Source organism: Mustelus asterias, chromosome 6 (genome assembly GCF_964213995.1).
Source record: "Mustelus asterias chromosome 6, sMusAst1.hap1.1, whole genome shotgun sequence".
In the NCBI taxonomy this organism is placed as follows: Eukaryota; Metazoa; Chordata; class Chondrichthyes; order Carcharhiniformes; family Triakidae; genus Mustelus; species Mustelus asterias.
The window spans coordinates 68,121,786-68,193,874 of record NC_135806.1 but is presented as its reverse complement, the minus strand read 5'-3'; positions in this window follow the sequence as shown (position 1 = coordinate 68,193,874).

The window sequence follows — 72,089 nt, the reverse complement described above, 5'->3', positions numbered from 1 at the left end:
GGGTGACAGTGATAGGGCCTGGATGTGATTGTTGTCAGTGCAGACTCAATGGGCCGAATGGCCTCCTTCTGCAGTGTAGGGATTCTATGACAGGTGGATGAAAGAACTGCTGTTATTTATTTAATGTTGAGAAATAATTTATAAATGGTATCAAAGTTGGCCTTTTATAAAACTCTTGGTTGGTTTGGGGACGTCTAAGTCTCCCGAGTGTTTTGTAACCTCGGTGGGGACTTTCCACTCCCCCAACATTATATTGGATAACAGCATTTTTAAAACGTTTCTACTCATTTACTCCTAAAATAATCCATTTTGTCTGCTGCACACTCACACTATGTATCCATACACCTGCATGTTTAAAGAAACACATTTGAACTAAAGGTTTTAACCTAAAGAAGTGTTTTTCTTTGCTGTGATGGGTGTCCTAAAATGATTAATTTGATATATCATATGCCCCTGGCAGACTGTGATAATTGAAAACATCCATATTCATTGCATATTCAAAGGGATCCTCTGACTTTGTAATGTAAAAATTTCATTTTTAACCTGCGCAGGAGCCTGCATCTGGTGTTGTTTAATCCTATTAGTCATACAGTTCCAAAGATTTAGTGTATAATTTTTATCTAGTGTTAATCCGCAGACAAGCCTCTGGCTAAAGCCTGTCAGAAGGATTCCCTGCAGGGAAAATGTGGAGCTGTTGATAGTGGAACACCAACTAATCTTATCTTAAATGCTAGTAGCAGCCTTGCAGCTTGATATGCAGAGAATTAAAAAATAAAATTTCCATGGTTATTGGGTGAGTAAGTTGTTTTTTTTTAAATACAGACCTTACCTTTCTCAGAATATTTATTTCTTTGCACTTTGTTTTGTGTATGGGCGCAAAATAACATCGGAGTTCAGACCTATGCTACAATCACATCAGTTTAATGCTAAGAACATGACATTACAGGAAGATGTAATGGTGATACTGATGATGGAAGATTATATTAGCATTACCTCCTTAAATTGAGTCTAACAACTTGATGCACTAAAGTTACCGAACAAACTAGTAAAATAATTACGTCGCATATTCTGAAGCCTCTGATCAGTCCCAAACTGCTTGCTAAGAAAACTAAATTGGAGGCTCCAGGAGCATTTAAATATCACTTATCGAAAGATTTAAGAATGATTTAAAATTTATATTAAGTTTAAAGCTTAGACATGTAATTTGTGTTACAAAAACAGAAAATGCTAGAAGGTCTCAGTAGGTCTGACAGCATCTGTGGAGAGTGAACGGAGCCAATGTTTCAAGTCCGGATGACACTTTGTCAGAGCAGTAATTTGCGTTCGTGCTTTCATTTTGAAAAAAATATATTGGGCAGAATTTTACAGCCTCGCTCGTCCCAAAACCATAAAATCCCACACAAGGTCAATGGACCTTTCCATGGTCCTCCCCTCACCCGCTCCGATTCCCGTGGCGGGCGGGATGGTAAAATTCCGGCCATTGTATCTCGCATGCTTAAATAAACCATAGGTAACTGAGCTGTCAAAACTAGGCGGCACGGTAGCACAGTGGTTAGCACTGCTGCTTCACAGCTCCAGTGACCTGGGTTCGATTCCCGGCTGTGCGAAGTTTGCACATTCTCCCTGTGTCTGCGTGGGTTTCCTCTGGGTGCTCCGGTTTCCTCCCACAGTCCAAAGATGTGCGGGTTAGGTTGATTGGCCAAGCTAAATTGCCCCTTAGTGTCCCGGGATGCGTAGATTAGAGGGATTAGTGGATAAATATGAGGGTTAGAGGGATTAGCAGGTAAATATGTAGGGATACGGGGATAGGGCCCGAGTGGGATTGTTGTCGGTGCAGACTCGATGGGCCAAACGGCCTCTTTCTGCACTGTAGGGTTTCTATGGTTTTCTATGGTTAGGGAAATGTTAGGAACAAATTTGTGATAAGGAAGAGCTAGATTGCAGACTCATTTAAACAAATGAGGATGGAAATTCAGCGATTGTTTTTTTGTGGTAAAACTGTCAGTGGAATTTAGGCTTGCATCAGATGCGCCAAAGTTTGATTCTGTCTAAAATAAATGCAGTCTTCCTGTGCAAGTGGATGCTGCTAGATGTGTCTGCCCTTAAAGTGACAGGTGCTTGCAAATGAAAGAATAATGAGGGAAAAGATAGGTTTTCCAAACATTCTGTCATTTAAGTCAGCATTGCAGCTGACTTCAGTAAAATTTCTCGAAAAGAAGACGAAGTAACTGGATGATTTATCAAACCTGGAAGCAGCTGGCTTCAAAATTCCACTCTAACTTGAACTGAATATGTACAAAGAAGTCTGGAGTTGCACCTTCGGAGGCAGAGCTAATTTGTCAACGTTGTTGGGTCAGATCATTGAAACGTCCGCCAGTAGTTATGTCGGCCAAATCCCATGTTGGACAGGAGCATTGTGCTGGGGTGTTTGAAAATTAAAGTTCAGCTTTTGAAGTGACAAGCCGAGGTAACAATTGCAGCAGCTCAGTGGAATTGTGACAGCTGGAGTCAACTTGCCTGAGGCTGGCATCTCCCAATATGGTAAACATACCAAACCTCCAACTTTCCCCCTCAGAGAACTACACCAATGGCACACAGAAAGCAACATTAAGTTGTTTCACCACAAGTTGCAGAAACGCAGACAATTGCAGTTCTCTGCAAGAGGCATTTGTAGCGCAAGAATAGATAATCACCTTGTGTGGTACTGCCCTCAGGCTGCGAGGTTTGAAGGATTAGTTCTTCATTTGAAAGTAGTGGTGGTGGGGGGGTGGGAGGGTGAAATTAACGAACTGGTGACAAGGGAAGATTTTGATAATCAATTGTGCTCTGATGTCCTTTGCTGCAGTTGTGAAGGAGTCCCCATAATGACAATCATTGTGATGCTCTCCTCCCCATACTTCTGCCTCCAGAGTAGCTGAAACCTTGGTTTGTTTTCTAACTGCTTTACTCTATCTGGCAAGTTTGGAAACACGAGGCTCAGTTTCATTCTGAGACGAAGGTTCATTAACAACTCTCCTGGTAGGGTTCCTGTTATTTCATGTGGAGTGTTTGCATCACTTGATCACTTGGGTGCTCATGGGGGTCATCAGTGAAGTTTTAAGTGGGTATCCCTTAACTCCAAACAGCTGGACAGTAACTCTGCTTTGAAGTGTGAATAAATGAGGGAGGGTGGACTGGCACAGGATCAGAGCAAGAGTTTTAACAGGTTAAAGTTCAACAGGTTTATTTGGTAGCAAATGCCATTAGCTTTCGGAGCGCTGCTCCTTCATCAGAGCAGCGCTCCAAAAGCTAATGGCATTTGCTACCAAATAAACCTATTGGACTTTAACCTGGTGTTGTTAAAACTCTTACTGTGTTTACCCCAGTACAACGCTGGCATCTCCACAACAGGATCAGAGCACCAGAGCTTGCCAGGAATCTTGCGCACCCCTGCAAAGTAATCCTTTTGTGGTTGCACACTAGTTGAACATTGATCAAGTGAAAGGGTTGGTGAACGACAAACTCAGGGTAATCTGGGCATGTGTGGATTGCCACATGTGCGGAGTCAACAACACCTTGTGGAGCCCACAAATCTGAGTATCCACTCATTCTGAATGGCATGGTAAAGTCTAAATAATTGCCTGACCTGGGACTTGGCATCCATCAATCATCTGTGTGGTGCATTTTTTGGTGTTAGACAAAATTGCCCTCCAAATATTACTGGCTGATCCCTGAAAGGAGCTTGAGGCAAATAAATTGAGGGGGTTACCTGGTGACTTTGACAGCCACTGGCTAAAGCATGGCCATTAGATCACTTGGCAGCAGGTCACCAGTCTGCAAATGTCTGCCACCTAACATGAACCCCTGAGCCTCCTGGGATAATGACTTGTCCAGAAAACCAATCCTCCCTGCCTGTAAACCTCAGATATCACCTCCTGTGAGCTGCACATCTTTCTACTCAGCCCCTCTCGCCTGTGAGATGGACTGCTGTTGATGCTACTGCTGTCATTCCTGCTGATGCTACTGATAGTCCCCTCAGGTTTAAGTTTTATTTTATTAGTGTCACAAGTAGGCTTACATTAACACTGCAATGAAGTTACTGTGAAAATCCCCTAGTCGCCACAATCCGGCGCCTGCTCGGGTACACTGAGGGAGAATTTAGCATGGCCAATGCACCTAACCAGCATGTCTTTTGGACTGTGGAAGGAAACCAGAGCACCCGGAGGAAACACATGCAGACACGGGGAGAATGCATAGATTCTGCATAGACAATGACCCTTGTTAAGATAGCTCTTAATTAGTTCTGAACATATTTAAACTGCCAATCTACTTTCTCCCAAGGGGATTGCTTGCATGCAAGCTAACACGCTAAAGTCCCACTGTGGAAGTTGAGGAGTTACAACCGGTTCCCCAAATTTGTAAATTTTTACTATTTTTACACCCCACATTTGAGAGTTGAGATTACCCCTATACTGTGGAAAGAGAGGAAAGTTTAGTCCCTAGTCCATAAGACCATAAGAAATAGGAGCGGAAGTAAGGCCATTCGGCCCATCGAGTCCACTCCACCATTCAATCATGGTTGATTTCAACTCCATTTACCCGCTCTCTCCCCATAGCCCTTAATTCCTCGAGAAATCAAGAATTTATCAATTTCTGTCTTGAAGACGCTCAACGTCTCGGCCTCCACAGCCCTCTGTGGCAATGAATTCCACAGACCTACCACTCTCTGGCTGAAGAAATTTCTCCTCATCTCTGTTCTAAAGTGACTCCCTTTTATTCTCAGACTGTGCCCCCGCATCCTAGTCTCCCCTGCTAATGGAAACAACTTCCCTACGTCCATCCTATCTAAGCCGTTCATTATCTTGTAAGTCTCTATCAGATCTCCCCTCAACCTCCTAAACTCCAATGAATATAATCCCACGATCCTCAGACGTTCATCGTATGTCAGGCCTACCATTCCTGGGATCATCCGTGTGAATCTCCGCTGGACCCGCTCCAGTGCCAGTATGTCCTTCCTGAGGTGTGGGGCCCAAAATTGCTCACAGTACTCCAAATGGGGCCTAACCAGAGCTTTATAAAGCCTCAGAAGTACATCCCTGCTTTTGTATTCCAAGCCTCTTAATGAAGTGGAATTAAATCTTCGGTCTTTGTGAATGTAAATTCAGTGATCATGGCTGATATCCAGCTATTTCTCCCTCAGTTCCCAGTGGTACTCAACCTGTGGCTGAACACAAAAACCCAACAGGTCACAGGTTGTTGGGAAAGAAAGTCAAAACATTCCAAATTCAGGATCTACTTTAGATCTTCCCAAATGAAACACAATTAAACAAGTTTGCGTCTTTTTGAAGTTTCTTTTAGATTTTGACATTCACCCTTAGTGAGCTATTTGAAGGAATTAAAACGCTATCTTCAGATGAATTTACATGATACGTTTGGCACATTACAAATTCAGGTTGCATGTTGGTGCTAATCTGACTGTACCAATGAGAAGTCTAACAACACCAGGTTAAAGTCCAACAGGTTTGTGGTTTGTGATTTATATAAATGATCTGGAAGAAGGAGTATCTGGGGTGATCAGTAAGTTTGCGGACGACACAAAACTGGCAGGACTTGCAGATAGTGAGGAACATTGTCAGAGGCTACAGAAGGATATAGATAGGCTGGAAATTTGGGCAAGGAAATGGCAGATGGAGTTCAATCCTGATAAATGCGAAGTGATGCATTTTGGTGGGAATAATGTAGGGAGGAGCTACACGATAAATGGAAGAACCATAAAGGGTGTAGAGACGCAGAGGGACCTGGGTGTGCAAGTCCACAGATCTTTGAAGGTGACGTCACAGGTGGAGAAGGTGGTGAAGAAGGCATATGGCATGCTTGCCTTTATAGGACGGGGCATAGAGTATAAAAGTTGGGGTCTGATGTTGCAGATGTATAGAACGTTGGTTCGGCCGCATTTGGAATACTGTGTCCAGTTCCGGTCGCCACACTACCAGAAGGACGTGGAGGCTTTGGAGAGAGTACAGAGGAGGTTTACCAGGATGCTGCCTGGTATGGAGGGGCTTGGTTATGAGGAGAGATTGGGGAAACTGGGGTTGTTCTCCTTGGAAAGACGGAGGATGAGGGGAGACTTAATAGGTTTGTGGTTTGTGTAAAATTATGAAAGGCATAGATAGGGTGAACGGTGGGAAGCTTTTCCCCGGGTCGGTGGTGACGTTCACGAGGGGTCATAGGTTCAAGGTGAAGGGGGGGAGGTTTAACACAGATATCAGAAGGACATATTTCACACAGAGGGTTGTGGGGACCTGGAATGTGTTTCCGGGCAAGGTGGTGGAGGCGGACACACTGGGAACGTTTAAGACTTATCTAGACAGCTATATGAACGGAGTGGGAATGGAGGGATACAAAAGAGTGGTCTAGTTTGGACCAGGGAGCGGCACGGGCTAATTGTTCTTTGTTTCTCGTTTCAAGGCTTCATTCTATGATCATCTTGCTGGTGCCAGTACAGAGCGAGACTGCGGATAGTTGGGAACCTGTCTCGGGGGCAGGGAATTCAGATGGTGTTCGTAAAGCAGAAGGGGAAATGAATAGGGTTGGGAAGCATTTTCTGATCTGGGCCAGTGTGATCTCCTGGACTCGTTTCGATCGCCTCAGGGGGTCGGAGAGGAATTTCCCAGATTTTTTTTCCGCATATTGGCCCTGGGGTTTTCACTCTGGGTTTTCGCCTCTCCCTGGAGATCACATGGTCTGGAATGGGGGGGTGGGGGTGAGTTAATAGGTTGTGATGAACAAAGCATCGTAGCTGTGAGGGACAGCTCGGTGGATAGGATATTAGGATGTAGATAGGCTGGAAAATTGGGCGGGGATCCTGGATTCAGGATTCAATCCTGGACCGGGGAGCGGCGCGGGCTTGGAGGGCCGAAGGGCCTGTTCCTGTGCTGTATTGTTCTTTGTTTGTTTATTTGGTAGCAAAAGCCACTAGCTTTCGGAACAGGCTGTCCCTTCGTCAGGTGGGTGGGAGTTCAGAACTCCCACCCACCTGACGAAGGGACAGTCTGTTCCGAAAGCTAGTGGCTTTTGCTACCAAATAAACCTGTTGGACTTTAACCTGGTGTTGTTAGACTTCTTACTGTGTTTACCCCAGTCCAACGCCGGCATCTCCACATCATGTACCAATGAGAGTCAGGATCCAGGGTGACACCAGAGTGCTGTGCAGTGAAACTTCCTGTCATAGACTCATCATGGCTTATAAACCCAGGGCAGTGTCAAACTTCTGTCAAAAATTGGAATATTTCAAGCTAATTTTGATGTAATGGCTGCCCCTTTATGTCATAGTTCATAAGTTGACTAAAGTTTCTGAGCCACGAATGAGGGAAGGGGAGGCTGGGAATTAGTGGAAGATCCCATAAAAACAGCCACTCTCCTTTCCCTGACCCACTTCAAGGATTACATATAGAGAAGCTCTTGAATTTCTAGAAATTCCCCCCATTCCACCTATGAGTCCAAAGGCAACTGCTGTAAATTGACAGCTGGAGTGAGTTCCAGTGAGACATTTGGGTAAACACAGTAAGAAGTCTCACAACATCAGGTTAAAGTCCAACAGATTTATTTGATAGCAGAAGCTTTCGGAGTGTCGCTCCTTCTTCAGGTGAGTGGGGAGTTGTCTTAGAATCTTAGAAACCCTACAGTGCAGAAGGAGGCCATTTGGCCCATCGAGTCTGCACCGACCATAAGACCATAAGACCATAAGACATAGGAGCGGAAGTAAGGCCATTCGGCCCATCGAGTCCACTCCACCATTCAATCATGGTTGATTTCAACTCCATTTACCCGCTCTCTCCCCATAGCCCTTAATTCCTCGAGAAATCAAGAATTTATCAATTTCTGTCTTGAAGACGCTCAACGTCTCGGCCTCCATACCCTCTGTGGCAATGAATTCCACAGACCTACCACTCTCTGGCTGAAGAAATTTCTCCTCATCTCTGTTCTAAAGTGACTCCCTTTTATTCTAAGGCTGTGCCCCCGCATCCTAGTCTCCCCTGCTAATGGAAACAACTTCCCTACGTCCATCCTATCTAAGCCGTTCATTATCTTGTAAGTCTCTATCAGATCTCCCCTCAACCTCCTAAACTCCAATGAATATAATCCCACGATCCTCAGACGTTCATCGTATGTCAGGCCTACCATTCCTGGGATCATCCGTGTGAATCTCCGCTGGACCCACTCCAGTGCCAGTATGTCCTTCCTGAGGTGTGGGGCCCAAAATTGCTCACAGTACTCCAAATGGGGCCTAACCAGTGCTTTATAAAGCCTCAGAAGTACATCCCTGCTTTTGTATTCCAAGCCTCTTGAGATAAATGACAATATTACATTTGCCTTCTTAACTACGGACTCAACCTGCAAGTTTACCCTCAGAGAATCCTGGACTAGGACTCCCAAGTCCCTTTGCACTTTAGCATTATGAATTATGTCACCGTTTAGAAAATAGTCCATGCCTCTATTCTTTTTTCCAAAGTGCACGACCTCGCACTTGCCCACGTTGAATTTCATTAGCCACTTCTTGGACCACTCTCCTAAACTGTCCAAATCTTTCTGCAGCCTCCCCACCTCCTCAATACTACCTGCCCCTCCATCTATCTTTGTATCATCGGCAAACTTGGCCAGAATGCCCCCAGTCCCGTCATCTAGATCGTTAATATATAAAGAGAACAGCTGTGGCCCCAACACTGAACCCTGCGGGACACCACTTGTCACCAGTTGCCATTCTGAGAAAGAACCTTTTATCCCAACTCTCTGCCTTCTGTCTGACAGCCAATCGTCAATCCATGTTAGTACCTTGCCTCGAATACCATGGGCCCTCATTTTACTCAGCAGTCTCCCGTGAGGCACCTTGTCAAAGGCCTTTTGGAAGTCAAGATAGATAACATCCATTGGCTCTCCTTGGTCTAACCTATTTGTTATCTCTTCAAAGAACTCTAACAGGTTTGTCAGGCACGACCTCCCCTTACTAAATCCATGCTGACTTGTCCTAATCCGACCCTGCACTTCCAAGAATTTAGAAATCTCATCCTTAACGATGGATTCTAGAATTTTGCCAACAACTGAGGTTAGGCTAATTGGCCTATAATTTTCCATCTTTTTTCTTGTTCCCTTCTTGAACAGTGGGGTTACAACAGCGATTTTCCAATCCTCTGGGACTTTCCCTGACTCCAGTGACTTTTGAAAGATCATAACTAACGCCTCCACTATTTCTTCAGCTATCTCCTTTAGAACTCTAGGATGTAGCCCATCTGGGCCCGGAGATTTATCTATTTTCAGACCTTTTAGTTTCTCTAGCACTTTCTCCTTTGTGATGGCAACCATGGCGACCACAATCCCACCCAGGCCCTACCCCCACATATTTACCCGCTAATCCCACTAACCTACACATCTCAGGACTCTAAGGGGCAATTTTTAACCTGGCCAATCAACCTAACCCGCACATCTTTGGACTGTGGGAGGAAACCGGAGCACCCGGAGGAAACCCACGCAGACACGAGGAGAATGTGCAAACTCCACACAGACAGTGACCCGAGCCGGGAATCGAACCCAGGACCCTGGAGCTGTGAAGCAGCAGTGCTAACCACTGTGCTACCGTGCCGCCCCAGGTTAAAGTCCAACAGGTTTATCTGATAGCACAAGCTTTCGGAGTGTCACTCCTTCTTCAGGTGAGCGACGAGTTGTGTTCACAAACAGGGCATATATAGACCCAAACTCAATTTACAAGATAATGGTTGGAATGCGAGTCTTTACAGGTAATCAAGTCTTAAAGGTACAGACATTGTGAGTGGAGAGAGGGTTAAGCACAGGTTAGAGAGATGTGTATTGTCTCCAGCCAGGACAGTTAATGAGATTTTTCAAGCCCAGGCAAGTTGTGGGGGTTACAGATAGTGTGACATGAACCCACGATCCCGGTTGAGGCTGTCCTCATGTGTGCGGAACTTGGCTATCAGTTTCTGCTCAGCGATTCTGCGTTGTCATATGTCGTGAAGGCCGCCTTGGAGAACACCTACCCGAAGATCAGAGGCTGAATGCCCATGACTGCTGAAGTGTTCCTTTAAGACTTGATTACCTGTAAAGACTCACATTCTAACCACTATCATGTAAATTGAGTCTGTGTCTATATATGCCCTGTTTGTGAACACAACTCGTCGCTCACCTGAAGAAGGAGTGACACTCCGAAAGCTTGTGCTACCAGATAAACCTGTTGGACTTTAACCTGGTGTTGTGAGACTTCTTACTGTGCTCACCCCAGTCCAACGCTGGCATCTCCACATTTGGGAAAACCAATTCCCAGATTAGTGATCAAAGGGTCAACCAGTTAAGTCAAGATCTGGAATCAAGCTCACCCAATTCTAATAGTAAGTAGGCTCACAACACCAGGTTAAAGTCCAGCAGGTTTATTTGGTAGCACGAGCTTTCGGAGCGCTGCTCCTTCATCAGGTGAATGCAGGATTTGTTTCACAAACAGGGCATATATAGACAAACTCAATTACAAGATAATGGTTGGAATGTGAGTCTTTACAGGTAATCAAGTCTTTACAGGTGCAGACAATGCGAGTGGAGAGAGGGTTAAGCACAGGTTAAAGAGGTGTGAATTGTCTCAAGCCAGGGCAGTTAGTGAGATTTTACAAGCTCAAGCAGTCATGGGGGTTACAGATAGTGTGACATGAACCCAAGATCCCGGTTGAGGCTGTCCTCATGTGTGCGGAACTTGACTATCAGTTTCTGCTCAGCGATTGTGCGTTGTCGTGTGTCTTGAAAGCCGCCTTGGAGATCGCTTACCCGAAGATCAGAGGCTGAATGCCCTTGACTGCTGAAGTGTTCTCCGACAGGAAGAGAACACTCCTGCCTGGTGATTGTCGAGCGGTGTCCATTCATCCGTTGTCGTAGCAGCTACAAGTTCTCGCCAATGTACCATGCCTCGGGCATACTTTCCTGCAGCGTATCAGGTGGACAACACTGGTCGAGTCGCAAGAGTATGTACCAAGTACCAGGTGGATGGTGTTCTCACGTGAGATGATGGGATCCGTGTCGATTCCAATACTTCAAGTTACAGGCTGGAGACTATGATCATTCAAGCATAAAAAATGCAATTGATTTGTTTAATTTGTAAATGACCCACAGTTGCTTTTTAAAGCGGAGTGGTCATGTATTCAAAATCCAGCAGTTGTGGTAGCTCTTCTAGGAATTTGCAATAAGAAGTCTCACAACACCAGGTTAAAGTTCAACAGGTTTATTTGGAATCATGGGCTTTCAGGGCGCTGCTCCTTCCTCAGATGAGTCATAATGTGGAGATGCCAACGTTGGACTGGGGTGGGCAAAGTAAGAAGTCTCACAACACCAGGTTAAAGACTCACCTGAGGAAGGAGCAGCACTCCGAAAGCTCGTGATTCCAAATAAACCTGTTGGACTTTAACCTGGTGTTGTGAGACTTCTGACTGTGCTTACCCCAGTCCAACACCTGATTCTCCACATCATGGGAATTTATAAGAAACAGTTTGAATTAGTTAGTAACTTCCAGTAAACCCCGCACCACCTCCCCTTTCTCAGATAGTCTGAATAATGGAGCCACAGATGTCTGGGGTTGATATTAATATGGAAATGGATTGTAATGTGGAATGGGAGCAATAGTATGTGAGAAATGCAGAAGGTCAATGAGACATGTGGAAATTCCAGCCTTCAATCGGAATAACTCATTTTCATCTTAGCTCTGGATCTCACAAGTCTACAGTGCCTGAGCAGGCATGATGCATACCCACATGACGTAGTTTCACTCGACATTTTAGAGATTTTCAGATGAATGCCAATGTCACTTGGACTGAATCTGCCTGATTGTCATCCTCTCTGAATGCACTGCTTCCATGGGGTGCACGCTTGCCATCCAAGCTCTCAGAGGTCTGTGGCATCCACTTATCAGAGAACAGAGGCCAAAAAGGAGCTGGAGAGGACAGGATGTGCTCTTTCACAGATTGTGCAGTCAGCATCTTCAGAGGATGACGACAAGGAGACACAACACAAGGGGATGAATGGACTACCCCTGCTCCCAATTTGTGTAAGTGGCACATCAATGTCCCTGACCATCGTAGGAGAGTTTGCAACTTGGCTGCAATCATTTTAATCATGCTGAGTTTCAACATTTTAACATCCCTGTAATTAAATCATATCTGTCTCTTCTCTCCTCCAGGGCCATCACGCAATAAACAGTGGAGCTGATACCTTTTGTGGATACACTGCTCAGGAATCATGCTTATCAGGCACCAGATATGAGCAGTGTGATGGGTGCTGTTAGAGCATTAAGTGGAATTTCACCTGATGAATCACAGTATTTTACAAGTGCAGAGTGATAGTAGAGATGGTAAAGACCAAGAATAATCCACGTATGAGGACAGAACCCTGTACAAGCTCTGCTCTGCTACCAGAGGTGCTGAATCCTGGGAGCTGTCAATGAAAAAGAGAAAGATAGATGGTTAGCAGCAAATGTGTGATCTCCTGGCCATTGTGCCATTAATTCAATGCAACCAACCCAAGCATTTGTGGATTGCTGTCATAGACCATTATGAGGGTGTCATTGTGAGTGGTCTTCACTATGGGACGAGAGTCACCGCACTCTCACTAATCCCATGCCAACATATCTAAACGTTCGGTGGGATTTTTGCTCCCCCCACCTCGGCATGTGCTGTGGTGGCGGACGGCAGAAGCAATCCACCATTGGTTGGCAGTGGGATCTTCCAGTCTTGCTGCTGTTGATGGAATTTCCCATTGTTCGCACCCTCCTCTGCCAGGGAGCCTGCTTTGTGGGGGGTCACCATTGACAGGACCGAAAGATCCCACTAGCAGGAATGGTTGGAAAATCCCACCCAGTACAATGACTTTACCAATTGTCATTGATCTGCACCAAGTTACTTACCCTAAGAGGGGCAACAATGATGTGACACTGTCCCATGAGAGTTAAGAGGATATCTTAGAATGAACTTGACTCAAAACATTCCCACATTTCACCATTTTATCCTCCTTGATCAGCATCTATAATATGTTCTCCTTTCTTGATGGCCAAATCTTTCCTTGTATAGATGCGGGTGGAGATGACTTTAGCAGGGCTCTCATAGTCTCCAGCACCCCGAGGCCATCAGCCAAGAGCAGGAATCTGAGCCAACTTGCCTCCACATCTGTTGGAGCCACAGAGATTGCATCATGTAGGGACTGAAGTGAAAAAAAGTGCCATATTTCACTGAGACTGTGCACATGGATTTAGGAAAATGTTGTATTAAGTTTCATTTGTTTACTTAGACAAATAAAATATATTAATTTGCACCATTTTTCTATCTTCACTATGCCCTTCTTATGCATTGCCCTTCCTTGTCTCTATAATCTCCTCCAGGCCCACAACTCTCCAAGCCATCTGTGTTCCTTTAATTCTGGCCTCTTGAACATCCCTGATTTTAATCACTCCACTGTTGGCAGCTGTGTCTTTGGACGCCAAGATCATAAGTTACAAAATTCCCTCCCTAAACCTTTCCCCCTCTCTTCATTTCTTTCAGATATCTCTTAAATACTAATTCTTTGACCAAACACCTTGCTTAAAATCTTCTTGATTAGCCTGTGAAATACGTTAAAGAAAAATGAAGACCTGTGCATACAGAATGCTTTTCATGACCCCAAGATGTCTCAATGTACTTTCAGCAAACAAAATACCTTCTAAAGCGTTATCACTGTTGTAATGTAGGAATCCACGTTGGGAGGTTTTACTATGTTAAAGGTTATTTGTGTTGTCGTATGCTGGAGACTATGAGACCCCTGCTAAAGCCATCTCCACCCGCATTGTGAATGTGACCACCGGACCCAGCAAGAAGCAAGTCTTCTTCTCGGAGTCGCCAGAGGCTTGCGGCCACCTGACATGACAATCTCAGCCTTCGGAATCACAGCTTCTCTGGGAGTTCAAGAAGCTGAATGTCTATCTGTACACTCTATACGGATAGTGCCTCTCTTGAACACGATTCCTCTGATGTTCCAAACCTTGTTTCCACCTACAGCTGCCTCCATAAAACTTGCTCTTGTGGTGCTGGTTATTTTTCCACGTAAAGTCCAGTTTAAAGCAACCAAGATGTTAGCCACTCTAATGTTCTCTGTGTGAACACTTCCAAACTGTCCAAGTAAATCTCTCACAACCAAGTACCATTAGCCTTTCTTGATTACTGAACCTTTAACTAACTACTAATCACCTTCTTGGAGTGCCACTCATCCTTGCCTGCAATTTATAATAATAATTTCAAATCACTGCCAAAATCTTGGGATAGGAGGGTCATTTAATTATTATTATTATGGACTTTGATTTCCAGAGTGGGTTGTTCAGGCACGCTAGTGCCCACTGCTGTTACGTCAGAAACAAGTGCATTTGTGACAGATTGGCATCAAATTTTCAACATAATGGTTTAACCCACCAACTGTCCCCCGTCCATCATGGAGAGGTTAATGACCTCCTCCACCATATTGTAATGCAGAGTGAATTGTGAAGGGTACTTGGGTTTTCCTCAGTTACACCATCTCATCTGAGATGGGGAGGGGTCTACTGCCCAATGCCAATTGTTATAAACTGCCAGTGAAAGTTTCCCTATGCCCACACATGGCAGGGATCTCAGCTGTCCATTGTATTTAAAGAATGGCAAGACCGGGAAAACCTGCCTACTGACCCGAGTACAATGGTGGCAGAACAGGAGTAACTTTGAGGAAATTCACAGCTACTGACACTTGTTCTAACTTTTCAGATCCTTTCATATAATCTACCATGCGCAAAGCTGTGGCTTTGGCAGACTAAACAAAAGCAACTCTGATGTACACATTAACATATCAGTAAGCTATTTCTTTACCAGTACTAACCTATTCCCCTACATGCATCTTTGGCACAGTGGTAACTGTGACCAGGAAGACTCTGGATATTTTTGCATCCCCTTGATCAAATTGATTTTGCTGGTGCCCACAAAAATGTTCAGCTTTTTTCTCCCAGATGAAGTATTTCTTTTATCATCAGTACTTGGGGGAAGATTCCCCTCTTTCTACCTAACATTAGGTGCAGCAGGTCATGATATAGCTGCCAACTCAGTGCTGTTGCACATTTATCTGCCACTTGTGGTGAGGAATTCTGTAAGCAGTGAGGTTAGCCGGGGTCGGTGATTAGCTCCTATCCCATTTCCTATCTGGGGAGTTGATGCGATTCGAGTGAAAAATCAGAGTCATTGCAGATTTCAAAAGATTCCACTTCTTGGAGCCATGAGGGAAAATAAATCATTCTAGCATTTGCAGTTTTCTCTCGCCTTTTCTCTGCAAAAGCAAAGGTGTTCGAAATGAACCGGAACTCAAAATGCTTCAGTTTTTTCTGCTTCTACTGTGTAAGCATGACTTAGACCATGTCTCATCGTCATGCGCCAAGGCTGATGTTTTAAGAGTGATAAATTGCATATTTGCTCACCAAATTAGCGACAGTCATTTGCAAAGAGCTAATCATAAACATTAACCCAGACCGCTAACAGTATGTAAACACTCTGCTAATCTATATTCCAAAGTAAATGAGTGGGCAGCCTGTTCCCTTCCAGTGCTTTAAATGAGAAAGAGAAAGTGGATGGGTATATAAATCCTTCTATGTTTTGGCAAGGGGTCCCACTAAGATAATTGGACCACTACCAAAGCAATTTCAAGCTAAATCCAATAGAGACATTCAGGCAATTCAGCTACTCAAAAATCTGTGTAAATGAGCCAATCATTAGGTGCCATTGCTGCCGCTAACATTTAGTAACTGATAATTGCTGTAAGTAGGACCATTGAGTATTGCAAATACTATCCACAAAATTTTAATTAGTACCCTGGGGACTGGAGGGTTTTGCAGAGGTTCCTTTGAGATGAAGTCCCAATCACTGCCTACTAACTCAGTAATTTTATATCAGCTTGCCTGTCAGAGCGTATCAGTGTCATTACACCACTTATCCCAAAACGCACCTGCCTCTCCACCAGAATAAGACGCATTATCTAACAATTTGTTCTGTTCGTTTCAGCAGTGTCTGCTCTAGTGCGCGGGGCGAGGAGCATCACAGGGGGAGAGTGTTAAAACAGCCAAGAAAATTAACCCTTGCAAAACTTGAGGATTGAATGGATTTTACTTTAACCGATGCGGTCATTTCTAAGCAGCCTTTCTCATGTCCTAATTGACAGGATAAGAGTTTGAATCTCGGCTTTAATCTACAGCGTAGTGCCACTGACCAACCAACAGAAAATTCTACTTGCAGCAGAATATGAGACTCCATCACCCTTCCCCACATGGGCTAATGCGCAATAAATTAGCTGCAGGAAATAAATAATGCTCATTTCAAGCTGTGTGAAGAAATTGAGAGTGATAAGGACTTTAACTTTCAAACCTGGAACCTACATTAATCTGCTTTAAGAGATAAAATTCATCTTTTTACCTAAAAACAATGGGAGGTGCCTGATTTTCCCTGCAATCCAATCATTAATCACTTGACTTGCCAAACCTGGGTTTCATTGTCATATGCAACATGCAGTGACGGGTTGCATTGCTCCACCCTGTCAATGATGTTGGTGAGTTCATTGATTGATTTAAATTTGAGGCTGGGCTGTTTATAGGCTTTTGAAAGGCAGAAAATCTGGTGGACCTATTGCTTCTTAAAGACAGCCAGAACCTTTGAATAAAGAGATGGAGTTTCACCTTTGATGTTTGGAGCAGCAAGCATAATGTCAGTGGTAGGGGCGCTGTGATCTTAAGGTGCTGCCATGGAGCTGTTTATTGAATGTCAGGGCCACGTAGGAGGTCGTATTTCCCTCAAATGGCGCACCGGTGCTGTGCTAATTATATCAGCAGTGATGGAAAGATCAGTACCGACAGCATTATTCCCAAGACCTAATTGGCGAGTGGTAAGAAAATGTAATGATCACACCTAGATTGCCAAGGTAAGCCTCTTTTTAGTATCCCTTATTTTAAATAAAGCCATCTGACACCATCGTCGGAATTCTACTGCCCCACCCTCCATGGAGTTGGAGCGAGCGAGGAGCGGACAACAGAAATGACCTTTGACCTCGGACAAGAATTTCCAGTCTCGCTCGAGCGAGGCCGTAAAATCCTGCCCCAATCCTGCCTTTCACTCTCAGCCCTTTTCTCATCTGCTGCAAAACAATCCTTTTCAATGGAATAATTCAGTACACTTCTTTCTTCGTATATCACATACAGCAATGTTTACTGGCCTTCAAAATTGCAGCAAAAAATACTGCTTCAATCTTGTTTGGATTTGAATATGTTCTCACACTTCTAATAAGCATGTTCACACTTCACAGTCTGCAGACTTTTTCTGAGCCCGATTCTCCAACCTCTTCAGACAGCCTGCAAGAATCCCGATGCCCTGGTGAATGGGGGGACCTGAAGAAGGGGCTTGGAGCTCCGAAAGCTTGTGTGGCTTTTGCTACCAAATAAACCTGTTGGACTTTAACCTGGTGTTGTTAAACCTCTTACGGTGTTTACCCCAGTCCAACGCCGGCATCTCCACATGAATGGGGGGGTGTCAGCCAAAAATTGGGATTCCCGACGGACGTGAGGGCTCTTTGGATTCATCCAGAGTGGGCGGCAACCCGATAATTATGCAAATACATTCATCTCCATGTCATTATGGGACTGACCTCGGATGCAGCAACCATGTGATATTCACCTGCCCTCACGACCAGAAGTTACGTGGGTGTCATTTGGTGTTACTTTTGGAAAGTGGGGACTTGGCAGCAAGACAGCTGAAGGGGAGCGAGGGGGTAAGTGTTCCTTTTTAAACATTTTTGTCTTGTTTGGGGGCCATGTACGACTCAACGGGGGCAACTGGGGCTTGTGTTGGAGGGAAGGGGCAGCCCCTGGGGTGGGGTCCCCTGGTCGGGGAGGCCTTGCCTGACCGCTTCCAATGACTCTTTGAAGTGTTGCAGCTAACCCGATCCATGTCGGTTTCGGGCACCTGAATGTTAAAAGGGTTGGTTCCCCTCTGTTTTAAAGTTTATTTATTAGTCACAAGTAAGGTTTACATTAACACTGCAATGAAGTTACTGTGAAAATCCCCTAGTTGCCACATTTCGGCACCTGTACAGGTCAATGCATCTAACCTTTCATACTGCGGGAGGAAACCGGAGACCCGGAGGAAACCCACACAGACACGGGAAGAACATGCAAACTCCACACAGACAGTGACCCAAGCCGGGATTCGGACCCAGGTCCCTGGCGCTGTGAGACAGCAGTGCTAACCACTGTGCCACCATGTCATTCCAATCTCAGTTCTGATTTTCTGGCTCCTTGGGAACCACACTCAGAGGACACTGGGACCTTGCTAACCTCTCACAGTCTGGCATAGTCCTGTCCTCGTGCAGGAACCCACAACTCAGGCCAGACCTGTCCTAACTCCCTTCACACACACCAAGTGTCACTAATCCAGGACCTCTCTCCCTTCAAACCCAACATGAGCTCTGGACGTTGGCACACATCATGGGACCCCCTTTATTACAATCGCACACCAGATCATGGAGAGGAGTCTGAAAGGTGAGTGTACGCAAGGGTCGGGCACCCCAATAGCAGCTGAAAGAAGTGCTGCCAGGCAACCCATATCACAGAAACTGCTACAGTGCTGAGACACACAGGGGAAGCTCTATAAAGGATTATGCCTGCTGCTCCTGCATGTTAGCTGCTCCCTCATGTCTCATCCTTATCCCACTGGAATACAGTAACACTCTCGGAAACTCGCTGGGTTTCACCAAAGAGCGTGATGGAAACTCAGATTGGAACCAGCACCAGTGCCACTCGGTACAGCACAGTTTTCCCCAGAGGTTCACATCTCCTACTGAAGGAACCTTCCGTCTTCACCACTTTCAGCACATTATAAAGTATTGCATAGGTGCTGTGAAGGGAGAGCTGATGAGGACAGGAGGCTATGAGGCAAGGAGAGGAGGCAAGGGGCAAAGGCCTTACCTTTGGATGGTGAGCCGTATGGTGTTGACAGCTGCTGCTGAAATGCTTTGCTGCTCGGGGGCGGGATGGGGTGTTGAGGTTTGTCCACCCCTCCAGCCACTGTAGCACAAAGGGAAGAGGGAGGACCTTAGAGTGTAAGGATGAATAACATTGCTCCCTGTCTCTGTCTCGCTCGCTCTACCATGTCCGCACAGGCTGAAGTTAGATTTGGACTGGAGCCATTCCAGATGTCAATGGCTCTGATCGTTGGTGCTGAGGTAAGCAGGAGGTTGTGAGAGTGCCAGGGCCAACCCAGGCACGACCCTGCACCACAGGAGGTGGACCTGGGAGATCATGGGGCTCAGGTGCCAGCCACCCATCAGGCCCAAGAGGGGGCTAGAAAACAGCGACACTGTAGACCCCGGGTCACAGAAGACTGCACCTGCAGAGGGAGACAGTGTGGCACCTGTGCCACATTCTCAATCACCTGGACGAAGAGGAGGGCATCTGCTCCCAGTGGCTGTGAAGGTTATCGTCGCGCTCAACTTTGCCACTGGATCTTTCCAGAGCCCGTGTGGAGACCTGTGTGGGATCTCATTCATCCATGTACAGATGGTCACGGATACCATTTATGCCCAGGCATCAGATTACATCTCCTTCAACCTGGACTAGGCCCATCAGGATGCCAGGGTTACAGCATTCAGTGTCATAACCAGGAGCCCCAGGTCCAGGGGGCGATCGATGGCAGACGTGTCGTTCTATGAACACCATCTCAACAGGGAATGCCCTACATTAACAGGAGGAGGTTTGACTCCCTAAATATACAGCTGTGTGTGACCATCAGCTGAACATCATGCATGACTATGCACATTACCCTGAGCGCGTGCATGGCTCTACATCCTGGGACACTGGGAAGTACCAGCGCCTTCAAGGGTAACCCTTGGCTCAGGGGTTGGATAGTGTGGGATAAGGGTTGTCTGCTAAGATTGTGGCTCATGATGTCAGTATAGAGGCCACAGATGGAGGCAGGGGACCATTACAATGGGGCCCATTCTGCCACCAGGAATGTTACTGAGTGGTGCATACGCCTTCTAAAGATGTGGTTCAGATGTCTGGACTGGGCTTGGCAGGCTCTGCAGTATAGCCCAGAGATAGTTGCAAGGATTGTGGTTGCTTGCTGTGTGCTCCACAATCTTGCACAGCATGGGGCAACATGGTGGAGGAGGAGGAACAGGCAGCCCCTGAGGAGCAGGACGAGGGGGAGGACCAGGAGGAAGTTGGAAATGTGGTGTCCAGGGAGCCACTGGGCAGCAGGGCCAGGGAGGCTCTCATTGCCTCCAGATTTGAAACCTGAAGGGAGCCATGTCAAGCAGCTCAATCCCCACCACCCCCGTGTGCTCTGACATGTTATAGATTTTACACTCGCCTTTCCTCTGGAACACCTACCCTTCCCCCCCACATCCCTTGCCCTCCACCATTTTCCCCCCCATGGTGGCCATCTAGCCCCTCGAGCCTGCCCCGCCATTCAATAAGATCATGGCTGATCTGAAGTGGATCAGTTCCACTTACCTGCCTGATCCCTATAACCCCTAATTCCCTTACCGATCAGGAATCCATCTATCCGTGATTTTAAACATATTCAACGAGGTAGCCTCCACCACTTCAGTGGGCAGAGAATTCCAGAGATTCATCACCCTCTGAGAGAAGAAGTTCCTCCTCAACTCTATCCTAAACTGACCCCCCTTTATTTTGAGGCTGTGCCCTCTAGTTCTAGTTTCCTTTCTAAGTGGAAAGAATCTCTCCACCTCTACCCTATCCAGCCCCTTCATTATCTTATAGGTCTCTATAAGATCCCCCCTCAGCCTTCTAAATTCCAACGAGTACAAAGCCAATCTGCAATTTATACAGCAGTGCCATTGATTCGGGTCAGGTTTTGACAGAGTAGATGCAGACAGTGTTGCAACTTGTGGGAAGAACAAAACTAGAGACCATCAATACAAGATAGTCACCAAGAAATCAGATAGATAATTCAGAAGAAACTTCTTTGTCCGTGAAGCGGTTGAGGTAAGAAGTATTAGATACTTCGGGATACCAGACAAACATCCAAGACAGAAGGGAATCGAGTTAAATTGAGGAAGGATGGGAGGAGGCTTGTGTGGAGTATAAACACCGGCATGGACTGTTTGGGCTGAATGTATATTCACTGTAATTTGTTTTGTAACCTCCTGGTTTGAGATTATCTGGGTAACTTATGTCTCCTGTCTTAACTTGAGTAAATGTCTGAAATGTCTGTTTACTGCTACTGGAGCACGTGCACCAGATAGGAGTTTGGGCATCTTTTGCTAACACTTAAACCAACGTACCCCCTGAGCTCTGCTCTCCGACATCAGAACTGTAGCACTTTTCACCAAAACTGCTAGAATTTTCAGCACCACATACCTGGGCTGTAGTGTAAGTTACCTGTCCCAATAAACAGGCAACATTGCAAATTAATGTCTCTTCCTCTCCAAACATGAAAATCCCTTCAAAGAGGGAGGAATAATATCAATAACCCTCAGATACAACTTTATTCAACATTCAGTCACTGAGCGAGCATGGATTTTTAGTTCTGTAAAATAATCATAAATGAATGAAATTCATGCTCCAAATTACTGTCATCCCCAATGAAGAAATCAATCCAGCCCTTACTACTTCAATTCTACACAGCAGGCCGTGGTGCCACTGCAATGATATAAAATATGAAATTGTGAAAAATGATCTGGTTCTTTAGGATCCACTGGGTGTAACAAATCTCATTCTACCATTAACTAAATTTGCAGCTATGCCGTGGTACTGATTTGAGATTGGTAACTGTAGAGTGTGAAGTGCAGCCTGTACACGTGAGTTACATTGTAGGCTGCGCCTGGTTGTGAATCGCACTTTGTCTGCCAGGAACAATGTCACCACAGACGTGCTCACATACATGTGCAGCTGCTTGCTTCCCCGGTGACTGCTTCAGAATGTTTGCAGAGAAGGCATTTGCTTTCTCACAACATTAAAAGGCCTCTGTTGTTCGTAAATGTACAAGATGTCCCAGTGTTCCATCAGAACGCTTAGTGCACCAGCTTCACGCAACACAGCAATTTGTTCACGGGACATGAGCATCACTGGCAAGGTCAGCATTGATTGCCCTTCCTCAATTTCCCTTGAGAAAGCCGATAGTGAGCATCTTCATGGAAATATTAAAGTCCATGGGGTGTAGGTACACCTGCAATGCTGTTAGGGAAGGATTTCTCAGACTCTGACCCAGTGACAGTGAAGGAACTGAGATATATGGCTGGAGACATGGGGGCAAATTTTACCGTGCCACCCACCATGGGAATTGGAGCGGTTGAGGGGCAGACCATGGAAAGGTCCGCTGAGCTTGGGCTGGATTTTCTGGTTTCAGGGCGAGCGCGGCCGGAAAGTCACGCCACGGAGTCTCTGCAGACCTTTAAAAATGACAAACAGGACTCAGACTTGGAACCCCTTTTGTCATTTCTGGCAGTTTCTAATTTTGCTGGGAGGGGAAAGCGGGTGGGGCTAGAAGCACACAGGTGCAAATTGTGAATCAGTCCTTTAAACTCAGCGCGCTGGATGAGCAGATCCAATTTTCACGCCAGGAACAGCCTTGACCCCCATTGTGTATTTCACAACCTTATGGGAGAGTTGTAAATATTCGTGAAGGGTGGATGAGGTATGTGCAACTGTCAGTCTGTCAAGTTATTTAAATCCTTTGACATTTAGGTTTTGAAAGAGTAAAAGAAACCTACTCTAGCAGTTTCAATAGATGTTTGTTGACACAGGACTAAGTGCAATCATCATAGCATTATTACTTCTTTACTGCTTCCACAACCTGTCAGAATCAGAGTGGGGAAGGGTGGAGGGTGGGGAGAGGTAGATGGAAGATAGAGTAGTTTGTTTACCAACTCCAAGGGGGTTAATTAAGAGCTGTCTTTGATATTGGGTTATCAACACAAATCTTGTTTTTGTAAGGAATTAAGTACTTGTGAGGATTTTAATGTATTGAAGGAGCTTTCATGAATTAGTGTTTTTTTTATATAATGAGGTCTGTAATAAATGCTTAAAACTTTATTTTATCTCAGCATGGCTCTTGAGGTCTGCCAATGGCAATATTGGGTTGGCATGGGTGGTATAAGGGAAAAGGGTGGTGGGTGGGGGCATGAATTGGCCCTAAATTAGCATAAGTGCAACAAGGGACCGTTTGGATGGTTGGACATCATGGTTTGGCATGAAGTGTATGAAAAGCCAGTAGAATTTTGTGCATATAAACTTAGGACTTAGGAGCAGGAGTAGGCCATTTGGCCATTTAAGTCCATCCCACCATGCAATAAGATCATGGCTGATCTGATTGTGGTCTCAACTCCACTTTCCCGTTTGCCCCTTATAAGTATTAAATGCTTTGCCTATCAAGAATCTAGCTAACTCAGCCTTGAATTAGTTCAATGACCTAGCCCTCATCGCTTTCTGCTGAAGAGAATTTCACATACTAAGGATATTGAGAGAAAATAATCTCTTCATCTCCATCTTGAAATGGAGATCTCTTATTTTGAAATTGTGTCCTGTAGTTCTAGTCTCCACTAAAAGAGTAGAGTCAAAGTGCCCTTTGTCCGTGCAGAAGGTTTATCTCTGTTGGCCAGAGCCTCCCCTCAGAAATGTAAGGGGGCCTTTGTGTATTTCCTTGGAATTTGATTTCTGCAGTTACAAGAGCCATTAGCACATTTTTAGAGAAACAAGGTTGACGTGGTTTTCTGAAGGCTAGAAATTTATTTTTTTGTGTAACCTGACAGAGCTTCAATCAGTGTGGTCTTTGTCCATTATATTGCAAAAAATAATAATTTTATAATGTAGCCAGGATGAAATAGATATATATACTTTCTTCCTTGGCTTCTTAGTATGACACATTCCATTAGTTCCAGCTTGCCAATCTGACAATGACCCATTGATCCCTACTCTCTGCACCTTGTTAGCTAATCAATCATTTTTCCATACTGCTAAGTTGGCCTCTAAATTATGTGCTCCGATCTTTTGTTGTGACATTTAATTTGATACCTTATCAAATGCCTTTTGGGATTCCAAGTGCGCCACAACAACAGGTTCCCCTTTATTCACTTTGCTTGTTCCTTCCTCAAAGAACTCTAATAAATCAGTTAAACATGACTTCCCTTTTACAACACCATGTTGACTCTGCCTGATCCCAATATAATACACAGGGACATGGGTTGGGCATCGAGCATATGAGGGGCTATTGAGGGTATGTGAAGAGCAAGAGTTGGCATGGATGAGGCATTGCGTGAGGGTATGTGAGGGGTGAGGGCTAGAGTGCCTAAATGGTTAACAAAGCAACTGGGATGAAGTCCCAGAGAATCAAGGCGGGCCTTTTAACCAGCCCCTCTTGGCACTCAGCAGTCCCTTCTGCCACCTCTGAGTTGTGTCCATGAATGGTGGGTCTGAGTCTAGCCCATACCTAGCCCCTGCAACAAAACTAGCATCATTCAGGACACCTTTTCCTGAGGCTGGTGTGTCAAGCTCGGGAATTTCCCAACTTTTGCTACCTGCCCCTAAGATGAAATAAGATTACCATTCTGGGTGGTGTGTGACTTGGAGGGGGAATTTGCAGGTGGTGGTGTTCCCATGAATTCTCTGGTAAAAGTTAGGGTTTTGAAAGGAATCCTGAACAACACCTGGCTGGTCCACTTTCTTTCTGGTCAATGATAATCCCCAGGCTGTTGTTGGTGGGGAATTGGGCAGTGGTAATCCCATTGAATGTCGAGGTGATTTTTTTCAAGGTGGATAGAGATTGGCATTGCCTGGCATTTGTCTCACGTGAATGTTATTGTTCACTGATCACCCCAAGTTGGAATGTTATACAAGTCTTGTTGCATGCCGTATGAACTGCTTCAGTGCAAAAGAAGTCACAAATGGTGCTGAAAATTGTGTAATCATCAGCAAACAACCACATTTTTGACCTTATGATGAAGGAAAAATCAGTGATGAAGGAGTTAAAAATGGTTGGGTCCAGGCATTATGCACTAATAGGATTGCTTCAATATACACCAAAGCCAGTTTGCATTGACAATACGATGGCTGTATATTAGCTGTCAATGATACTGATACCAGATTAAAATCACATCTTGTATCAGTGGAACTGAACCTTAGAGTGAAGATACTGGGGAAATTACCTCCTTGCTCATCTTCCTGCAATATGTATAAATCTTTACTTGTACATTTCTGAATGTGTTTCTTCTGTTAAAAGAAATTGGAGTGCCCATCACACATGCGCAACATCATTTCCTAACCTCTCATGATCAAAGAAGTGCCAGGAGCATGCATTGTCAATCAGGGGACGTTCCCTTTCCATGGCAACTGTTCTTAAATTCTGTACAAGAGTAAATTATGCAAACTTATGCTTCAACATCTTTTTGGCACTTTTTGGGATTTTGGTAATGGGGAAACTTGCAACAAATTCACAACCATGTTATAAATAATCTGTTTTAAATTTTGAAAGAGCTTTTTGTTCATTTTATATATGAAAAATTTACTAAGGCACATTTCCTTCAGTATTGTGAGGCCCTCTTTGGACAGGATATCACTTCGCAGTCATTTTCCGTGAGACAAATTCCCAAGAAGTGAGTCTCCATGTGAAGCAAATGATCTTCATGCTCGGTTATAAAATTGGAAAATAGCTTCAGAGTAACATAAAGAGATGCTGAGTTTTCCTTAACTTGCACCCTTCTGTGAACAATCTCTAGCATTTTCTTTCCTGGTACAGACATTCAATGATCCAAAAATGAATCAATTAACTAATATCTTACAGTAAACATGTAAATATACACTTTCACTTTAATTTGCTGCATAATGAATGGTTATTTAGAGTCCCTACAGTGCAGAAGGAGGCCAATCGAACCAACAACAATCCCACCCAGGCCCTATCCCCGTAACCCCACATATTTACCCTACTAATTCCTCTGACATCCCATTAAGGGGCAATTTAGCATGGCCAATTAACCTAACCCACACATTTGGGAGGATACCGGAGCACCCGGAAGAAACCCACGCACACACGGGGAGAATGTGCAAACTCCACACGGAGAGTGACCCAAGCCAGGAATCAAACCCGGGTCCCTGGCGCTGTGAGGCAGCAGTGCTAACCACTGTGCCACCGTGTCACCCTTTCTCACTGGCTTGCTTGAAATTTTACAAATCTCAATTTTACAATCCTAATGAGCCCACAATATGAACTGATGCTTGGGGAATTTTTGATCAAGAGTGTAAAAGTTTGATGTAAGTTCTTTGAGGCATCCTGGGGTTACAAAAGGGTGTTATATAGATGCAAGTCTTTCCTTCTATTTTCTTCATTCTGTGAAAATCCATAATCTGAGCTGCAGGAAATGAGGTGTGGTGGATGTCGAACCAGTGGACGAGGATCGCCACAAACACTAACTGCTGAACTGTAAGCTTGAGTCTCAAAGCAGCTTATCACTCACTTTTCCCTTTCATCAGTTCTTGGGCAGGGACTGTACTTTTGTGGAAAGTGAGCTCAAATTACAATTTAGAAGTAAAGTAAAACCACTATTGTTGAATAATTGTCAAACGATTGGGTAGCAGCGACACCCACACCATTTGAACTGCACTTCCTCACAAACCGGCAATGATTATTGCAAACACTGATGGAGAAGTTGAGACTCTTTGCCTGTTGGCAGCATGACATGTGGCCTTTATAAAAATGTTTATGAGAGAATGCTTTAATTGGGACCTTTTTCTCTGTCTTCACGGCCAGGCCAGTAATTATCCACTCATTATAAAGGCCCCTGATTTTCAATAAATTGATTTCAATGAAAATGAACACCCATAAATTCTAGAGCAGGCAATCAATTCACTCGAGTAGGTTCCGGTTCAGCCAGTGGAGACAGAAGTCTACTCCAACATCTCTAATTGTGAAGAAGACATTTTACTATGCCTGCAATTTCAGACTAAGAAGCGTAGTTTCAAGCTGGTTTGAAAGCGTTTATAGCTTTTAATTAAAAAAGGAGTTTAATTAAAGGTTAATTTGAAGAGAGATTATTGCAGTAAAGTTTTACTGTAGTGCAAAATAACTACCAGATAGAATGGAGATAATTCTTGTAACACAATTCACATTCAGATAATGTTATGGTTTTCAGTTGAGGATGTCAGTGAACCCTCAATTGAGAATCCCTTGCCCTCCCAGGGATCAATTATTATCATAGAATCATATAAATCCACAGTACAGAAGGAGGCCATTCATCCCATTGAGTCTGCACTGACTCTCTGATAGAATATCGTACCCACGCCCTCTCCAACATACTCTCCCTTTAACATTCACTATGGCTAATCCTTCTAACCACACATCAGGGGACACCAAGGGGCAATTTTTACTGTGGCCAATCCACCTAACCTGCACATTTTTGGACTGTGTGAGGAAACCCACGCAGACACGGGTGCCGAAATTTTACCGCCTCACCCGCCCCAAAATCGGGGTAGGCGAGGCTTGCCGAACGGCATTCTCTGTTGGCCTCGGGCGGGATCTTACGAACCTCAGGTGGGCGAGGTCATAAAATACCAGCTGGAGAGAACATACAAACTCCACACAGTCACCCAAGGCCGGAATTGAACCCGGGTCCCTGGCGCTGTGGGGCAGCAGTGCTAACCAATGTGCCTTGGTTATTATTTTGTGCTGTAGAGGTCGCTTTAACATATTCATGTTTTCATTCATGCTAAAATCAGCATATGGGCAATGTTTCTTTAAGAGAACACCAGATGGGGTGGAATTATACGATCCCTTGGGAGTGGACTAGTAATTGGAAGTGGAGGCTGTAAAATTGGGTTCCATGGTGGTAGCATTGTACCTGTCACTTGCCCACCTCTTTTGGAATTTTACCAGCTGAGGGGGAGGAGCCAGGTGTCCCACTTCCATTTAAAAGTTTATTTATTTGTTAAGGCTTACATTACACTGCAATGAAATTACTGAAATTCCCCTAGTCGCCACACTCCGGAGCCTGTTTAGGTAAATGCTTATTTGGGCCAATTGAGGCGCAAAATGGACTATTAGTCATTTGAAATGGTCTGGATGAAGACTCGAAATGTTGGCTCTATTCTCTCTCTACAGAGGATGTCATACCTGCTGCGATTTTCCAGCATTTTCTGTTTTTGTTTCAGGTTCCAGCATCTGCAGTTTTTGCTTTTACCTTATTATATTGAAAGACATTTAACTGTGCTGCTTAGAACACATTGGGGTAGAAATTTAAATGCACTATGTCTATTTTCTGGGTACAAAATGATTGCAATGTATAATTATTTAGCTGTGGCATGGCCTGCACCCAATCTGCCCCACTGCTTTTTAGAGACTTCTCAGGCAGAAACCTCAAACTGCCACAATGCCACATAAAAATGGAAATCAAAGGCCAAACACTCGCTGAAAAACACTACCATGAAATTACAGGTTGAGGATCGGGCAAGAATTGGGCCTGCCCTGCTCACGCTTCATTAGTGGCCCCTGTAGTTCGTAACCCTTGGTAAATTCAAAATAAATCCTGTGCTATAATGTTCATCTTATGGAGCCAGAGTCATTATTGGCCCCAGCCAGAACTCACTTCAAAGCTCCCTTCCAGACTTTGATATCTTCGCTTGTGGAGGTGCGACCAGTGCTGCTAACTCTCACCGAGTATACTGATGAGGCTGGGGAACCACCTTCCATCGATTCCCATGTCACTCAATTCAAGCGTGCAAAAATGGGCTCAGACTCATTTCTAGGCCAATATCTTTATGCATCTCTGCTTTCCTGGATAGACTTGAGTGCGTTAGAACGTTCAATTTCAGCCTGCATAATATGAACAGCCTGAGGGTCGGCGCAGCAAATGCAGCATACAGAAGAAAAAAAAGTCATAAATTAATGTTGTACATTTCCACGTTAATGTGCTGGAATCAAATTTGAATACATTTTGCATTTTAATGATCCAGAGTGCAAATAAATCAGGCATGCTTAAGGAGCATTTTGTTTGTGGAAAATGGTTCATGACTCAAATATTAATGGAAGCAATATTCCTTCATAATTGAAATGAGCATAAAGGATATGGTGCATTATTTAAGCTGTTAGTGTTAATGAAGTAGACCCCATTAGCCACAAGTTAATATCTTTCTGTAGCCTTGGATTTGACTAGGCAACATTATTATGAAATGCAGTTGTGTGATTATTTTTTTTTAAAGTCACAAAATGAGGACGGAAACAAATCTCTGCTCCTTAAAACTTCCCAAAGAAACGCTGCCCTTTACAGCTCAGTGTCAAACCCTCGGACTGGAAGTGACATCATTGGTGATGTGGCGTGTCTTTGTGGATGTAATGTCTTTGCATTTCACACATCGAAAGACACAGACCTTGCTGAGCACTGACTATGTAAATGTCGTAAAAGTGCGAGATCTTAATGATGTCAGAGCCAGAGGGCCTTCTGTCTCCAAGGATTCAGTCAGTAAGTCTCTGGAGGTAAAGGAACTGCCTTCATTCCCAGTCTAATTACTGACAGTAAGTGTGAATAAGGCTATAATTAATCAATTTACGAAATAGGTTATAACAATAATATATGACTGTTGTTCTCCAAGGAATGTGAAATGTATCACTAATTAATCAAAAGCTATAATTAAGTAGCATTCTGCATCCAAGTTATTTTTAGTCTACTTTATTTGCTGACTCTCAGATAAACATTGATGTAAACAGAAATATTCCTCAGGTTGTTTATCTGAGGTGGTTTCTAGCATTCAGGTATTTGTGTATGATGATGAGATCCGGGTGCAAACTATTATTGAGCGCCCTAGGAGATAAGTGAACTGAAGAGGGGAATGTAATATTAATCAATTAGTGTAGTGAAATTTTATAATAATGTTGGACTTTCTATCATGTGCAGAAGTGCCCCATCTTTCTCCTGAGCTGCACCAAATCTTTAATTGGATTGAACTGGAGTCTCTGAGCCACGCTAAGCAGAACAAAAGACAAAACACTGATCCACAATTACTCTGCTTTTTTAAAGTCATTTTCCCAGTATAATGATGAAACCTAATTCTATACAGCATTTACTCATTTTCCTTTTATTTATTCTATATAAGGTTTCAATGTGACCTTCTTGTAATTTGAATTATGTTCTACGCATCACATATTAGTTGCATTTTTGAAATGTGAAGTTAATCTCCTCTTCCTTGTATTTTATGCTGAGGGTAATCATCTGTTTTTATCATGTAAATGTACAGTATCCATTGAGTGTTTTATTCAGTGTCGTTTTCATCTATGTAAGGGTACCATAAAATATTTTAATTTTCTTCAGAGGTTACAGTTTTTCATTCCTATTTTTATTTATTTCGTTATAATTATTATAATTAACACTTTATTCTTCAGGCCTGGAAATACTGTTCATACGTCTTTCATCCCCATTATAAATTTCTCTATCTCTATTATAAGGCTGTCAGACCTTGGCTTCCAGCATTTTTTCTCTTGTTATGCTGTGTTTTAATACTTCCAATAGAGCATCCACCTTACTGTAACATGCACAATGCTTGACTCCTACAGGGTATGTTATAATGAGGTGGGATGTACTATCAAAGTAACTGAATAACTTATATGTTTTTATATTGTGACTCCTCGTACCGCAGAGAGAAGCAGCAAATGGGAAAAAAGCATCAAAAGAAATTTCCCCCGTATGTATGTCAACATTTTTTATTTAACACTAGTAGATCTCCTCAGGCTTCACTCACAATGATTTAGAGATTATGCTGTTTTATACAGAGTGGATCATTTTCCCATGTAACTCACAATGCATTATTGATTGCGACAGTGATGCAATGTCTCTTTATGGTGATGAGGTCTATTTGTAAATAAATCTTGAGAACAATTAGAGATCAATTCTTCTTAGAATCATCCTGAAGTGAATTAGAGAATGATTTTTCTCTCGTAAGATTGACAGCAGGTTGTAAGTCCTTATCTCCTCCCCAATGTCAGAAGAGCCCATCAAGAAATGACTGGCTTTCTTCCTCCTTTTCTTTAAAGATTCTTTGCCATCTATGATAAGCACAACATTTGGAGTCCGACTCTGGAATACAATAGGTGCACAGTGTATGCACGGCTTAGATCCTTCAGCTGAGCTCGGGTCACAAGAATTATAAGAAGAGAAAGGACGCCAAAACCAAGAAAAAAAGGGAGTAAAGGCCACAGAACATTTAGGCAAAAAATTAATATAGCGACAATAAAGCTATATAATAGCCATAGAAATCAGGCCTTGATCACACAGGCAGTGCTGTATGGAATAAAGGACACACGTGTGATCATTCTGTACAATAAAATTTAAAAAAGGAATATTTTTTTTATTCATTCGTGGGACATGGGCATCGCTGGCTGGCCAGCATTTATTGCCCATCCCTTGTTGCCCTTGAGAAGGTGGTGAGCTCCCTTCTTGAATTGCTGCAATCCACGTGCTGTGGGTTGACCAACAATGCCATTAGGGAGGGAATTCCAGGATTTTGACCCAGCGACCGCGAAGGAACGGCGATATATTTCCAAGTCAGGATGGTGAGTGGCTTGGAGGGGAACTTGCAGGTGGTCGTCTTCCCATTTATCTGCTGCCCTTGTCCTTCGAGATGGAAGTGGTCGTGGGTTTGGAAGGTGCCGTCTCAGGATCTTTGGTGAATTGCTGCAGTGCATCTTGTAGATAATACACACTGCTGCTACTGAGCATCGGTGGTGGAGGGATTGAATGTTTGTCGATGTGGTGCCAATCAAGCGGGCTGCTTTATCCTGGATGGTGTCACGCTTCTTGAGTGGTATATCTATTTATATGTGTTATTCATTTTTTCCAGCTGCAGGCATCATTGGCAAATCTAGCATTTATTACCCATCATTAAATGTCCATGACAAGATGGTGGTGAACTGCCTTCTTGAGCCGCTGCAGTCCAGGTCGTATCGGTACACCCACAGTGCTGTTAGGAAGGGAGTTTTAGGATTTTGATCCAGTGACAGTGAAGAAACAGATATATTTCCAAGTCAGGATGGAGAGAGCACCAGGCTAATGTCTGGGGGCACAGGCTCAGACGGCAGCTGGTGGAATTTAAACTCAATAAATCTGGAGAATTAAAAACTATTCTTAGTAATGATGGTAATGAAACCATTGTTGGTTTTCATAAAAACCCATCTAGTTCACGGATGTCTTTCGAAGAAAGAAATCTGCCATCCTTACCTGGTCTGCCCTACAGGTGACTACAGACACACAGTCATGTGGCTGACTGCTAAATACCCTCTGAAATGGCCTAGCAAACTTTGCAGTTGTATCAAACCTCTACAAAGTCTAAAAGGAATGAATGATCACCAGGCATCCACCTGGGCACTGGAAATGACTGCAGCAGACCCAATCATTTCAACCCTGCAAAGTCCTCCTCACCAATATCTGGGGAGTATGGAGAGCTGTCTCATTGACTGGTCGAGCAACATAGTATACTCACAGAATCATACCTTGCAGATAATTCCAAGGCATCAGTATGTCCTGTTCCATCAGCATAACAGATCGACCAAAGATCACAAACATGGTGGAATGCACATCTTTGGACTGTGGGAGGAAATTGGAGCACCCGGAGAAAACCCACACAGACACAAGGGGGATGAGCAAACTCCACGCAGACAGTCACCCAAGGCTGGAATTGAACCCGGATCCCTGGCGCTGTGAGAACCACAGTACCACCATGCCAGCCCATATTGACTAGAGACTGAGTTGGACCAGACATATAAATACTGTAGTTACGAGAGCAGGTTAACAGCTGGGAATCCTGCATCGAGTAACTCACCTCCTCACTCCCTAAATCCTGTCCACCATCAACAAGGCACAAGTCTAATATAATAATCTCCACTTGCCTGGATGAGTGCAGCTTGAACAACAATCAAGAAGCTCAACACCATCCAGGGCAAAGCAGCCTATTTGATCGGCACCCATTCCAACACCTTCACCATTCACTTCGTCCATCACCAATGCACAGTGGCAGCAGTGTGAAAAGATTCACTACAGCAATTCTCCAAAGCTACTTTGACAGCACCTTCCAAACCCATGGCCGATACCATCTAGAAGGACAAGAGCAGCAGGCACATGGCAACACCACTACCTTAAAGTTCCCCTCCAAGCCATACACCATCCTGGCTTGGAAATATATCACCATTCCTTCACTGCCACTGGGTCAAAATCCTGGAATTCCCTCCCTAACAGCACTGTGGGCGTACCTACACTGCATGGACTGCAGTGGTTCAAGTAGGCAGCACCTCAGGACCTTATCAAAGGAAATTAGGGATGGGCGAAAAATACTGGTAAAGCCAGAAATATCTGCATCACATCAACAAATAAATAAAATATAACAATAGAAGCTATAAACTCTATCCCTGACAGATTGTATAAAACTTAAAAAGAGAAAGGTTTACAAGTGGGAATGTAATGGTAGCCCACCATTCAGTAAAAAGGAGGAATATTTTCAATGACATGAAAAAACAACAAGGTAGATATGTAGGAAAGAGAAAAGTGTCTATAAAATTAGGATGCGATCATTCATTTACTCATGATGATCTTGCTCGCAACAGCAGGTATAGAAATGCACCCAGAAACTGAGAATGCTGCAGACACTGCTAACCCAGGCCTCGACCTCTCAAAGAGACAATAACCTCCAAGTAAAGGCATTCATGGGCACATTGCAAGTAAGAGTTTTAACAACATCAGGTTAAAGTCCAACAGGTTTATTTTGGTAGCAAATAACCTGGTGTTGTTAAAACTCTTACTGTGTTCACCCCAGTCCAACGCCGGCATCTCCACATCACATTGCAAGTCTCTGGGACCAGTGTTTTAAGTTTTTGTTACTGATCGGAGGCATACACATTGACTGCACAGATGAAGAAATTGTACTCTCGATGTCTTTGATTATTCATTGTTAAAATTAATGAATATGAAGTCGTGAGCCATAGTTTCCAGATTTGCAAGGCTGGCAGGCAAGACTCCCCACAGTATTATAAGCTCACAAAATTGCTCCAGAGAAAGTAAGCTTATCTGTAACATGGATTTTTAAAAAAATTGTTAATGTGCTGCTTGTCTTAAAGTCATTAGATTCTGTACTATGTCTTCAGATTCCTAGGAGGTAAAGACAATTAACAGAAATATTTGGAATGTTTGGATTGTTCCCCCTCCTTGCCACTTACAGCTGTTTATTTACTGCTGATTTTAAAAATTTAAAGCAAAGTTTATTTATTAGTCACAAGTAGGCTTACATTCACACTGCAATGAAGTTATTGTGAAAACCTCCTAGTCGCCACACTCCGACGCCTGGTCGGGTACACTGAGGGAGAATTTACCATTGCCAATGCATCTAACCTTTACAGAGAATTGTTTCAAATTATTGATTGAGTAGTTTTCATTCCCAATAGCTATGTGCTGATTGATTTGTTCTGTGCCTACTTAGTTGCACTTTATGGCTATTTTGTGATACAGAGTCTCATCCAAACAAGTGCAGGTGTAACACAAAGGGCCATAACTTCCTCAGAGTGGAGTCGATGGCAGATTGCCATTCTGTACCCACTTGTCCGTGCTAACGTTCTTAAACACCTGTCTCGCTGAACTTCCTGACTCAGGCTGGGTGAGACTCAGTCAGCTCAATGCTTCCCAGCTCCAGTGGCGAAGTGTAAAAGAAACCAAGCAAAGGGAGACATATCCCTTTATTTACTGCAGTAGCTGGTGAGTTTAAATGTAGTAAGAAGTCTCACAACACCAGGTTAAAGTCCAACAGGTTTATTTGGTAGCAAAAGCCACTAGCTTTCGGAGCGCTGCTCCTTCGTCAGGTAAGTGGGAGTTGTGTTCACAAACAGGGCATCTAAAGACACAAACTCAATTTACAAAATAATGGTAGGAATGCGAGTCTTTACAGGTAATCAAGTCTTAAATGTCCCATTTTAATCAAGTTTAAATGTTCCATTGGAAATAACAGAGCATGGAGAAGGTAAGTGTCTCAGGTAAGTGATTGGGATGTGGGGTTTGGGATTCAATCCAGGGCAAGGAGTCAGACATTGTTGTGGGGGGTGGGGGGTGGTGGTTGGATATTGTGTGGGGTGTGGATCAGGTTTTTGGGAGCCAGTGAGGGTCAGGACAGTGGGGGAGTTGGGGTCGAATGAATTGAGTCAGCAGGTGGCATTGGGTCAGGTGGTGCTGGGGACCAGGTCAGAGAAGATAGGGAGCCTGGTCAGGCTTTAGAGGGTGGGGGGGTGTTCAGTGGGGAGGGGGTCACGGAGTGTTGCAAGGTTGAGTTTTGGGTCCGGTTGAGTCAGGGGTCAGGTCGAGGTGGGGTGGTGGAGAATCCATCATCCCCCCTTGACCTGATCCCTGGGGTGGAATTCTTAGTTGGGTGGGCTATGTGTGGGGGGGGGGGGGGGGGGGTCCCCTGGGTGTTGGGCTCTGGAGTGTGTCCCGTGCGGGGTTCTGATTGGGTATTTAAAATAGTTCCACTGAAGTTAGAAGTACTTTTATTTCTTCTAAATCTTTACAAGCAACTGCTAGAACCATTCACAGTTAACAATTTAAATTGCTTTGCTGGGTGGTTCCCAGCTCAGCACAACTGCCCAGGGAAAGTTAGCCCTTCTGGACAATTGTCACATAAATCCTCCCCTGGAAGCTTCCAAGAGGGATTCCTCAGCTCATTTTTGGATACCCCCAAATCCAACACTGGGGAGCCGAGAAGTTACAGGCCAAAATGTTTCATCAGTTTGTACAGTATGACTGAACATGAAACTGAAATTTGATTGCAAAGTGAGACAAAGAAAGGGGCACACAGGCCCCTGAACCCTTAGGCCTCTGGGAGGGTGCATTGGTAGTGCTTTATTGGGTGTGTCTGGCAGTTAACAGGGCATGGATTTCCCATGTAAATCATGGCTGCGATTCTCCCATTGCGGCCCGCAACCTTTCTGTCGGGTTGCGGTGGGAGACACGTGTCTGCGGCCGTGAACTAGGATTTGCGCATGCACCGGGAACGCATGCCCATCTCCCAGAGCCGGCGAACAGTCGCTGGTCAGACCACGCTGGAAACTGGCGTGAAGGCAGGTAAGTCATTTAAATCTGTTTTTAATCTGCATTTTAGGTAATTGTCAGGACCTTTCAGATCGAATCTCCCACCCTGTCAGGAGTACTTCATTCTGGCAGGGTTCAGACTAGCTCCCCGCATTCGGGGAACTAGCAGGAGACCCTGCCGGAATGTAGGGGGCAATTGGGGCCCCCCAGGGTATTGGGCGGCGGAGGAGTGGTGGCCCCTGGCCATGGGTGCTCTGGTGGTGCCAACCTGTGCCCCCTGACACTGCCCAAGGCTCAAAGTGCCCATGCCCGGGGGCACCTTGGCACTGCCCACCGGGCATCGGGCAGTGCCAAGGGGACGGGGCATATTGTGAGCAGGGCCGAGGTGCGATTTGGTGTGGGGGGGGGTGGGGGGATCCCGCTGCTGCTCTGCATTGTGATTGGTCTGGAATGGAGGGAGGGTAGCGATTGGGGCGGGCTGGGGGGGTGGGAAGTGGTTTGCCAGGGAGGGCCTGCCTCCGGGGCCGGGTCTGACCCCGGGGGAGGATCAGCCGGGTGGGGGGGGGTCTGTCGGGGTGAGGGGAGTGGGGGGATCGCCACTGCTGGGTGGTGGGGCCTGGACATCGGGGCGTTCCAGGATGTGGGGGGGCGGTCAGGGCTGGCCCGGAAATTGTTGTGGGGGCCATGATTGGGTCGTGGGGGGAGCTGGAGGGGCAGCACTGCAGTGGTCCCGGGCTGGCCAGTGATCAGGCTGGCCAGCAAATGGGAGTTTGACAGTTTGGGGCCACTGCGCGCGCGCAGATCTCCAGAACTGTCGGGCTCCGGCGCGAATAGGTCCCGCCCCCTCTGGGTTTTTAATGATATTCATGACTGGGACCTCTGCAGTGCACAGAGTGCAGAGATTCAGGTGAGAAGCTGAACTGTTAGAACAGTCAGGATTTGGAACAGTTTTCCCGCCAATTCAGCACTTTTGGGAGATTCGCCCCCCCCCCCCCCACCCCCCCCCCCCCCCCCCCCCACCCCCCGTCCCATGTCTCAAATTGGTTCCAAAGGAAGGGCAGGCAGGTGAAGGTTGCCTAACAAGAACTGCAAATATGTAAGCAAAGGGCTTAGATGAGTTCATGTCACTTGACATTCATTTTGTCATTTCCGCTATGCCCCCTTAAGAAGTGCCTCTGAAAAGCAGGTTTGTTGGCGGGGGGTGCGGGGCGGGGGGGGGGGGGGGGGGGGGGGGGGGAGGTAGGGGGGGGGGAGTGGAAGAGGGGGGGACGTTACTATTTTTTTTCTCACTCAAATGGGCAATAAGCAAATTTTGGAGAGATTCATGAATTTTAAAAAACTGAGTATGAAGAAAGAAAACAACTCTTTGAATAAAAATAAAGCCAAATCAAAGAAATAAATAGTTAATATTAAAAAATTAGTTAATGAAGATGACTGAGAGTGTGAGCGAGTCAGTGTGTCCAGCTAACGTCCCACTCACTCACCTTCCCACAGTGTCAGTGGATATGAATATCTGTTGGTGTGTGGGGATGAGGATGAGTGAATTTTAACTCCTGGTCTCTATCGTGTAATGAGGGATTTAAGCACAGAGATGGCACCAAGGTTAAAACAAGTTTCCTTTATTCCACTGGCACCAAAAACATATAAACTCTCAAGGGAAAGTGTAGAAACACACTATTTACAGAGAATATTCACTGATACTCCAGATCTTTCGGCTATTGAGGCCTTGGCCTCTCAATGTAGTGGCCCTGACTTTACCGGCACGGCCGCCCTGAAACAGGGGTGGGCAAGGCTCGCAGAACGGCATTCCCCATTTGCCTTGGGCGCGATCTTAAGAGCCTTGAGCGTCCGTGCCGGTAAAATCAGGGTCAGTGACTCACCAGGCTTGATCTACTGCTCCATCTCCTAGCTGCAGTCCTGCTCCACTTTCTCTCTCCACAAGGCTTCACAGACTCAGCAGTGCTGCCAGTATGACTGACAAGGTCCCCAATTCCTTTACCTGGCTTAAGGGGCTACAAACTTTCCTTTTCAAGATCTTGGATCCTGACATACAGCTACTTGTCTTTGCTGTTTTCTCCCTCACCCCATGGCATCTGGCTCTACCTTATTAAAACACCACTCCCTACAGGGGAGGGCCCACAGGGAATGATCTGTTGTCTTGCTCGGTCCTCTCCCACCACCTGCTGTCATAGACCCCAATACACACTTCCTGCTTGAGAGTTGCCAACCTAGCAACTACACCTATCACAGAGTGACTCTCTCATGTTCAATCACATAATCAGCAGGTTCAACTGAACACTGATAGCTAACATATTCAAGTCCACAATCGTGGCAGCATTCCCTTCATGTATCACTGACCTGGGAAAATGTTACATTTGCTGGAGATGAGCTTCTGAGCCCCTCATCCATATGGGCAATTCCAAGGGGATCCAGGCTTTGGAATGGGTCAGTGATGTGATGATACTGTGCCATTAAGAAATGTATTTTTATCATGCTTCTTGTAAGTGGTATGTTTGAAAGTCAGCTGTTTTACACGGTGCCAATTGGTCTGGGCAGCGGGCAGCTCAAAAGTTAAGAGTGCAGGATAATGAGTTATTTTAGCTAGGGAGGTGTTTGTTTTAAATAGAATTAATGCATTTTTGTTTAATTAGGTTTTTCTTGGTGTTTCAAAGTAGGGATTTGATTAGGTTGATTGACAGGGTCCGGTGATTAATGGGAGGAGCTAAACTAGATTTTCTCTGGCTACTTTCTCCCTTTTTAGCTGCTTTAAGAACCACATTAGGGTGATATTGGTCATCAGACAAAAAAATGTGATATTACTTTTTACTCAGTTTTCAAATTCTTTTAAATTATATTTTCCTTTCATTTCTCTTTCAGCACGAGCTGTGTCTAATTATTTTCTAGCAAGAGTGATGGCTTGGTTATTATGATGTTTTAATTTATGTTCAAGAACAAGTATCCTTCCTCCCAGATCTATGTTATCAGTATTGGTTGTATTGGTGCCATTCTGTTCCAAAGCAGATACTTTCTTTGTTTCACCATTAACTTTGAGTACTATTGTTATCTGTCTTCTCACCTCTTCCTCAGATTCTGCCTGCATGTTTCATTTGGACAGCTTTAATTCATCTCCAGCTGCCTTCAATCCTTTGTGGTCAGCCTGTTCTAATGTCCTTTTAACATTCACTGTTTGAGCTTCTGATTCTTTGCATACACCCTTAGTTGAAACAATTATTTCGGAAGGAGGATTATAGACAGTGATGATTTGTATACATCACTTGATTTCCCCTGCACACTTTCAGCTTTAACACAGCTTCACTCAGTTTTTTTGAAACCGTTGGAGATAGTGACATCTAATCCCCAGTTAGGTCATTTTCTAGTAGAAAAATGGCTCCTTTAATAGGTAACTTCGGCACAATTCCCCCAATGCCAGAAATTAGACCACATTTTAAACCCTATACAATTGAATAGTTAAACAATCTCCCTAAAACCCTGAATCAATACATTTTTATATAACACATTTTCTGGAAGGAAATTCCCATCACCTGAAAGACATTAGTGACTTAGGGGAGGTCATAGCTCTAAGAATTTACTTAGCTGCTCTACCAGACAAAAATGGGATCACTCCATCCTTCAGCGCACAACTTCCATAATTTTCTATGCTCTGATCTATTCCAGTCATAACTACACTAGAAGCCAATGGTTTGTCAGAAACTTCAGCTATTGGTACAGCATTTTATGAAGATGTACAACACAATCCCATAAACGCTATAGGCTTGCTTTTTAATTTCCAACATTCTGCTTTTATTTGCTCTCTCGTGAAAATAAAAAAACGTTAGTCCCTTGAACCATGCTTATCTTTCTTATTGTCTTTTTTTGTTACTCTGAGGAGTATCCATCTTTTCATTTTTGTTTTCTTCCTGTAACTAGAATTCTGTTTGGTATCAGACATCTCTCCAACTTCTGTGTGGGGTTACAAACAAGGTTTACTGCCAACATGCTTGTGAGCCAACTTGTAATTGCCAGCCATTCCAGCAACTGTTCTCATCTTAGACATTTTAGAGTTCCAGGTCAGACGTCCTTCCTAAAGGATTAAAAGGATTTTTAAATTTTCTGAGAAGACACCTCTAAGATTTTCAAAATCATGTTCAATCTTCACAGTCCTATACCACCTGTTAAATATTGTTTCCTTTTCCCCAGCAAATTCCACACAAGTCTGATTCTGTTTCTTCCTCAGATTTCTATACTTTTCCTGTGAGCTTTTGGAACTAACTCATAGGCCTTGAGAACAGTAATCTTCACTGTATCATAATCACTGGACTGTATGTCTGTAAGAGACAATGTGGGGAACTAGATTCTGATTATCCACTCAAGGACAGCGAGTCTGGGGCAATCAGGTCCTGAATGCTTCAGACAGGTACTGTTTCCTCCATGGGGACAAGGATATGCAGTCTTGCCTGACCCCCTGCCAGTTAGATGCAACTGCCTTCAATATTTGACCACCTTATCCTACAAGAGGGAAGCAAGTGTATCAACGAGTGTGATGCAATTTATTTTTTATTTCATGGAATGTGACTGTTGCAGCATTTGTTGCCCATTCCTAACTGCCATTTAGAAGGTGCTCCTTTGCTGTCTCCTGAACTGTTGCAGTTCATGTCGTGTGGGGACATGTACAGTGCTTATGGGAGGCAATGTGCTTCAGTAATGTGGCCTTCATGGCTTATTAACTGTAAATATGTGCAAGCAGTGAGATGATGTGAGACAGGGTGTTATGGAGTTGAATTTTACATCTCTGACTTCACAAGAAAATACAGATGCACCATAGAAAGCATTCTTTCTGGTTGTATCACAGCTTGGTATGGCTCCTGCCCTGCCCAACACCACACGGAACTACAAAAGGTCGTGAATGTAGCCTAATCCATCACGCAAATCAGCCTCCCATCCATTGACTCTGTCTACACTTCCCGCTGCCTCGGCAAAGCAGCCAGCATAATTAAGGATCCCACGCACCCCGGACAATCTCTCTTCCACCTTCTTCCACCGGGAAAAAGATACAAAGGTCTGAGGTCACGTACTAACCGACTCCAGAACAGCTTCTTCCCTGCTGCTATCAGACTTTTGAATGGACTTAACTTGCATTAAGTTGATCTTTCTCTACACCCTAGCTAAGACTGTAACACTACATTCTGCACTCTCTTGTTTCCTTCTCGATGAACAGTATGTTTTGTCTGTATAGCGCGCAAGAAACAATACTTTTCACTATGTTAATGCATGTGACAATATTAAATCAAATCAAAGAATGCATAGAGTAAAAAGAATGTTAAAAGGAAGATTCAAATGCCTCCTGAAGAAGCCAAGGTAGGACACATTAATTCCCATCCAAAGTGTCAATTTCTTGTTTACTATCTCTATGAAAACACTAACCATCGGGGCCAGAGCTTCATTGGGGTGACAATCGCAATCCGACTGCCACTTCTATTTAGTTACGCTAAAATGCAGGTGCGCCTTTCTCGCACAACCTTCCAACACGGGCCAGGTGAGAATACTTCAGTGCAGCGAGATCCTGAGGCCTTGTGTGGAGTGCAAGAGAGTTGGGAGTAAAGAAGACATGGAGGATTGAATTGCAATGATAGAAATACTCAGCCAGGGTGGAAGCTAATGAACAACAGAAAACTGATAGACAAATGAGAACAAAATAAGTACAGAAATGCACTGCGTAGGATTAAAGGCCAACAGTGCGGTGTTGTGAGACTTCTTACTGTGTTCACCCGAGTCCAACGCCGGCATCTCCACATTAAGATTAAAGGTCCAACCACTTTGAGAAGCCAGGAAGAAGGTAAATGTTTAAAGTAAGTGGACAGGGTGGTGGAATGGGGCAGGATGGGGGTTTGGGGATGGTCAGTGGGGAGGGTATTCGGGGCCTGGGAGACTAGTCACGTGGTCTAGTTTGATTGTAGTCAGGGAGTGAGGAGGGGGTTGCACGGGGGCTGGGGACTACTTAAGGGTCCCAGGGACAGTTGGGAGGCTAGTCAGGAGGGGGTGCCTGGTGTAATCTGGGGTGTCCTTGGTGGGGGAGGCGGGGTCGAAGGGATAGTCAGGAGGCAATGGGTGATCAGAAGTTAAGGACCCAACATTCTGAAAATGGAATTCATACATCAATATTTTGCACTAATGATTTTTCTTACGCCATTGTCTATGAGCTATTTGAGGACTGAGGCCTAAAAGCTCAATGGCTTCTCAGAAATGTAATTAAACCTGTGGAGCAGAGATTTATTTGTGCTAGTGTCATAAGAACATAAGAACATAAGAAATAGGAGCAGGAGTAGGCCATCGAGCTCCTCGAGCCTGCCCCGCCATTCAATAAGATCATGGCTGATCTGAAGTGAATCAGTTCCACTTACCCGCCTGCTCCCCATAACCCTTAATTCCCTTACCAATCAGAAATCCATCTATCCGTGACTTAAACATATTCAACGAGGTAGGCTCCACCACTTCAGTGGGCAGAGAATTCCAGAGATTCACCACCCTCTGAGAGAAGAAGTTCCTCCTCAACTCTGTCCTAAACTGACTCCCCTTTATTTTGAGGCTGTGCCCTCTAGTTCCGATTTCCTTTCTAAGTGGAAAGAATCTCTCCACTTCTACCCTATCCAGCCCCTTCATTATCTTATATGCCTCTATAAGATCACCCCTCAGCCTTCTAAACTCCAACGAGTACAAACCTAATCTGCTCAATCTCTCCTCATAACCTACACCCCTCATCTCCGGTATCAACCTGGTGAACCTTCTCTGCACTCCTCCAAGGCCAACATATCCTTTCACAAGTAAGGGGACCAAAACTGCACACAGTATTCCAGCTGCGGCCTCACTAATGCCTTGTACAGATGCAGCAAGACTTCTCTGCTTTTATATTCTATCCCCCTCGCGATAAATGCCAACATCCCATTTGCCTTCTTGATCACCTGTTGTACTTGCAGACTGAGTTTTTGCGACTCATGCAGAAGGACCCCCAGGTCCTTTTGCACAGTAGCATGTTGTAATTTTTTTCCATTTAAATAATCCAATTTGCTATTATTTCTTCCAAAGTGAATAACCTCGCATTTGCCAACGTTATACTCCATCTGCCAGATCCTCGCCCACTCACTCAGCCTATTCAAATCTCTCTGCAGACCTTCCGCTTCCTCCACACAATTCACTTTCCCACTTATCTTCGTGTCATCAGCAAACATTGTTACCCTACACTCAGTCCCCTCCTCCAGATCATCTATGTAAATAGTAAACAGTTGAGGCCCCAGTGCCGGTCCCTGCGGCACGCCACTAGTCACTATCTGCCAACCAGAAAAGCACCCATTTATTCCAACTCTCTGCTTCCTGTCGGATAGCCAATCCCCAATCCACGCTAACACCCTACCCCCAACTCCGTGTGACCCAATCTTCTGCAGCAACCTTTTGTAAGGCAGCTTATCGAATGCCAACTGTGTCAAATGTATGGGGGTGGGTTGGGGGTGCATTTGGGAGTGGGGCAGTGGTGTGCTGGTGGGTATTGTTCAGAGTTCCCAGAATTCCCATGGACTTGAGTGAAAGCTGCCTCATCAACTCTCCCTATTAATGTAGGAGCAGTGTACCTCCACCTGCAGCGTACCTCCATCTGCAGCGTACCTCCACCTGCAGCGTACCTCCACCTGCAGCGTACCTCCGTCTGCAGCGTACCTCCGTCTGCAGCGTACCGCCGTCTGCAGCGTACCTCCGTCTGCAGCGTACCTCCACCTGCAGCGTACCGCCGTCTGCAGCGTACCTCCGTCTGCAGCGTACCTCCACCTGCAGCGTACCTCCATCTGCAGCGTACCTCCGTCTGCAGCGTACCTCCGTCTGCAGCGTACCGCCGTCTGCAGCGTACCTCCGTCTGCAGCGTACCTCCACCTGCAGCGTACCGCCGTCTGCGGGATTTCGGACTCTATCTCCTATCCGCTCTCAAGAAAGTGTTGCTCAGAGAGGGCAAGCAGCATAGGGGGTGGTTTGCATTGCAATGAGATAAAAATACTCAGCCAGGGTGGAAGCTGAAGAGCAACAGGAAACTGATAGAATAGTGAGAACAAAAATAATTACAGAGATGAGTTGTGCAAAGTCAATGAGATGTCATGAGGCAGCAGCTTATGTGGTGGGAATTTTGAAATTAATTTCACAGTGAGAGAATCAGAAGAGGAGAGTGAGAGGTGCATAATTTAGAAGGAACAGATTAATCTGATTAACAATGGCGAGATGATGGGGTCAAACTGAGTTCTTCTTTAAGATTCTGACGTGAAATAAGTTAAAAGTCATTTCAATTGAATTTCCGGTTTTCAAACTGTCCAACACGCAAAAATACCAAGCAATCTCACACAGAGAACCCATTAGAGAATAGGTGACATGGAACTTGGAAGTATCACATTTCGGAGTTGTGGAGATGGGGTGTGGGGTGTGGACAGTGGAGATGGTCTTATTCTGAGACTCGGGTTAGCTGTGCTGTTCCGTCAGACAGGAGGTACAAAATGCTCCATATTACCTGCTTGCTCTAAACAGGAAAATGTTTCATTCACCAGCACCAACTGAATAAAAATATCAGGAGAAAAATATATGATATAGATATCCAGAGGTTGGACTGAGGGCAAAAAACGTTCCACGTCGGAGCAGGGTTATTTTGTACAAAAAAAAAGTGCTATTGCTCCCAGTGATCTTTTTCAGTAATCATTTGCTCATTTGACTATTAGAGAGCAGAGAGCTAAAAGCATTTGGCAAATTTGAAATGGACCTACAGCACACAATATCATACTGCAGGGCAGTGGAGCTGACTGAATCGAGCATTTGTCATTTATGTCCTCGGTGCCCTTAACTACTTTGCAAGAAGCCGGCACTCTGCCTCAGGCTATTAAGGAAAACTAATAATCTGCTGCCAGTGGGCAGCACGCTACATAAACCACCATCCATCCCATAATTGCATGTTCTGCTCAACTTTGGACACATGTGGTTGCCACATAAATTTTCTGGATTTTTGTTTTCCATTCTTACCCAGGATAAACTATTTGGACTATTTGTCATCATCAGTGGGAATTTAATCAAGGTTTGCTTCTACTTCTCTCGCTGTGGGACTTGTGTGCCTTTTATAGTCGACTCACGTGGTAACATTTATCTGGTTAGACTTAAATAGCCAATATTTCCTTACTGTTAGCTGCCTGAAATATATTTCAAAATATATTGGCTTCAAAGCCACGTCACACTACTGTTGTGAAACTCAGTAGCTAAGCAGAAATTTGAAGGGCAAAATGTGCTTTTGAACTCTACTAATTAGTTATAGGTAGTTGCCATAAGGTGACATTATCCCAGTTTATGGGACTGGAGTACAGGTTGGCGAATCGAAGGGGACATGCAATCCATTATCCACCAAATGACTGAGTTCCAACTATCGAGAGCTCTATTTGGGAGCAGCCTTGCTGGTGGCCAGGAATGGTACAGTAAGAAATCAGAGATAGGTGTCCCTGATACAGCCTTGCACAGCTCCTGGAGTTGGTTCAGAGAGGTACTGATGGATAATAGGAAGTAAGTATTCGAGTCACCTGATGAATGTAGCCTACATGTGGCATCATGAGAGCACAGAGAAGGCCACACTTGTCCTCAAAGTTGCTCTAGTTCCACCGCTGTAACTTTGTTAAGGAGCATGGCGGCAACCCAACTTACAAACGTGAAAGGGGAATTGACTGTATCCCCGCAGGGTGGCTCCAAGGAAATTCCTGGTCAATAAGGAAATGGGAGTTAATATCCTAAAAACACCCCAAAATGAGATTCTACCTGGCCCGGTACTTCTGCTTTGTTATGTAAGTCTAGTTATAGCACAAAGTGACTTAAAACAATAAAATGGAAGCTCTTCACTTTGAGATTGACATAAAAAAGTGCTGTTGTGTTAGACAGGATTCTGAGCACATTCATTCATTGAACATGTGGTTGCAGGGATGGTGTAGGAGGGAGGGTTTCAGATACGTGGATAATTGGAACACATTCTGGGGAAGGTGGGACCTGTACAAACAGGACGGGGTGCACCTGAACCAGAGGGGCACCAATATCCTGGGAGGGAAATTTGCTACGGCTCTTCAGGGGGGTTTAAACTAATTTGTCAGGGGAGTGGGAAAAGGAGTTGTAGTCCAGAAGTCAGTGTTGAGGGTGGTGAGGTATTGGGGAAGGTATCAAGGTCAAGGGTGGGTACCGGTACAGAGGAAGGTGGGTTGAAGTGTGTCTACTTCAATGCAAGGAGCATCCGGAACAAAGTAGATTAACTTGGGGCATGGATTGGTACTTGGGACTACGATGTTGTGGCCATTACAGAGACGTGGGTAGAACAAGGACAGGAATGGTTGTTGGACGTTCCGGGGTATAGATGTTTCAGTAAGTGTAGGGAAGCTGGTAAAAGAGGTGGAGGAGTGGCGTTGTTAATCAAGGATAGTCTAATGGCTGCGGAAAGGCACTTCGTGGGGGATCTGCACACTGAGGTAATATGGGCTGAAATAGGAAAGGAGCGGTCACGTTGTTAGGAGTTTACTATAGGCCCCCAAATAGTAATAGAGATGTGGAGGAAGAAATTGCTAAGCAGATTATGGATAGGTGTGGGGGTCACAGGGTAGTTGTCATGGGGGACTTTAACTTTCCAAATATTGATTGGAACCTTTGTAGGTCAAATAGTTCGGGTGGGGCAGTTTTTGTGCAGTGTGTGCAGGAGGGTTTCCTGACACAATATCTGGATAGGCCGACAAGAGGTGAGGCCACATTGGATTTGGTACTGGGAAATGAACCGGGCCAAGTGTTAGATTTGGTTGTGGGAGAGCACTTTGGAGATAGTGACCACAATTCGGTGTCTTTTGTTATTGCAATGGAGAGGGATAGGGCCGTACGGCAGGGCAAGGTTTACAATTGGGGGAGAGGTAATTATGATGCGATTAGGCAAGAATTAGGGGGCATAAGATGGGAACAGAAACTGTCAGAGAAAGGCACTTATGAAAAGTGGAACTTTTTCAAGGAACAAATACTGGGTGTCCTTGATAGGTATGTCCCTGTCAGGCAGGGAGGAAATGGCCGAGTGAGGGAACCATGGTTCGCGAAAGAGGTGGAATGTCTTGTGAAAAGGAAGAGGGAAGCTTATGTAGGGATGAGGAAACAAGGTTCAGATGGCTCGATTGAGGGTTACAAGTTAGCAAGGAATGAGCTGAAAAAGGGGCTTAGGAGAGATGGAAGGGGACATGAGAAGTCCTTGGCGGGTCGGATCAAGGAAAACCCCAAGGCTTTTTACTCTTATGTGAGGAATAAAAGAATGACCAGGGTGAGGTTAGGGCCGGTCAAGGACAGTAGTGGGAACTTGTGTATGGAGTCAGTAGAGAAAGGCGAGGTGATGAATGAATACTTTTCTTCAGTGTTCACCAAGGAGAGGGGCCATGTTTTTGAGGAAGAGAAGGTGTTACAGGCTAATAGGCTGGAGGAAATAGTTGTTCAGGGGGAGGATATACTGGCAGTTTTGAATAAACTGAAGGTCGATAAGTCCCCTGGGCCTGATTAAATGTATCCTAGGATTCTTTGGGAGGCAAGGGATGAGATTGCAGAGCCTTTGGCTTTGATCTTTAGGTCCTCACTGTCCACGGGGATGGTGCCAGAGGACTGGAGAGTGGCGAATGTTGTTCCTCTGTTTAAGAAAGGGAATAGAAATGACCCTGGTAATTATAGACTGGTTAGTCTTACTTCGGTGGTTGGTAAATTGATGGAAAAGGTCCTTAGGGATGGGATTTACGACCATTTAGAAAGATGCGGATTAATCCGGGATAGTCAGCACGGATTCGTGAAGGGCAAGTCGTGCCTCACAAATTTGATAGCATTTTTTGAGGAGTTAACTAAGTGTGTTGATGAAGGTAGGGCAGTTGATGTCATATACATGGATTTTAGTAAGGCGTTTGATAAGGTCCCCCATGGTCGGCTTATGATGAAAATAAGGAGGTGTGGGATAGAGGGAAGGTTGGCAGATTGGATAGGTAACTGGCTATCTGATCGAAGACAGAGGGTGGTGGTGGATGGAAAATTTTTGGACTGGAGGCAGGTTGCTAGCAGAGTGCCGCAGGGATCAGTGCTTGGTCCTCTGCTCTTTGTGATTTTTATTAATGACTTAGAGGAGGGGGCTGAAGGGTGGATCAGTAAATTTGCTGATGACGCCAAGATTGGTGGAGTAGTGGATGAGGTGGAGGGCTGTTGTAGGCTGCAAAGAGACATAGATAGGATGCAAAGCTGGGCTGAAAAATGGCAAATGGAGTTTAACCCTGATAAATGTGAGGTGATTCATTTTGGTAGGACTAATTTAAATGTGGATTACAGGGTCAAAGGTAGGGTTCTGAAGACTGTGGAGGAACAGAGCGATCTTGGGGTCCATATCCACAGATCTCTAAAGGTTGCCAGTCAAGTGGATAGAGCTGTGAAGAAGGCCTATAGTGTGTTAGCTTTTATGAACAGGGGGTTGGAGTTTAAGAGCCGTGGGGTTATGCTGCAACTGTACAGGACCTTGGTGAGACCACATTTGGAGTATCGTGTGCAGTTCTGGTCACCTCACTATAAGAAGGATGTGGAAGTGCTGGAAAGAGTGCAGAGGAGATTTACCAGGATGCCTGGTTTGGAGGGTAGGTCTTATGAGGAAAGGTTGAGGGAGCTCGGGCTGTTCTCTCTGGAGCGGAGGAGGCTGAGGGGAGACTTAGTAGAGGTTTATAAAATGATGAAGGGGATTGATAGAGTGAACGTTCAAAGACTATTTCCTCGGGTGGATGGAGCTATTACAAGGGGGCATAACTATAGGGTTCATGGTGGGAGATACAGGAAGGATATCAGAGGTAGGTTCTTTATGCAGAGAGCGGTTGGGGTGTGGAATGGACTGCCTGCAGTGATAGTGGAGTCAGACACTTTAGGAACATTTAAGCGGTTATTGGATAGGCACATGGAGCACACCAGGATGATAGGGAGTGGGATGGCTTGATCTTGGTTTCAGATAAAGCTCGGCACAACATCATGGGCCAAAGGGCCTGTTCTGTGCTGTACTGTTCTATGTTCTATCTATGTTCTTAGGCATAACTTTTTATGGGGTTTCTAACAGTATGATGAAAACAAGAAAGGAAGATTGTTCGATCAAATGGTTTCGCTAATTGTCCCTCTGGTGGGGTGTGGGTGGGGGTCTGGAGGTCAACAGCACAACCTGTAGCAGAGCAGTGAACGAGAGAATGCAATTGCAAGATTCCTCTCACTCCTAAAATCCTGAAGATCCTGAAGCCAGTGAAGTCATAATGGTGAACGTTGTCCAAAAGATGCATGTTTAAGGTTTTCACAGTGAGGGCTTTTTTTATCCCATCATTTATCCGGAATTTGTGGGTTTTTGATGATGAACTGTCAGTGTTTGCCCTTATTATTCCTCTGAACCTGACCACAACTTTAGGATTTCACACAAGTGCAAATTACTGTAGAAATCTTAAAGATGCAGTTTGTCATTCATTGCTCCGCTAAAGACTGCATTGTGGATCATTCCCCAGTGCCAACAATTAGCAAAATCAATTGAGCGAGTGAGAACTACTCTTCTATTTCACATCACTTTTGGAAACCTCTTAAAAAGTTAGGTAATGTTTAATGAGGTGCATCTGTGTTTTTAACAGAAACCTGACACATATCTACTGAACAACTGGCCTGACCCTGATTTGTATTTGCAAAATGTTGTTAAGTGTATCCATTATGATTTTCTAAATTGGATTTTTAAAATAATTATCTTTTTAAGGTTTAATCATGGTATTTTAGCTTCTACCTCAATCGCATGGCCAGTATTTTACATTTCTTAAGTGGCTGAGTGTCTTACCCTAAATCCGGTGAAATTATACAAGAAGATGTTGGATTTTTGATTTGATTTGATTTGATTTATTATTGTCACACGTATTAGTATACAGTGAAAAGTATTGTTTATTGCGCCCTATACAAAGCATACCGTTCATAGAGAAGGAAACGAGAGAGTGCAGAATGTAGTGTTACAGTCATAGCTAGGGTGTAGAGAAAGGTCAACTTAATATGAGGTAGGTCCATTCAGCAGCAGCGAAGAAGCTGTTCTTGAGCATTCATGGCCATTAGGTCTTTTCTCCTTGGAGAGACGTAGGATGAGAGGAGACCTAATAGAGGTGTATAAGATGTTGAGAGGCATAGATCAGGTGGACTCTCGGAGGCTTTTTCCCAGGGTGGAAATGGCTGCTACGAGAGGACACAGGTTTAAGGTCCTGGGGGGTAGGTACAGGGGAAATGTTAGGGGGAAGTTTTTCACACAGAGGGTGGTGGGCGAGTGGAATCGGCTGCCATCAGTGGTGGTGGAGGCAAACTCAATAGGGTCTTTTAAGAGACTCCTGGATGAGTACATGGGACTTAATAGGATGGAGGGTTATAGGTAGGCCTAAAAGGTGGGGATATGTTCGGCACAACTTGTGGGGCCGAAGGGCCTGTTTTGTGCTGTAGTTTTCTATGTTTCTATGTTTCTATTAGTAGTTTCCCGATGTACATCCCGGTGTTGCTGTTCTCACACAACATTATAGTTGGTGGATGCTCGCGGGAGCACGAAGTGCCTGATGACAATTAAATGGGCAATTAAGCCCATTAACAAACTAATTGATTCAAATTTTAGGTTGCTCTTGTGATTTAGCGCTCGTCAAATGGGCAGGTGGCCAATCCATTTTTTCTATTGCTCATCCGAAGGCGTGATAAAAGGGGATAGGAACATCGGCTCTGTGAGTTGTTAGGACTTCACGTGAGAGTTTGCTGCAGCTTTATTGCTGAGGTTTGAACCTTTTTCCTGTGGTTTATTCCAACGTACTTGTGTTGTGAGTTTTGATTTGAGGACCCTTTGCTGTGTCAACTCTCTCTTGGAGCATTTCCGCCGAGTGTAGCTTTGAGTGCACAAGACAATGTCACCTGCATTTCAGCAGATGGGGTGGCATACTCCGCTGAGGGTACAGAGGGTGCAGGGCCAGTAGGGAGACCAAGGCAGAAAGGACTGCAGCAGGTGCCACTTTCCTGCTGTCAAAGTATACAAGCAGTGATCCAGCTACCTCAACATGTCAGAGGAAGCTCTGCCTCCCTAGTGACACTGTCACATCAATATGCCAGATGATTGGGCTGGAGATGTCCTCCAACAGTGTGGTTGGGCACCCGATGCCAATGGCTCTGAAGGTCACAGGAGCCTTCAAAGTGTTGCATCCGGATCTTTCCAAGGATCAGTGGGGGATCTGTGTGGACTGTCCCAATCTGCTGTTCACAGCTGCATCAAGCTCATCACTGATGCTCTGTTATGATGGGTCCTCATATTCATTCATTACTGGATGCATGAAGCCAGACAGGTTGGGTGAGCCAGTGGCTTTGCAGGTATTACTGGGTCCCCCCAAACCCAGGGTGCCATAAACTGTACTCAAGGCACTAGTGGGTCAGTTGAGTACTTTGTGAATAGAAGGGGCTTCCACTCCATGGATGTGTAGATAGTATGAGAGCACAAGACCCCGACTCTGCAAGTCTGTGCAGAAGTCTGGACTCCCATGCTGCAAGCATTCTTCATTACTCCCAGGTGCCAAGACTGTTTGTGGCTCCAGCTCAACTGGATGGTTGGCTGCTGGGTGGCAAAGTGTATCCATTGAAAAGATGGCTCAAGATGCCATCCCAGGACCCAGGAACAGAGGGGGAAAAGAAGTCCAATAGATGTCATGCCTCCATAAGGGCAGTGATGGAGAGGACCATTAGGCTGCTAAAGATCGGGTTCAGATGCCTGAACTGTGACCAATGCAATATCCTCCAGAGCATCTGGTGCATATATGCTGTGCTCTGCACAATCTGGCACTGGCATGGGGGGACCCACTGGAGGGTGAGGATAGCGAGGCAGGATTCAGGCCACAGAGGATGACTCTAGTGATGGCTTCACTGGTGTCCCATTGGAGGCTGACTCTGTTGTTGTGTCATGCCCTGATGACCATGGCAGTCATCCACTGACTGGACAGTCCTCATGGGCCATGGCCTCCACAGATGTGACAGTCACTGGCACAAATTCAGGATGTGGTGACAGGGTGCAGGGTGGTGACAAGCTGGTATGCCTGCCTCCTCCAGACCAACTCATCCTTGGTCTGAACTGTATATGACAATGGCCCATCTGGACCACCATTGTCACTGGGAGCCATTTCTCATGCAAGCATAGTGTGTCCCTTCTGGAAATTCCTTGATGTGGAATTCCCCTCCCTTTGGGCCTTCTGAGCTTCTTATTCTTAGCCACCACTTCTCTCATCTCTTCTGTCCGCATCAGGCCAAACATGGTCCTTAGTTTGCGACCAAACATCAATGATGCCAGGGAACACTGGATCGTTGTCCCACCCAACTCCTGATAGAAGTCTACAAGATTATGAGAGGCATGGACAGAGTGGATAGTCAAAAGCTTTTTCCCAGGGTGGAAGAGTCAATTACTAGGGGGCACAAGTTTAAGGTGTGAGAGGCAAGGTTTAAACGAGATGAATGAGGCAGATCTTTTACACAGAGAGTAGTGGGTGCCTGGGACGTATTGCTGGGGGAGGTAGTGGAAGCGGATATGGTAGTGACTTTTAAGGGGCATCTTGACAAATACATGAATAGAATGGGAATAGAGAGATATGGACCCCGGAAGGGTAGGGGGCTTTAGTTCAGTCGGGCAGCATGGTCGGTGCAGGCTTGGAGGGCCGAAGGGCCTGTTCCTGTGCTGTAATTTTCTTTGTTCTTCGTTCTTTGTTGCATGTGGTGTTAAACAATATGTACTTAGAAATCGATTCACTCGTCTTTCCAGAGGGGAACCCTCCCCTTGGGAAGCCTTCAACGCCTGCTTCAAGGTCCGGACAAACCTTTCCACCCAGATCTTCAGCCACTCTGACAAAATAAAATCTGCTGCGTGTCTTACGTTTCACTTTGGTGAGATGGGGCCAGACAGATCTGGCAAGGCCGGCTCCACAGAGATCAGGGCGCCATCTTCAAAGGATGCCCCAATCAGAACTGAGCTGAAACTTCCCCTCCCCCTGCCCCCCCCCAACCCTGGGCACAACATCTACAGCAGCCATATCACCGGCACCCCCCCCTCACTGCCAGGTCTCCCCCATCACTGCCAAGTTCTCCCACTGCAAAAGCCTCGGCGCTCTCCTCCTCCCCCACTACACATAACGGGAACCACCTCCCATTTGGGCTCCCCAGAGGGCCAACTCTGGCACAGGTTGGCACAGGATGGCACTGCCCAGTCATGTCTTCCCCCCCCCCCCACCGGGGGCTATACTTACCTTGGCATCCCAAAAGGATCCCCTGGATTGTTTCCCATCTTCATAAAGCTGTTGTGAACCTCAGCAGCACGATGTCATGTCGGTGAGGTTTGAATATTGAGTGAGGGGGATCATAGAGGTTTAGGATTACAGCATGGAAACAGGCGCTTCGGCCCAACTTGTCCATGTCACCCAGTTTTTACCACGAAGCTAGTTCCAATTTCCCACATTTGGCCCATATCCCTCTATACCCATCTTACCCATGTAACTGTCTAAATGCTTTTTAAGAGACAAAATTGTACCTGCCTCTACTACTACCTCTGGCAGCTTGTTCCAGACACTCACCACCCTGTGTGTGAAAGAAATTGCCCCTCTGGACCCTTTTGTATCCCTCCCCTCTCACCTTAAACCTATGCCCTCAAGTTTTAGACTCCCCTACCTTTGGGAAAAGATGTTGACTGTCTACCTTATCTATGCCCCTTATTAGTTTATAGACCTCTATAAGATCACCCCTAAGCCTCCAACGCTCCAGGGAAAAAAGTCCCAGTCTTTCCAGCCTCTCCTTATAACTCAAACCATCAAGTCCCGGTCACATCCTAGTAAATCTTGTCTGCACTCTTTCTAGTTTAATAATATCTTTTCTATAATAGGGTGACCAGAATTGTACATACTATTCCAAGTGTGGCCTTACTTATGTCTTGTACAACTTCAACAAGATGTCCCAACTTATGTCAGAGCCAGCTCTTCAATGATATGTAGATTTGTTAAAATGTATTTAAAGGAAGTTCCAACCTCTCTTGGTGGGAAACTCGTTACGTCACAAGCGAGGGGCTGGAAAAAACGGGAAACGAGATCTTGCCGACAAGAATCTCACTTCCTGGCCCTCGTGATATTTTGCTACCCCGCTGCCATTCTCGCTGGTGGCGAAAGCGGGTGCAAAATCATCCGCCATACGTAGGAAAGATGTCAGTAAGCATGAGTATAGAAATTTAGGAAAAAAATGTTCCTGCAACAAAAATATCTGCTATTAACCTTAACATATTAAGTCATTGATATTCCTCTCTTTCTGAAGGTTTACGTAGAATGGTAAAATGGCAGGAGAAAATAGCAAAGCATTAATTGTCTGTGCTCTGATCATCCCCACTCCTCAAAATCAGCTGTTGAGAATATTTGCAATGCAGACAGCTCACATTTCATTGCTGCTGCACACTTACTCCTGTCTTTGTAAACTTCACTCTGCGGGTTTGATGCACTCAACGACTAAGTGTTCCCCTCATTCAAAAATTCATACCATGTTATGAGACTCTTGTGCCACCAAAGTGCCTCTTTAAAAAATAAGTGGCAAAAGTATTCTAATGTCTTATTTGATTTAATTGCTATGATTGACTGATCCCTGCACAACATGATGACGCGATCGATGTTACCATGTTTGAATAATATGTGAAAGCATGTTAAGGGTCAGACATTCTGCACTGAGGCCAGGATTTCTAGCCCCGCTGCGGCAAGAAGCCTCCACCCCACCCCTCCCTTCCCCCCCAACCCCCACGGGACTTTTGGCGGACCAACCAAACGTACATTTTAAAGGGATCCTGGCAGCAGAAGGGGCCGGAAAATCCCGTCCTCAGTCTTTTTAACATGCTGCGACCAACTGCAATTATTAACATTACGCTCACATAGGTCAGAACTTTCCAGCTGTTCATGCTGGTGGGACCTTCTAGTTCTGCTGATGATGCGCCCCCACCACGGGTTTCCCAGCAGTGTGGAGTTGAGTCCCATTGATAGCGGCGGGGAGTCCACGGACTTCCACCCATAATGTCTGGAAAATTACTAGCACCATCATTCTTCCAAGGACACTGTAACATTGCAAATGCAATGTTAGCATTCATGTCAAGAGGGCGAGAATACAAGAGCAGGGATGTACGTCTGAGGCTGTATAAGGCTCTGGTCAGACCCCATTTGGAGTATTGTGAACAGTTTTGGGCCCCGTATCTAAGGAAGGATGTGCTGGCCTTGGAAAGGGTCCAGAGGAGGTTTACAAGAATGATCCCTGGAATGAAGAGCTTGTCGTATGAGGAATGGTTGAGGACTCTGGGTCTATACTCGTTGGAGTTTAGAAGGATGAGGGGGAATCTTATTGAAACTTACAGGATACTGCAAGGCCTGGATAGAGTGGACGTGGAGAGGATGTTTCCACTGGTAGGAAAAACTAGAATCAGGGGGCACAACCTCAGGCTAAAGGGACGATCCTTTGAAACAGAAATGAGGAGGAATTTCTTCAGCCAGAGAGTGGTGAATCTGTGGAACACTTTGCCGCAGAAGGCTGTGGAGGCCAGGTCATTGAGTGTCTTTAAGACAGAGATAGATAGGTTCTTGATTAATAAGGGGATCAAGGGTTATGGGGAAAAGACAGGAGAATGGGGATGAGAAAAATATCAGCCATGATTGAATTGCGGAGCAGACTCGATGGGCCGAGTGGCCTAATTCTGCTCCTATGTCTTATGGTCTTATGGTCACATGGTATTCTGGAAGCGGCATTTTATAAATTCTACCCTGGTTAATTTTGTTTTAATGCATGTATTTTCACCATCACAAACTTAGTCATTATTTTATTCATTCATGGAACATGGGCATCTCTGGCTGGCCAGCATTTATTGCCCATCCCTAGTTGCCCATCCCTAGTTGAGAGTCAACCACATTGCTGTGGCTCTGGAGTTACATGTAAGGACAGCAGATTTCCTTCCCTAAAGGACATTAGTGAACCAGATGGGTTTTTCCGACAATCAACAATGGTTTTATGGTCATCGGTAGATTCTTAATTTCAGATATTTATTGAATTCAAATTCCACCATCTGCTGTGATGGGATTTGAACCTGGGTCCCCAAACATCAGCTGAGTTTCTGGATCAACAATCTGGCGAAAATACCACTGAACCATCGCCTCCCCTTCATATGTGTTATGAAGGATAGATCCCCTACAGGCTGACGTATATTTGTTTAAATCCTCAGATTCTACAAACCCAGTGAAGGAAAGCGAGTTGTACATTTCGAGTTGAATTGCTCCTTTAAACTTTGTAAAGGCTTATCAGATGATTGACATCCTTCCATTTGCGACAGATGATGGGAATGCAGCCTCAGAACCTTGGTGAGGTTTTGTATTTGATTTGATTTATTATTGTCACATGTATTGGTATGCAGTGAAAAGTAATGTTTCTTGCACACTACACAGACAAAGCACACTGTTCATAGAGAAGGAAAGGAGAGAGTGCAGAATCTGGTCCTGTGTAATGAGACGGGAATAATTAATGATCTTGTAGTTAGGGATCCTTTCGGAAGAAGCGATCATAGTATGTTAGATGGAGCGTAAGAAGGTCAAATCAAGTACCAGTGTCTTGTGCTTAAACAAAGGAGATTCTAAAGGGATGAGGGAGGAGTTGGCTAAGGTAGACTGGGAGCAAAAACTTTATGGTGGGACAATTGAGGAACAGTGGAGGACTTTCAAAGCGATCTTTCACAGTGCTCAGCAAAAGTATATACCTGTGATAAGGAAGGACTGTAGAAAAAGAGATAATCAGCCATGGATATTTAAGGAAATAAAGGAGGGTATCAAATTGAAAGAAAATGCATATGAAGTGGCAAAGATTAGTGGGAACCTAGAGGATTGGGAAATCTTTAAAGGTCAGCAGAAAGCCATGAAAAAAGCTATAAAGAAAAGTAAGATGGATTATGAGAGTAAACTAGCTCAGATTATAAAAACAGATAGCAAAGATTTCTACAAATATATAAAACGAAAAAGAGTGGCGAAAGTAAACATTGGTCCTTTAGAGGATGAGAAGGGGGATGTAATAACTGGAAATGAGAAAATGGCTGAGGCATTGAACAGGTATTTTGTGTCGGTCTTCACAGTGGAAGACATAAATAACATGCCAAAAATTGAGGACAGGAAGGCTATGGCAGGTGAGAACCTAGAAACTATCATTATTACGAAAGAGGTAGTGTTGGGCAAGTTAATGGGGCTAAAGGTAGACAAGTCTCCTGATCCTGATGGAATGCATCCCAGGTTATTAAAAGAGATGGCAGGAGAAATAGCAAATGCACTCGTGGTCATTTACCAAAATTCGCTGGACTCTGGGGTAGTTCCCGCAGATTGGAAAACAGCAAATGTGACGCCACTGTTTAAAAAAAGGAGGTAGTCAAAAGGCAGGTAACTATAGGCCAGTTAGCTTAACTTCTGTAGTAGGGAAAATGCTTGAATCTATCATCAAGGAAGAAATAGCGAGACATCTGGATATAAATTGTCCCATTGGTAAGACGCAGCATGGGTTCATGAAGGGCAAGTCATGTTTGACTAATTTGGTGGAATTCTTTGAGAACATTACATGTGCAGTGGACGATGGGGAACCTGTGGATGTGGTGTATCTGGATTTCCAGAAGGCATTTGACAAGGTGCCGCATCAAAGACTGCTACATAAGATAAAGGTGCACAGTGTTACGGGTAATGTATTAGCATGGATAGAGGATTGGTTAACTAACAGAAAGCAAAGAGTTGGGGTAAATGGGTGTTTTTCTGGTTGGCGATCAGTGACTAGTGGTGTGCCTCAAGGATCAGTGTTGGGACTGCAATTGTTTACGATTTACAAAGATGATTTGGAGTTGGGGACCAAGTGTAGTGTGTCAAAATTCGCAGGTGACAAAGATGGGTGGAAGAGCAAAGTGTGCAGAGGACGCTGAAAGTCTGCAAAGGGATATAGATAATCTAAGTGAGTGGGTGAGGGTCTGGCAGATGGAGTATAATGTTGGTAAATGTGAGGTCATCCATTTTGGTCGGAATAACAGCAAAATGGACTATTATTTAAATGGTAAAAAATTGCAGCATGCTGCTGTGCAGAGGGACCTGGGTGTCCTTGTGCAGGAATCGCAAGGAGTTGGTTTGCAGGTGCAGCAGGTAATTAAGAAGGCAATGGAATTTTGTTCTTCATTCCTTGAGGGATGGAGTTTAAAAACAGCGAGATTATGTTGCAGCTGTATAAGGTGCTGGTGAGGCCACATCTGGAGTACTGTGTACAGTTTTGGTCTCCTTACTTGAGAAAGATTATACTGACACTGGAGGGGGTGCAGAGGAGATTCACTAGGTTGATTCCAGAGTTGAGAGGGTTGGCTTATGAGGAGAGACTGAGTAGACTGGGGCGATACTCATTGGAATTCAGAAGAATGAGGGGAGATCTTATAGAAACATATAAGATTATGAAGGGAATAGATAAGATAGAAGCAGGGAAGTTGTTTCCTGGCGGGTGAAACTAGAACTAGGGGGCATAGCGTCAAAATAAGGGGAAGCAGATTTAGGACTGAGTTGAGGAGGAACTTCTTCACACAAAAGGTTGTGAATCTGTGGAATTCCCTACCCGGTGAAGCAGTTGAGGCTACCTCATTGAATGTTTTTAAGGCAATGATAGATACATTTTTGAACAGTAAGGAATTAAGGGTTATGGTGAGCGGGTGGGTAAGTGGAGCTGAGTCCACAAAAAGATCAGCCATGATCTTACTCAATGGCGGAGCAGGCTCGAGGGGCCAGATGGCCTATTCCTGCTCCAAGTTCTTATGTTGTATGTAGTCATAGCTAGGGTGTAGAGAAGGTAGTTGCAGTGAGATCATCTGCTGCGCTTCTCTTGATGGCTGAAAAGTCAATTCTGGAAAGACAAAGTCTGCCACAAGTATCACAAATGAAATTGCCCCTTACTGGTGGTGCAGAATGATCTCTGCTGATATTTTGTTTGCAGGGCTGGTGTCTGCTTTGGAGATTCTGAAACCATTGGTGGAATTTAATGAAGGCAATGGGGGATTCTGGCCCACTGATGAGAGCTGCGTTGCCTCTTTTTGAGAAGGCCCATTGTGTTAAGTACCGATCAACACTTAACTAAGCAATGGTGGGCCTTCCCCAGGATCACATCCCACCCACCAAGCGCTAGCTGCTAGCCAATCGGAGGTGGGCAGCTCTTCACTGCTCAGCAGCACTACCCACAGGTTGTGTTTGCAGCTGGTACTACACCAACCTGAAGTCCAGTATTGGCAAGGGACCAAGGCACAGGTGAGTGATGGAAGGAGGGAGTCAGGGAGTGGGTGTCAGGGAGAGGTGTCGGAAGCAAGGAGAGGGAGGTGTATCAGCCACTGAGGAGGGGGATCCCTTATTCAAAGGCACTCAGTGCCTGATCCCAGCATCGGGAAGGGAGATCTACTGAGATCTATCCCCCTGCCGATGCCCCTTCCCCCTCCCCCATAGCTAAAGCTGCCTTTCCAATAAACATGCTGCGCTTACTGTTCAGTGGAAGTTATCTATCACCATGGCAGAATTTTTAACTGCTTCCAGTGATGTGTTGAATCTGATCACAGACGGAGACACAAAACCCTGTCACATAACAACTGATGGTGAGGGAGAATATGGCACAGCAAGGGGTAGAAGATCTAAGAGCCTTTGGAGCTGGTCTTCTGTCTGAGCACACAGTGCAGCATCATTTACATACAAAAGTTCTCTGATCAGGGCTACCACACTCTTTTCTTAGCTTTCATCTTGATAGGTTGGGGAGTTTCCTGTGTGTGGAGGAACATGCATTCCGTGTCAGCAGGGAAAGTAGGGGTCAGGAGGACAGAGGAAAAAACTCCAACAGAGCTGGGGCAAAGATGCAGAACTGTTTCATCCCATTCTTGATCTGAAAACTTCTAGAGTTTGAACTGACGTTATGCATGTTATTGTGGAAGAACCATATGAGGCTGCGAAGCTTGTGAGGCCAACTATTTTCTCTCATACCCCATAGAGGTCAGTCTTCTTCACAGTGTCAATTGCCTTTGTGAGATTCACAAAAACAAGGTAGGTTGGAGTGTGCTGCTCTCAGCACACCTCATGAAATTGATATAGGGAGAAGGGCAGGTCTACTTGGATCTGCCCACTCTGAAACCATATCGTGCCTCTGGGTATATTCTGTTGGCCATTGGATGGAGACTCATTAGAATGACTCAGATAAAAGCCTTCCCAGTGACACAGAGAGTGTAAATCCTCTCAATTGCCCTTATTCTTGTATAAATACAAAGTCTCCTTTGAGGGGGAGAGCTTTAACCTGAGAATCAGCACACCTCAGACAAGGAGCAAGGTTGAGGAGGCAGGCCTTCGTGAATAATCTCCACTGATATAGGAATTGAACCTGTGCTGTTTGCATCATTCTGCATCACAAACTAACCAACCAGCCTGCTGAGCTAAACCAACTCTCTGGTTTAATGTGATGATGTTTGTATCACTCATATACTGTGCCGACAGATCCTTCTCTCCAGGAGTAGGAAGAGCAGCTACTGGGGCTTTCCATAGTTGAGTAGCCCAGCTGGTGTCCATACTTTTCAGCTGTTTCCAATGATCTTTTTGAGCCAAGTTTATACATGACAGGTAATTGTAGAAAACCATCAAGCACCAGCAGAAATGTATCCATGTCATGTGAGTATAGCTTGGAGCAGTGCTCTACCCAGTGGGCCATTTTGTTATTTCTGTCACTGAGTACTTCACCATCAGTGGATTTCAAAGGAGCAGTTCTGGTGCTGGTGTGGCTGAGTGTTCTTTAGATACTGTTATACATAGCACAAAGGTTATCATTGTCACTAGCAGCTTGTATTTCCTTTCCTAAACTGATCCAATACTTGTTTGCACACAGTACCTTGTTGTCTTTTGCACAACTGCTTTGGCTAGAATGAGATTGTCACATGCATTTGGGCTTGGAGATAAGCTGTCAGCCATGTGAGCTGTGCTCTACTCTTCAATGACAGGAATCCTTTCTTCAAGTTGTGTCTTGGACCAATTTTTGTTCCTGTTTCATCCTTTGCCAAATGTGGTTACTGCGGCTTCATGGAGGATTAATCTCAGAGACTTCCATGGTTTCCTTGACCAACATGTGGAGGAACCAACTAGAGAGCAGGCCACCTTAGACTGGGTACTGTGTAATGAGAAGAGAATGATTGCCAATCTAGCTGTACGAGATCTCTTGGGGATGAGCGACCATAACATGATAGAATTTTTTATCAAGACGGAGAGTGAAGTAGTTGATTTGGAGACTAAGGTGCTGAATCTTAACAAAGGAAACTATGAGGATATAAGACGTGAGTTGGTCTTGATAGATTGGGGAAAGTTACTTAAAGGGATGACAGTGGATATGCAATGGCAAACATTCAAGGAACGCATGGGGGAACTGCAGCAACTGTTTATTCCTGTCTCGCACACAAGCAAAATGGGTAAGAGGGCCAATCCATGGCTAACAAAGGAAATTAGAGAGAATATCCGATCCAAGGAAAAAGCATACAGATTGGCCAAGAAAAATAATAGGTCTGAGGATTGGGAGCAGTTTAGAATTCAGCAAAGAAGGACCAAGGGATTAATTAAGAAGGTAAGTTTGCAGGGAACATAAAGACTGACACTAAGAGTTTCTATAGATACGCGAAGAGAAAGAGGTTGGCGAAGACAAATGTAGGTCCCCTGCATACAGAAACAGAGGAATGTATAGTAGGGGACAAAGAAATGGCCGAGCAACTGAATACATACTTTGGTTCTGTCTTCACAAAAGAAGACACAAATCAAATGCCAGAAATGTTGGAGAATGCAAGATTTAGTGAGGGAAGAACTGAGGGAGATAAATATTAGTAGAGAAATGGTACTGGGAAAATTGATGGGATTGAAGGACAATAAATATCCAGAACCTGATAATCTACACCCCAGAGTACTGAAGGAAGTGGCTCTAGAAATAGTGGATGTATTGGTGGTCATCTTCCAGAATTCTATAGACTCTGGAACAATCCCTGCAGATTGGAGGGTGGCAAATGTCACTCCAATATTCAGTAAGGGAGGTAGAGAGAAAACAAGGAATTATAGACCAGTAAGCTTAACATCGGTAGTGGGGAAAATTCTCGAATCCATTATCAAGGATTTTATTGCAGAGGATTTAGAAAGCAGTGGCAGGATCAGACAGAGTCAGCATGGATTTATGATGGGGAAATCATTCTTGACAAATCTGTTGAAATTCTTTGAAGATGTAACTAGTAGAGTTGACAAGGGGGAACCAGTAGATGTGGTATATTTGGACTTTCAGAAAGCGTTTGACAAAGTCCCGCACAAGAGATTATCTTGCAAGATTAAAGCACATGGGATTGGGGGAGGTGTATTGAGATGGATAGAAAATTGGTTGGCAGAGAGGAAACAAAGAGTAGGAATTAATGGATGCTTTTCAAATTGGCAGGCAGTAACTAGTGGGGTGCCAAAGGGATCAATGCTGGAACCCCAGCTATTCACAATATATATTAATGATTTGGATAAGGGGTCAAAATATAACATCTCAAAGTTTGCAGATGATATCAAGTTGGGTGGGAGGGTGAAATGTGATGGGAATGCAGAGATTTTTCTGCATGATCTGGACAGGTTGGGTGAGTGGGCTAATCAATGGCAGACGCAGTATAATTTGGATAAGTGTGAGGTTATTCACTTTGGAAGCAAAAACAAGAAGGCTGATTACTACCTGAATGGTTGTAAATTGGGAGAGGAGAGTATGCAGTGGGACCTGGGTCACTGAAGGTAAGTATGTAGGTGCAGCAGGTGGTAAAGAAGGCAAATGGCATGTTGGCCTTCATTGCGAGAGGTTTCGAGTACATGAGTAGGGATGTGTTGTTGCAATTATACAGGGCCTTGGTGAGACCACACCTAGAGTATTCTGTGCAGTTTTGGTCTCCGTTTCTGAGGAAGGATGTTCTTGCTCTCAAGGGAGTGCAGCGAAGGTTTACCAGGCTGATTCCAGGGATGGCAGGACTGATGTATGAGGAGAGATTGATTAGGTTAGGATTGTTTTCGTGGAGTTCAGACGAATGAGGGGGGGATCTCATAGAGACTTATAAAGTTCTAACATGACTAGACAGGGTAGATACAGGGGGGATATTCCCAATGGTGGGGGACTCCAGAACCAGGGGTCACAGTCTGAAAATTCAGGGTAGACCATTTAGGATGGAGGTGAGGAGATATTTCTTCACCCAAAGGAAGTAGTTGATGCCAAAACATTGAATGTATTCAAGAAGTGGCTGAGTATAGTACTTGGGGTGAATGGGTTCAAAGGTTATGGGGAAAAAGCAGGATAAGGCTTTTGAGTTTGGATGATCAGCTATGATTGTAATGAATGGCGGAGCTGGCTCGAAGGGCCAAATGGCCTCTACTTGCTCCAATCTTCTATGGTTTTTATGTTTCTATATTTCATCAGCATTATCTGGTGAGACCTCAGGTTGTCCGAGAGCATTTGAGAACTTCTGTCGTCATCCCTCATGTCTGGAACATTGATGTGCAGCAGATTGGACTTGTACATTTTCTATGCTTGCATCTTCACCCTGCCACTGATAAGTGAGTGGTCAATACCACAATCTGCACTCTAGGGGCAGATGTGAAGAATTCTGGACAAATTGCTGCTGATGATTATCTGGTCAAGTTGGTGCCAGTAACCAGGTCTTGGATGATGCTATGACGCTTTGTGCCAATGTCTGCCATGGAGGAAGGTGTCAGCAATTCAAAATTTATGCCGTTCAAAACATTTGAGTAGCTGCTGTCCATTTTCATTCATTTTGCCAATCCCATGATGTGACACTACTGTGCCTTTAAGAAAGGTATTTTAGGCACGTTCTCTGCAGTTATAAGCAGCCCTGTTTTTTTTCATTGTGGCACCGAGATTTCCAAGCAGGTGTCCTTCTAGTGCTACTAAAGTCATCCGATGGGCTTATTGTTTATTTTGTTTATCTGGGTCTAATGCAATGTCCTGGAATTAATGACCCTTTTGAATTATTGGGGGAAGACTGGTTGACAGGTCAAGATCAGGTGGTTCCTTCCCAGGGAAACCCAAGAGTTACTTTCAGTTTGGCTAGTTAGAAGTTGTTTGGAATCTAGACTGAAAACAGTGTTTCTGTCTTGTTCCCTGGTATTGGAAGTTCTGCTGGCTTCTGACAAGGCAGAGGTTGTTGGGTCTCCAGGCTGCAGGCAGTGTGTTCCTGTCCCTCTCTCTCTGGTATAGGGGGTTTGGTCTTTGGTGGCTGGCTAGCTAGTAACTAGAGGCAAGGAGTGCCCTTGTCTCTTGAAGTGCGCTGAAAGTAGCAGGGCCAGAAGGCCTCAGCATTTTCAACTCAATATCCAAAGGTGTATAAACCACAGGGGTTGGAAAGCTGCAAAATCTAGCATCACATGAGCATGCTTACTTGCTGTGCTAAGACTAGAACAGGGGTGTATGTTTGTTAGGGTGTTTATGTTGGAACAGTGTTTGTTTTAGGTGTTAAGGTATATAGCATCTCACGGTTGTTTTTTTTCTTGTTTGTAATTGGCAAAAGTTATTGATAATTTTCTTTCCATGTGTTAACTGTATTCTTAAATAAACTTTGATAAAAGCTCTCTAGTGGGTCACTTGAATCATACCTGGAGTGCAACATCTGATGCTCACCCATGCCAAATTCAAAATGCAAAACTTGTGGGGCAGGATTTTACGGCCTCGTTCGTCCCGGAAGTGTAAAATGAGGCCTGAGGTCAACGGACCTTTCCATGTTCCGCCCCTCACCCGCCCCACGTCCCAGAGCAGGCGAGGCGGTAAAATTCTGGCCATGGTCTAGGCTGATTCATTACACACCTTGGAGCTTCTGACCTGGATTATAACAATGATTACAGATCCACATTTGCCATGAACCACTGTCTGACCCAACTCTTGCACTAAAGTCTGCAGGAGAAATGTGGCAGATGTTCCAGAATAATTTTTTAGTATGTCATAGAATGATCTTTGTCTTCAATATTGGCGTTCAAGGTTTGTGCATAAGCGCAGATGATAAACATCAGGTCATGCTATTAAAACCAATAAGATTAGACAGTAGTAAGATCAAACGGGATAACTACAAATAGTGCAAATCTGAAACCGAAACCCAAAGGTGCTGGAAATTTACAGCAGCTCAGTCTTCACCTGTGAAGGGACAGATTCTAACATTTTGGGTATGTCATCTTCATCAGCAATAATCAAGGTTCAGTTCCAGTGAAGTGTACACATTCAAAACATCATCACCAAACCTGCTGAGTGTTTTCAGCATCTTTTGATTTTGTTTAAGGTTATTCATCAGCTGGGGTAAATTGGTTTGAGAAAATAAGCGTGTGTGAATATAAATCAATAGAGATTGTCAAATTTGTGTCTGTTTAGTTGTGATTAACCGAGAGCTTAGAGAATGGACAGGAGCATTTGGTATAGCAGGGCAGCCAATCCGTAACGGCCACTTTTCCATCCTCACCCAATCTGAAAAGCGTCTCCTTGATAACACTTTTCTGGACTTTCAGGGCTCTTGGAGGGAGTGCAGAGAAGGTTCACCAGGTTGATACCAGAGATGAGGGGTGTTGATTATGAGGAGAGACTGAGCAGATTGGGTTTGTACTCGTTGGAATTTAGAAGGCTGAGGGGGGAATCTTATAGAGACATATAAGATAATGAAGGAGCTGGATAGGGTAGAGGTGGAGAGATTCTTTCCACTTAGAAAGGAAACTAGAACTAGAGGGCACAGCCTCAAAATAAAGGGGGGTCAGTTTAGGACAGAGTTGAGGAGGAACTTCTTCTCTCAGAGGGTGGTGAATCTCTGGAATTCTCTGCCCACTGAAGTGGTGGAGGCTACCTCGTTGAATATGTTTAAATCACGGATAGATGGATTCCTGATCGGTAAGGGAATTAGGGGTTATAGGGATCAGGCGGGTAAGTGGAACTGATCCACTTCAGATCAGCCATGATCTTATTGAATGGCGGGGCAGGCTCGAGGGGCTAGATGGCCTACTCCTGCTCCTATTTCTTATGTTCTTATGTTCAATATTAAATATTCAGCCAGCAGCTGTTATGGATGTTTTCAGGTGGCGGCTCACACCTGGCCCTCCCTTGCGATCTCTATACCCCTTTCCTCATAGAGGGTGAGGAGTCTTAACTCGGGCATTCTCCCACCTGTCTTCTCTCTCTCCCTTTTGTTATGGGTCTTTTCTCCAGCGGGCTCGCAGAGAAGACATTGTGAGCTGAACACCTGGGTGGGGGGGGGGGGGGGGGGAGGTGGGGTGGTGTGGGTCTAAAGAAAGTGGCATATATGGGCACCACGTCTTGGCAGCAAGGGGTTGTGATGAGGAGAGCTGTGGGGTTTTGAGGAAGATGCCTGGAGGATGGGGGGACAGCTGGGAACTCACCCTTGCAGTTCATAGGTGGTCATTAATTTTCTTGCCGCATAGGACGCCAGTCATCCTGGTTATGCTGTTGGCACTGACTGCAGCTGCCACTGCCTCCCAGGTGGGATTGGTTACATTATTTTGGGGTCTCCTTCCAAGAGGGTGGTAAATGGTAGCCTACCTCTCCTCGACTGTGTCCAAAAGCCTGGTTAGGCTCCCCTCTAAGAAACTTGGAGTAGGTCTCCTCGCGGCCATCCTCCTGGCTTGACTGTGAGTGAGTGCTGAGGGACCATTTAAATGCAGCTCCCCTTTGATTGCAGTACTCAGCTGAGCCCTGGGTTGGGTGAATCAGACACTTGGGGACTCTGAGACAAAACAGAAAATGCTGAAAAATCTCAGCAGGTCTGATAGCATTTGTGGAGAGAGAACAGAGCCAATGTTTCGAGTCTGGATGACCCTTCATCAGAGCTAAGAGCAAAGAGAATCAGCAGAGATTTATACTATGAGGATCGGGTGTCGGGGGATGGGGTAGGGGTGGTTAGAATTGGAAAAAGGGAATGTAAATGAAGATACAGAAGGCTGAGAAGGTGCTAAAAGTGCCCATTAAGTGATCAGAATGCACGATGGCACAGTGGTTAGCACTGCTGCCTCAGAGCGCCAGGGACCCGGGTTTGATTCCCAGCTTGGGTCACTGTCTGCGTGGAGTTTTGATGTGGTTGCACATTCTCCCCGTGTCTGCATGGGTTTCCTCCGAGTGCTCCCGTTTCCTCCCACAGTCCAAAGATGTGCAGGTTAGGTGAATTGGCCATGCTAAATTCTCCTTCAGTGTAACCCGAACAGGCGCCGGAGTGTGGCGACTAGGGGATTTTCACAGTAACTTCATTGCAATGTGAATGTAAGCCTACTTGTGACTAATAAATGAAGTAAATTTAGAAAAACAGAATGCGTGAATGGCAGAACAGAGGTACAGATTGTTAAGGGACTGCCTGAGGATTACAGCAGTTGCCCTGAAGGGGGTAGGGAGGGGGCAAGAAGGAGAACTGGAACGGAGAAGTGGAAAAATGTAGGTGAGAAAGAAGGATGATAAAATGGATGAATGAGATGAAGCAGAATCTCATTTATCCATTTTATCATCCTTCTTTCTCACTTCCATTCTTCCACTTCTCCATTCCAGCTCTCCTTCTTGCCCCCTCCCTCTCCCCTTCAGGGCAACTGCTGTAATCCTCAGGCAGTCTTTTAACAATCTGTACCTCTGTTCTGTCATTCATGCATTCTGATCACTTAATGAAAAGTGTTTTAGCACCTTCTCAGCCTTCTGTATCCTCATTTACATTCCCTTTGTCCCATTCCAGAACCCAGCCGCCTGGACCCTCATAGTATAAATCTCTGCTGACTCTCTTTGGTTTTAGGTCTGATGAAGGGTCATCCAGACTCGAAACGTTGGCTCTGTTCTCTCCCCACAGATTCTGTCAGACCTGCTGCGATTTTCCAGCATTTTCTGTTTTTGTTTCAGATTCCAGCATCCGCAGTATTTTGCTTTGACCTGGGGACTCGGGCTAGGCGTGTTTCATGTGGGGGTTCATTTATTGCACTAAGTGTGGGAAGATAGTGATCGGGATCACGGGGCCTGAGCTGGCGAGAATCGCACCGGGTTCCACACTGGAAATGACTTTGGAAAAATTCCGCCCAGAGTTTAAATGAGATTGGTTGATTCACAGCGGGTGATTCTCCCACCCACCATGCTAATTTTCCAGTGCAGCGGGGTAGGAGAATCTCGCGGCCGGACATGCGTGGGATTCGTGCTTGCATCACGAGTGCATCTCCCAGCGCCGGATTTCTGGCGCCTTCAGATCTGCACTGGAAACCTGCAGGAAGACGGGTAAGTGATTTTGATGTGCTTTTAATATAATTCAAATGTAATTAGCAGGCCCGACACTGAATTCCCCGGGCCCACTAGCCTTAGAATGTTTTGGGGGGAATTGCGGCCATAGTGTTTACTGACATCTGGATGCATTGTTGAGAAATTCATAGGATCTGTCTAGGTTGCATCCGCCATTTGTTGTGGAGGGTGGTGTGTTTGACCACAGTTTGTCTGTTATCTCACATGTGCCTCATTTTTACCCTGAGTAGTTAGAGTATAAGATAGGTATTGCAAATTGTTTGATCTTTGTGACCTTGTCAAACTTTGTCTTCTTTAATACTGGTCCCTAACCGAATAGTGCCAAGAGATTTGTGGTTCTGGGCCAGGATCAGAACATTATGAATAAACAAAATGGTATTATGGGATTCTGAATAGGAAAATTCCATTATCATGTCAGCATTACTTCTGTAGGAGGCCAGAGATTCATGTTCACAATCACTCGTGTGGAATCAGGAAAGGAACACAAGATAACAAGTGTAGCTGACTCTCTTACATTACTCCGAGGAGGCAGTTAGAAAATGACAATGGAAATAACCAGGATATGTTGACATGCAAAGCTAAGTAATCTAACATTTCTGTTGAGCTCGGTCATTGCAGTTAAACAAATAAATTTCATAGAAACCCCTACAGTACAGAAAGAGGCCATTCGGCCCATCGAGTCTGCACCGACAACAATCCCACCCAGGCCCTACCCCCATATCCCTACATATTTTACCCGCTAATCCCTCTAATCTACGCATCCCAGGACACTAAGGGGCAATTTTAACATGGCCAATCAACCTAACCCGCACATCTTTGGACTGTGGGAGGAAACCGGAGCACCCGGGGGAAACCCACGCAGACACGAGGAGAATGTGCAAACTCCACACAGACAGTGGCCCAAGCCGGAAATCGAACCCAGGTCCCTGGAGCTGTGAAGCAGCAGTGCTAACCACTGTGCTACCATGCCGCCCCATTTCATTGATAAAACATTGAGTTGTAGCAACTGTTTTAGATCCTACTCCTCAAAATCCAGCTTAAAATTAAGGCAGTCAGCATAGATAATTGAAAGATCATGGAGGTAGATTTTGATGAATTGAGGTGGGAAGATGATAGACATGGGGTGGGATTTTCCGTCTTCGCTCGCCCCAAAACCAGAAAATCCCATCCGAGGTCAATGGACCTTTGCATGGTCCACACCTCACCTGCTACAATTCCCATGACGGACGGGACAGGAATATTCCCCCCAGGAATTCTGATCTGATTTTCCTCTCTATACCTCATCCAAGCAATGTATAATTTCTGGCATTAAAGATAAAAAATTTAACCTGTAACTGCCCAGTTGAAGTAACTTCTGTCCTTTACTCTCCCTAAATCTCGGTGATCGAGAGCTGAGCTGGTGTGACTACAACTCACCAATTTAATGGGCCCTAATAAAAGCCCATTAAGTTCTGTGGAGAAAGGTGATTGATTGATATTGGAAGAATCAATGACCTTGTTTTTAAATGGTACATGGCTCCCTTGGAGTTAAAACATTCATAACCTATTTATTGCAGCCGGAATGGGGTCAATGTCACCCAAGAGGGCTGGCTTTGGACTGTTCCACTTTCCTGGAGGCACATCATAGTTGACAATGCTGAGACATCCCTGCAGGCATCATGTAACCGTGTCAACCCATTAAAATTTGCTTTGTGTCCCATCACATCTTAATCTGATGATCAGATAAGGATTTGCATTAACATCCAAGATTAGCTGGAACAATGGAGTTTTTTTCCAGCCAGCCAGTCATCGCATTATCTATCTGAGCATCTCCTTTCCCTTAGTATTGTCAGATAGGAGACATTGGATTAAACTGACAAACAATCAACCGATCAAGATGGCCATTTTGTCAGTGTCTGGAAGTTTAGTGAGAGGAAACCTCACTTGAATATACATTCTGGACATCATATGAGAGGGCTCGCATTAAGGGGAAGACACAACAACAAATTACAGGTCTTTTTGGGTTAAGATATCGGTGCAATCAGCATTCCAGCCTAGAGAAGTCAAGACTTGGGTCAGCAGGAAATGCGGTTATGTGAGGGGAATGAGGTGCTGCTTTTTATACCTTGTTCTAGGCTCCATTTGGCAGTGAGTGTTCAAAAGCATTAATTAGGTGAACAGGTATGTCGTTGGTTAGTTAAGATTTTTTGTCCTTGAAACAGTGGTTGTAGTTTAAACCAGTACTGGAGAGATATAAGAATTGCATTAAATTTATAGGTTAACTAGTTAAATTACTTAATGCAACGAGAAGTAACAGTCAAATGATATTCTAAACTTGTAAAAATAATAAAGTAAATAAAGGGTAAATGGACAGTGGGAAATATTTAAAGAAATAATCAGCCATGATCATCATGAATGGTAGAGCAGGCTCGATGGGCCGAATGGTCTACTTCTGCTCCTATTTTCTACATTTCAATTAAGGTTTAAGGAGAATCCCAAGGCTTTTTATGCGTAGATAAGGAGGAAGATTTTGATTTGATTTGCTTTATTATTGTCACATGTATTAGTATAAAGTGAAAAGTATTGTTTCTTGCATGCTATATAGACAAGAGGGTAGCTAAGGAAAGGATGGGTCCACTCAAGGACAGTAGAGGGAATTTGTGTGTGGAGCCAGATGGGGTGGGTGAGGTCCTTAATGAGTACTTTGCATCAGTATTCACAAAAGAGAACGATGCGATGGATAGTGAGTGTAGAAAGGAGGATGTTGACATTCTGGGACATATTAAGATAAAAAGGGAGGAAGTAGTGGAGGTTTTGAGAAATAGTAAGGTGGACAAGTCCTCAGAGCCAGATAGGGTTTATCCCAGAATACTGAGAGAGACGAGTGAAGAAATTGCTGAAGCCTTGGCCAAAATCTTTGTATCTTCTTTAGCCATGGGCGAGGTACCAGAGGATTGGAGAGTAGCTAACATTGTTCCTTTGTTTAAGAAGGGCAGAAGAGACAATCTGGGGAAATACAGACATGTGAGCCTAACATCAGCGGTGGGGAAAATATTGGAAAAAACTCTTAGGAACAGGATGTACTCACATCTGGAAGAGAATAGGCTTATTAGCGATAGACAGCATGGTTTTGTGAAGGGGAGGTTGTGTCTCACAAACTTGATTGAGTTCTTAGAGGAAGTGCCAAAAAAATTGACCAGGGCAGAGCAGTGGATGTTGTATACATGGACTTTAGTAAAGCCTTAGATAAAGTTCCACATGGCAGACTGATACAGAAGATAAAGTCATATGGGATCCCAGGTGAGCTGGTAAGATGGATACAAAACTGGCTTGGGCATAGAAGGCAGAGAGTAGCAGTGGAAGGGTACTTTTCTAACTGGAGGTCTGTAACAAGTGGTGTTCCACAAGGACCAGTGCTGGGGCCTCTGTTGTTTGTAATATATATAAATGATTTGGAGGAAAATGTAGGTGGGCTGATTAGTAAATTTGTAGATGATACAAAAATTGGGGGAGGAGTGGATGGTGAGGAGGATTGATAGGGGATACAGCAGGGTATAAATCGGCTGGAGACCTGG